The following is a 68,058-nucleotide window of genomic DNA, read 5'->3' on the forward strand; positions in this document are numbered from 1 at the left end:
GCCCTCCGAAGTCTCCCCTCTTTCGTCCTCCAACAGCACTGGGCCAGCCAGCGTGGCCTTTGGACCAGACATCAGCCCAGGCTCCCTTCTTTCCAGCTTTTCCCAGCCAGAGACCCTGTCCGTGTCCCAGCCGCAGGTGGTATGGTCCAGCCCGGTGAGCCTGGACCTGCAGGGGAACAACTCTGAGGGGCTGTTTGAGATGGAGAAGGGGTCAATGGAGGAGCTCCGGTTGCCTGAAGGCGAGGGTCTTCTGCTGGATGCTGCTGAGGGGGATGCCCTGGGTCCCGAAGCTCTGGACTCGGATGAGAAAGTGCTGACTCAGCTGCAGTCGGTCCCAGTGGAAGAGCCTCTGGACCTGTGAGACTTGGAGAGCTGGACAACCTTCTTCAAACTGAGAATGCCGACCTCCTGATCCCTCCCAGAGTAACTGAGTTTGCGAGTACTCAAAGTGCCTTGATCAGAGAAGGCGCTTGCGGTCCCATCTTTGCACAGGAATAGTGTCACACTACAGGAGTTCACCGCACGGCCCTTCATGCTGACCATGGCAAACCGCTGCTGGTGCGGCCAACCCAGGCATCTCTTTGTGGTTGTCAGAAGAGCAAACACTACAGTACAGGGAGTCCTCAACTTACAACCGGTCGTTTAAAGACCATGGAAAGTTACGATGGACTTTTGAAAAGCTAGTTATGATCTCTCCTCAAAGTTATGACCAAGGCGTTCCCCCTTCCTTGGAGTCATGTGATTGCATTTCGGGCACTTCACAACTGACTCACATTTACAACTGGTTGCGGTGTCCGGCGGTCTTGTGAGTGCAATTTGCTACGTTTTTGCCAGTTTCCGTATTGTTTTCAAATGTCCATTCAGAAGAATGGATTTGCTTAACGACCGTGTGTTTCATTTAACCACTGTGGTGACTCACTTTACGACAGTTGTAAAAATGGTCTTAAAAATCAAGTCCAGTCACGTGGTGCCTTGATTTATGACCGCAACAACTCAACAGTTGAAATTCCAATCACAATTGTGGCCGTACGTTGAGGACTACTTATGCTTCATATGGAAAAGGAAGAGCTGTTTCCATTCTTCATGGTGAAGGTCTTCTTTGAACTTCCCTTTCTAGTAGATACTCCTCTCTGTTTTCAAAGTCACACTACAGCTGGAAGCTGGAAATATCCCACTTGATCCGAGGAAAATTTATAATATAAAGTAATATTTCCTCTTCTCTCGTCCATGGTGCTAGGGATGATCCCAAATCCCCCTTTGAAGAGGCAGGAAAATTACCCAGTTTCCATGCTTTCATTCTCGGGGTTTTTTCGGTGCCGTTGGGGACAGCCTGTCATCCTTCAGAAACGTCACCTCTGGAAGTGTGGAGAGAACGATGGGGAAGAAACCGAGCACACCTGGAGCGTCCCGATGGATCAGTTGGAGAAGGCCGTTCTGGGTGATGAGCGTGCAATCTTAGTTCGAATAACCCTGTTCCGTAATAGATGTAGTCCTCCAGAACAGAAAAGGCCAGCTGGGGTGTCTCTCCAATCTATCTATCTGCACATGTGCCTTGTTGGTGGAACGAATGTTTTGAATCTGAAGATAAGAGGACTACAAAAGCATTGGGCTAACCATGACAATCCTATCCATGGACAATGCAAAAATGGTGTGGATTCTGCACAGGTCAGCCCTACAGTTAAATGGTACCTAGATTTTACATACAGAACAAGCTTTTTAAGCCACAATGATCTTGAGTTACTCTAGAACATCTCTGTATTTTTGGACTGAGAGCCAGAGGCAGCTGTCCACCATAGTTACTTTCACATGGTATGGACGGAACGGTCTGAGAGATGGAAATCTGCATTATTGCAAAACAGTTCCTCTCCAAGGATCCCAAAATGGATTGCTTCTCTTTGAACAGGCTGAAATCCTAAAACCAGGGCTGAAACAAAATATGCATAAAATCTATTTCTAGAAGATAGGCCTTCTAAAAACACAATTCCCCATACTTTGTGTAAATTAGATGCAATTCTGCTGCCTGTATGTTTGAGTTTCTATCATGTGGATATAAGGAAACTAAGTACCATTTTATTCACACTACATTCATACAGCCTTTGGGAAATTTGAAGATGTTGACCGACATGTGAGAATGGATTTTAAGAACCAAAGCTATCCCAGTTATAAAATGAAGTTGGAATTTACTATAAATTGAAGATGCCACATACAGAGTGGAGAAAGTCAAGCCTTAATGCAATGTTTTTCAACCTTGGCTCTTTTAAGACGTAGACTTCAACTCTTAGAACTCTGGCTGGGGAATCCTGGGAGTTGACGTCCATACATCTTAAAAGTAGCCAAGGTTGAAAAACAATGCCATAATAGAATAATCTTGCATTAAACATTCCTAATAGGCTACCTGTTTACATGTCCTTCAGAAATATTAATGCTTTTTTAAGCATTAAAATATGTTCCATGTAAGCAAAAATATTTTGTTCTAAAGATGATTTCTGCAGAGAAAAACTGCAGATGGAAATCTTGGTTTTTCTAGCTGAAACAGAAGGGAAACCTGGAGAGTTGTCTTTAGCCAATATGAACAGAATTAAACTAGATAAGATAGCCCAGATCTCTACAAATAGTCCTTGAGTTATGACCAGTTGCTTCATGACAATTCACATTTACAGTGACTAAGGAACAGTTACTTTATGGCCTGTAAAGCAACCATTGGCCATTGTAAATGCCCTCCTCTGTGGTGTGACCACATGTTGGCAACTGGTTGGCCACAATTTGTGACATTTTTTAACAGTTTTCTGGCAAAAAAACCCCATTCAAATGAATGGATTCACACTTAGGACCATCATGTTCGCTTAATGACCTCTGGCAAAAAGATAATAAAATCATTTCCAATCACATGGGTACCTTGACTTGGGGCTGGATTGCCAGTTCCAGTTGCAGAACGGCTCTACAGTACTTTGAAATGTATATTTTACACACTTATCCGTTTCAGGTTCTGACTAGGACAGACCTGATTTTTTTTCAAAGACGGGTAGTCCTCAACTTATGACCGTAATGGAGCTTTGCCATCGTGGTCATCAGTTGTGACAGTCAAAACAGATCCATTATATAATGGACCCGATTATATACAATCTTTTTTCTGGGGGTCACTAAGCAAACCACTTTGCTAGGTTTTGCTGAAAACTGGAAGTAAGTGCCAATTTTGGGCAAAATCGTTGTAAAATGCAGTCATGTGACCACAGGATGCTGCAAACCGCTGTGTTCCTGAGGGCCTGAGGTCTGATCACATGACTGCAGGGGGGGGATGACTGCCAGAACTTTGAATCTGGATCACAAGTAACCCCAAAGTAGTTTTTTTCTAACTTTGAATAGTCACTAACTGGCCAGTCGTAAGTCAAGACTACACGTAACATATTTGTCCATTAACTCTCAAGCTAAGAAATACAGGTAGTCCTCAATTTACAACAGTTCATTTAGTGACCATTCAAAGTTACAATGGCACTGGAAAAAGGGGCTTATGACCCTTTTTCATACAACCCTTGCAGCCTCCCCAAGGTCACGTGATCCAAATTCGGACACTTGGCAACTGACTCAATGATAGTTGCAGAGTCTCAGGGTCAAGTGATCCTCTTTTGCAACCTTCTGGCAAGCAAAGTCAATGGGGAAGCCAGATTCACTTAACAACCAGGTTACTGACTTAATAACTGCAGTGATTCACTTAACAACTGTGGCAAGAAAGGTCATAAAATGGGGCAAAACTCACTTAACAAATGTTTTGCTTAGCAACAGAAATTTTGGGCTCATTTGTGGTCCTAGGTTGAGGGCTATCTGTATTGCAATTAGTTCCAGTTCTCCAGGACAAAAACATATCACTCGAGTGACTCCATAAAGGTTTTCAGCAAGTGGAGGTAACACTCAGTTCAAAAACCATCTTTGGATGGAGTTACCAGTTGAGACATAGTGTGTTGCAAGGTGGGGGGGCTTTACAATTCACTCTATTGAGAGAAATTCCATCAGTACGGCAAAGCAATGGTTTTCCAACAAGAAGACCACCTTGGTGTATGCAAATATAGCATTGTAATTTCTCTGAATTTCTCTAAACCTGCCTTCTTTCCCGTCAGGTACTAAAGAAACACATCTGTTCCCACCGTTTGTGAGAAGCAATCATTTCTATAAGATATTTTTATATCCTTTGTTTTTTACGTCTTTTTGTGTCTTTTATATATATTTTATATATATAAATATATATTTTATCCTAAAACCATGTCTGTGCCTGTGTTCATTCTATGGAGAATTGGGATTGTACACTGGTTTATGAAACCGTTTGTTTCCATAGCTGAGGGCTGTTAAGTTCTCAGTGTTTAAACCACATTTTCAAATTTGCACATTTTCAAGTTTGCACCGGGTTGTCACTTGGCCGTCTAGACTGCTGAGACGACAAAGCCCACATTCCCTTAGCATTGCTCTGGCTGGCTGGGACTAATGGATGTTGAAATCTGTGATAGCTAGAGCCACTTTTGACACAGGTTCTACAGTTACTAGTGTGTACGTACGTTCAGGGTCACCATCTTGCCTTTTTCGATCACCATGGGCCCCTATGCCTCCTGTAAATCATAAAAGATTTGGACAGATGCTCATTCCAGTGCATGGGGAGCAAGCTAGGAGCTTCCTGTGGAAAATGGGCTTGTGAACCTGGGGCGACTTCAACCCCAGAACAAAGCCGGTCCTTCCCCCTGAGAGTTGAGTTGCTGGGAAGAAGTAAGGTGATCCAGGTTGGATTGTGTTACGCAGATGGCTGTGTAAGTAATACCCACTTGGGTGGGAGCCAGGGGGAGCTTTTCTGAACCTTGAATTGGAAGATAAAGCATGGGAGGGGATCCAGACCGAATCTCAGGTGAAGTTAACCCTTTGTAGAGATTAAATCTTGTACTGGTATGAAAAATGCAGGAAGGAGAATAGCTTATAGGGATGAAAATTAGATCAAAAGAATAGCAACATGAAGCAACAGAACAAAACCAGTCTCAGGTTTATGTATGTAAGGTTATTGATTCATTCATTAAATCAGTGTTTTTCAATCCTGTCAACTTCACACTCGTCTATATCCAATACATATATGGAATATATAGCATATTCAGTATATATTATATTCAATATTCTCAACTTTTAGATTTGTGGACTTCAACTCCCAGAATTCCCCAGCCAGCAAGGAATTCTGGGAGTTGGTCCATGCCTCTGAAAGCTGAGAAAAGCTATATTCGATGAATATTGAATGTAATATATACTGAATTTCAATAGTATGCTGGCTGGGGAATTCTGGGAGTCGAAGTCCACACATTTAAAAGTTGACAAGGTTGAGAAACATTCCATTAGATTAGATGAATATCCTAACTTGCCTTCAGCTGTTTAAGGCAGCCTAATTAAAATGAAATCTGCTGCTTTAAAAAAAACAACAGAATTTATATTATGTTTATTTTCAATTTGTTTATGTTAAAGGGGAGTTAAAGTGCATTATGGACTTGGTTATTTATATAGTTGGTTAATGTTAGTTAGATTATGATTATCATATTTGTAACCCTGTACTCAGCTCTGGGAAGTTGGGAGGGAGAGGGGGGGGTTGGGTGGGTTATATTGTAATTTTTATAAAACTTTTTAATAAAAAAAACAGAATTTAGAAGGCACCAATTTTTCTAATCCTTAAAACTGCAAATGTCACATTTAAGGTGGTTTCTTGCCAATTAGTCTCAGCAGTCGTACAAAAGCAGACGACAAGCCAAAATGCGTGCCAACCAGAGCCACCCACCCACCCAAAAATGCACAGGTTGCAAAATTTCATGATTCCTCATTTTTCAAGGGGTACCTCACTCTAAGGCAATTCATTCTTCCTGCTTGAGGAATGTTCCAGAAACAGCTACTGGAAAGTGTGTCTGCAAGGCATGGTCCAAAAAAATCAAGCCTCATCATACTGCCATGGCTACTCTCTTTTGAAATTTTGATCCACCTGCTGCGGATGCCCCAGCCATCTTAACGATCTTTCAAAATGATTAGCTTCTGTGTGCTGGAAATGAGAGAGAAACAAAGTTGCAATTAACTGTTCAAGCAATGTTGCTTCTGTTTGTTGAATAAGGAAGGGGAAAGCAGTCCAACAATGGAGGCTCGGGGTGCCAACCGAGCATGGAGCAATGACAGCCCATAAGCCACAGCAAGGGAGAGGAGGATTCCCCCATGCGGAGATTTGAGATCTTGCACAGTTCCCGCCATGAACCAACGAATCAAATAAGCCTTGCCTCCCAGCCATCCCTTGCTGGAAATGGATGTTGCTTTCGCCTGCAGCTGCAAAAAGCCTCTTGTTTTTTTTGCAAGTTGCAACAGGTTGTTTGTCTTGCGAATAGCTGCCTGCTGAGTCCGAAACATGATCCCTTCATGGGAAGAGCAGGAAACGGCAGAGGCAGCAACCTTGCTCTTTGCTTGCACTGTCACTACCTGGCGAGGCCAGGAACAAAGGGAGACAAAAGCCCCTGTCAGGGATCCTCACCACCCCATCAAAACTTCCACTTGTTTTGCTCAGAAAGAGGAAGATGAACCAGCAACCGCAGCTTGCCCACACCTGTTTGTTCTGAAAAGAGGAACTTCGCTCTTATTGTCCTTCTGAGTTTTCCCTTTTTTCCGAAGAGGTGCAAAATCCTTGAAAGGGATAAGATGACCTGGAAGATGGGTTACATTTGATAACATTTTCAGAGTTTAGGGACCGTAGTTGAGCAGTGGCTATAGAAGCATCTGTGTCCTATTTAGCTCTTTGTCACTTAACAATAATCAACGATAACCACACTGGATAAGGGGCAATAAGGGGCAAACCAAAAAAAGCTCTGATTTTGGATAAACGGGCTGATCTCTGAGCAGATCTGCCAGGTCTTTCCTTTTCTGTGGGTCTCCTGCTCCCCCCTCTGTAGGGGGCATCTCACATTTCCATACCCCCCACAACCTCCTCCACTGAAAGGTTTACCATCCCAGGGTGACGTGGTAAAAGTCTCTCTCGCTCTTCTTGCGGAGTTGGCCAATGGCTGGCCACAGCTGCAGCCTGTGTGGGCTGGGCCTGTAACCGATACCCCCCAAGACATCTACCCTGGGCAACTGTCTCTAGAGCCAGAAGACAGAGAAAAGAGTCCTGAGTGTACTGAGACCTGGAGAAAGGAGAAGAGACATGGCCACCAAAGGGAGGAACGTGGAAGGCACCAGCGTGGCCTTCCACTTCCCTTGGACTCTCTTGTCTTAGTGAGGCAGAGCTGACGTGGTCATCCAACCACAGAGGACCACCTTCCCTTCTTTGTGTCAAGGACAGCAGGGTCTTCTACAAGGTAGATGTTGGGTGGCCTTGGTGGACCGCCATAAAGTGCCTTTGACAGCCACAAAGTTTTGGAGCCTCCACTTGAGGTCCTGTGGGAAAGAGCACGCTATTTCCCACTTAACCATGAATTTTGGCTTCACGCAAGAGCAAGTAGCTTGCGTGTGTGAAGTCTTACAACAAGGGGGCAACATCGAGCGCTTAGGACGCTTCCTCTGGTCCCTGCCAGCTTGTGACCACCTGCACAAGAATGAGAGTGTCCTAAAGGCCAAAGCGGTGGTGGCCTTCCACCGGGGCAATTTTCGAGAGCTCTACAAGATCTTAGAGGGCTATCAGTTCTCACCGCACAATCACCCCAAACTTCAGCAACTTTGGCTCAAGGCTCACTACACCGAAGCGGAGAAGTTACGCGGAAGGCCGCTGGGAGCTGTTGGAAAATACCGGGTGCGTCGCAAATTCCCTTTGCCTCGGACCATCTGGGACGGGGAGGAAACCAGTTACTGTTTCAAGGTAGGTCTTCGTGGCATTGTGTTTTGTCCAGTGGTATTTCTCAACTCTTGTGGATATCCCACTCCTATCAAAGAAAACTCTGTTTCCAACATCCAGACATTTCAATTTTTCAAGCACAAAAACCATCGATAGTTCTTTGAAAAGTTTATATTTGGGATAAAACACCTGACGCTCCAGAAAGGTCATCTCTTGCCTAAATCTACTATGTTCTTCTAATTATCCTTCTGTATTTCTATCACACTCAACTCTGGGGTCAATTTATTTCCAGTGGAATAGCTTTTACCTAATTGCCATTAGGATATTTTATTTTAATTTTTAAGCTCTGCATTGCCTCTGTTTCCTCTTTCATGGACCTACCTACTCTGTACGCCGCCCTGAGTCCTTTGGGATTGGGCGGCATATAAATAAAATAAAATAAATAAATAAATAAATAAATACACTCCTACTTTCTTCTCCTGCTAAAAAATCTCTCATGCTGACTCCCATCTCTTTGGTTTTGTTTTTTTCAACCCTTCCATCTTACTCTTTTTCCCACTAGTCTTGCCATAATGCTGGTTTGATACAAGAAACCTGCCCTTTGAAATGTACTTTTAACCATTGGTACATAAAACCTTTTCAGGCTGAGCGCTGCCTTCGGTCTTTGGAAACTGGGATTCTATTTCAGAAACTAGAAAGGGGAGAAGACAGAAATGTTTCTTGGGTGAAGATTAAAATTTTGCCTGACTTAATTGTCGTTAATTTAATTTGTTAAATAATTAAAGATCTTTACAGGATCTCTCCCTTGGGTTTACACTTTCCTTTTTTTTTGTCATGGAAAAAAAGGAAAAATTTGTAGCCTGTTTTAAAGGTGCCCTGAATGTTAGACCCCAGACTTTCAGGGGTTGTGTAAGGTTCAGAAATCTCACCCTACATCAGTGCTCAAAACTTTTTAATGTCTTGCCTACATCTTTAAAAGTCTACTGAAAATACACAATGCAAGATTTCCTGCCATTCATTCCCTGTTACCTTTGCCTCTGTTCATCTTATTTACTGCAACATTTAGTCTGGGAGGTTATTGGGCAGGGGGTCTCTTGCCTGCTTTGGTCTTTCATGCCATTTCCTACTTCCTCTGAATTCCTCCAGAAACATTCTGAAATAATCATCTGAGGAAGGCCATAATCCTGCATCTCCAAGAATATTCTGGAAAAGTTTCAAAACACATATATTTTATGCAGCCTTTGGCAGGCAAGAGATAATATATGCCCTAGCTCTGTTATTACAGTGAAGCAAGATTTTCCTTCACCATTAAATTACAGAAACGGCCCAAGCCTTCAGGCTTTGCAAAAATTTCGCCCTTGATTAAAAATAAAAGAAGGGGATGGTGATTGACTGCTTATTTTTGGAAGACAACCAAGATCAAAGAACAATGACATTGCCCCCTATGGGTTACATTCTAACATTTAACCTGACCTTGAAATATATACACTTAAAACAATACTGTGTGCTTTTGAAGTTGGTCTAACTGCAAAAGAGGACAAAGTTACTTGCAGCAGTTAAAATAAAAAAATAAAAAAAAAATTTTGGAATCGTAAGAAAACCGCAGTTAGGTTACTGATTCTGGATTCCTGCAAAAAGAAGCTAAAGACCACTAAATGCATTTATAGCAAATAAAGATTTGGTTGCCCCAGCTGGAAAATGTTTAGAAATTAACAATAAAAATGCTAAAAAAAAGCCTGAAGTACTATTTCTGTCTGGGAAGGTTAAAGAATTTAGAATCTCTGTTTTTTTTTGGGGGGGGGGGGATTTAAGTGAGGATTTGATGGGGCCTTGCAGTATTACAATTAGTGCAGAGAGGAAATTTTTGCTTTTAAAATTTTGGTCTGATTATTGAGAATCCTTAATTTATGATTACAACTGGGACAAGAATTTCAGTAGCTACATGATGTCGCTGTTAAGCAAGTCACTAGGTGACCAGACCCAATTTTATGACCAATTTTACTGCTGTTGTTAAGCAAAGCTAGCTCCCCCATTGACTTTGCTTTTGGGAAGCCAGCATGTAGAGTCACAAATCATAATTACACAACTGCAAGATATTGCAACCATCATAAATGTGATCCAGTTGCCAACCTTTTGAATTGCAATCACGTGAAAGGGGGTGGTATCTTTGAGGACGGATTGTAAGTCACTTTTTCTGAGGCCGTCGTAACTTTGAACTGTTAAACGTCTGTAAGTTGCAGATTACCTGTCATGCTAAGTTCAATGACTTTCCGCTCTCCTACAGGAAAAATCCCGGAGTGTGTTACGGGAATGGTATATCCACAATCCCTACCCATCCCCTCGTGAGAAAAGAGAGCTGGCAGAAGCTACTGGGCTGACCACAACTCAAGTCAGCAATTGGTTCAAGAATCGGCGCCAGAGAGACCGTGCAGCAGAGACCAAAGAGAGGTGAGGGGGCTTCTCTGCCAGCAGAGAATTCAAGGCGGCTATTCTGAATTTATTTATTGATTTGTAAAGTTGGTTAGCTGCCCATTTTGCCACAGAGTAACTCTGGGCAGCTTACAATATTAAGTTTTAAAAAAATTAAAATTCAGCAGCAGCCTACAGAAAATGGCCTGGGGCCAAGGGCAAGAAAATGGTCGTGGGGCTAGACATGCAGATAGTGGCTAGGGTGAGCCAGGAAATGAGGACCGAGGCATGAGCAGGTGTAGAACAGAAGGGTTGAGGGAATCTCAGCTGAACGGGAAGCAGACGTAAATATTTCCCTTGCTATTCCATCTTCCATCCCGCTGCTTCTGCCACTAAGTCAGCATTTCTCAACTCCGGCCGTTTTAAGAAGTGTGGATTTAACTATACGTTATGACTAATCAATGAATTTTTAAAAAAATGTCCGCAAAGTACTGTACAGTCCCCAAAGTCAAGAAGGTGGCAGTGACTGATCAGCTGAAGCTTTGCCTAGTTTTTATGTAAAACACAGATAAAATAGGAGAAAGAAAGAGTAGTATGATATTTGCTGCCTCGAGTTAATTCTAAAGTAGTAAAGATGGAATAAAAATCTAATTGATCAAACTACAGATAAAAAACAGGAGGGGCTTTAATCACCCCATTATGGTCACCCTCTTGATTTTTCTGACAATGTGCTGCAGTCACGCCTGAAATATCCCAGACCAGAGAAGGCTGAAATATTTATTTAACACGTGCAACTGATTAGATTACTTTAAGACCAACTGATTTAGTTGGCATCTTGGCAATAGAATTTCGGAATCATGCGGACTTAGGCATTGTCTTTTTCTTTTTGGCTGCAGGGAGAATGGCGAGGGTGGCCTTCTGAAGGAAGGACAGGGCCTGCCCCGAGACAGACACGTGATCCCCAGCTCTGAGGACGAAAGCTCCCTCATTGACAGCCCCTCACTGCTCTATCCTGCCTTGCAGCTTTCAGTTCCCAAGGGATCCTCTCTTCACAATGCCCAACGGGTGGATTACCTGCAGAACCAGCCTCTCCACAATGGCCTCCTGGGGTCCCTCACTTCCACTCTGGTAAATCTGGGGTCCTGAAACAATAGAAAAAGACACTGCCACATTCTCAGTGGATTGCTTCTTTGTTCTAGCCCCCCCCCCCAATATGTAAGTATTCCCATTTCCAATTGAAAGGATCATCACATTGTGTCTCTTTGTAAGAGGGGAAACTGCTACAACCATATTGAATCATCACATTTGATGCTGAGGAAAAAACTAACCACGCTCCACGGGATGGAAAATGTCTTGTGTTTTTCTAATTGTGAGAAAAGCTTGAAGCCATCTGATCTGAAATGTCCTCTATCTGCACGTTCCCTGAATGCCCAAATTCTTGATTTTTCCACTCTCTGCACCCTAAAATAACAACAGGAAAGTCACTTAGCTGCAAAAACAGCTATAGAACCAATCAAATGTAAAGAGCAGATGAGTAACCAACAGCACAGAATCAGGAGTTTAAGGTGAGGATGGGTGTCTGCAGCAGGAACATCTGTTTAAAGTAGACAGCATCCAATTAAGGTTAATTAGGACTTAGGCCTGGACAGCTGAGCACATACAAACACTTGTCCCCTAGAGAGAACAGATGCAATTTGCGTATCTTGCCACAGTGCCAAGAACCTTAATGACTTGAATAGAGAACCGTATTTGAGGGGTTTTCGAATGGAACCTGGAAAGGAAGGAGACAGAAACAGCCTGCGACTGATCCTCTGCTGGTGGTTCTTTTTGCAGAGATTCAGCAAGAGTTCATAGGATTGGGATAACCCTGGAATATCCTTCTTGAAAGGTGTGGGATGGGTATTTAGGCCTTTTGGGACGGATTGCTTGAATGGAATCCAATGGTATGCAAGTAGTTCATCAAAGCCAAATCACATTTTTCTGCCATTTTTTTTTAAATAAATGTAAGATTGAAAAACAAGTTTATCTTGGGCCAGATTCACTAACTCTTGGTTTGTGTCCAGGTTAAAAAAACCTACTGTCCACTTGTTTCCTTCTTGCACAAATTTTTGTGTGGTTGTCAGTCTGTCTTGCCTCTTTACCGACCTGTCATGGCTCCAAAGAAAAATGTTACAAGGTACAAGGATATTCTGTGGTAATTTCTGGAATTAGTGGCAGAGGCTGCAATTTTCTATTTGAGGATATGTCCTAACTGATTGGGATTTATTTTTAAATAGGCATGCACAAGACCGCACCATGGGCTTAGAAATCTCTAGGGCAAATATTATTTCTATGTCAAACTCGTGAAGTAATAATAATAATAACAGTAGTAAAGTTGGAAGGGACCTTGGAGGTCATCTAGTCCAACCCCCTGCTCGGGCAGGAAACCCTACACCATTTCGGACAAATGGCTGTCCAGTCTCTTCTTAAAAATCATCATCAGTCTCTCAGGTCCAGATCTACATTTGCAGAATGGGGATACGGTATTAATAATATTGCTGTACTTTATAAACCGGGATGGCTCAGTGGTTAAAGACGCTGAGCTTGTGAGCTGGAGAACTGACAGCCTGTGTTCTGCATGATAGGGTGAGATACCATGCCTTGCCCCAACTCCTGCCCACTTAGCAGTTTGAAAGCATACAAATGCAAGTAGATTAATAGGTACCACTTTGGTGGGAAGGTAACAGCGTTCCGTGCACCTTTGGTGTATACCCATGCTGGCCACATGACCAGGGAAAATGTCTTCAGACAATGCTCCCTGTTGCCTTTCACTTTCACAATCACCCAGCTCAGATCAGAGAAGAGACACAGAGGCACCCAATCAGTTAATTTTACTGCGGTATTTTATTTTAATTATAAATAGAGTTTGGGGGGGGGAACTACCAATAAATATATAAATAGGTAAAAACAATGGAAAAATCCATTGAAGTTTAAAACAGCATTTCAAACAGAAACTGATCTGTGCATAGAGGACACAATCAAAAAGAATAAAGGGATGACTCAGCATTCTGCTGAAACAAATTCCAGACCAACCAAAAATATAAGAGCTTGATTTAAGCTCTTCCTGCAGACAAAATTCTCCCTTCTCAATATGAAGCATTAACCCTCCTTAGCTCAGAACCAGTTTAGTCTCTTTAAAACTTCCTAACTCTCCTTGAACAAAAGCAAATCTACAGAATTATTCCTTCCTTGGGATTTTGAAGTACTGGCCCACCTAAAAAGGTCAGTGGAAACTCAATGCCATCCAGAGCAAGCTATGAAATGGACTTGCCTCAGTTAAAAGTTTAAAACACCTAGAGACCTATATAATAATACTATATAATAAAGCTTCAAACTTGGTGTGAAAAAAGCAAGTGTATATGGACCTCAAAAATTCCATTTGTACTTGCCAAATATGGAACTAAATTGCTGGTAACTAAGGGGTAGCTTTAAGAACATCTATGGCACAAAGCTGTAGGAGAGGAAGATCAGATAAAAGCTTAGACAATATATATAAATCTTAGTTTTTTGTCTCCAGTTCATTAGAATTATTTTTTAAAATAGATCCTTTCAAATGGTTTTGTGCTTTTAGATCAAGGATAAAACTTAATATAAAATCTTAAACTTGGCATGTTTTCCTGTCATCTAGAGCTACAGATTCCTTTTACTCTTGCTGTTTTCTTCCTGCAGTTGATCCTGCTTTGTTCAAGACCACTAGAGATCAACTTTGGACACAGGTAGAACAGCCTATATAGTAGTAACTGGAACATCTGGAAATCTGGGGGGGGGGGGGAAGCCCATCTACCTATGTTTTCATTCTGATCAGGAAACCCAAACACATAACGTCAGATGAAACATTGGTGGTAGAATACGACTTAAGGCTAAACAAGGAAAATAGATGGGGAAAGCTGATGTCTTGGGGAGACATCGGGTTAAAATGATCTCCTTCCTTGTTGCTTCTCTATTGCCCTACATTCCCTCTGTCAACAAGACCAGTAAAGCTCCTATTGCTTGATGCTTTGCTAAAAATGGATAGGCACACACTCTATTGCAGAACCATGGGTAGGGAAGTTCCAATTTCATCAGCAGAGAGAGGACTCTGGACCCCACTGAACAGATATACATTACCATCCCGGGGGGGGGGGGAGAATCATGGAATACAGCCTAACAAAGAGGTGTTGCCCACTGTCTGGATGCTGGGAATGGATTTCTCAGCAAGCAGCAGATGGAAGGGTTTGGGCGGCTCTGGTTCTTCATCACCACTGGAGAAGTCGTCTCTCACAATTCGGTTGTTGAGGCGGCTGAATCGGCGAGCTTTCATGCTGTGAGAAAGGGAATGAGCATAAAAAGAAAGTTTAGAACCTAACAAGAGGTTTCCTGTTGGAATTATCTGTCTAGTCACACTGTACAAGTAGTCCTCAACTTACAACCATATATTTAATGACCATTCAAAGTTACAACAGCATTGGGGGAAAAATTGAATTATCACCGGTCCTCACATGAACTGCCGCAGCATTTCCATGGTCATATAATCAAAATTTGGGTGCTTGGCAACTGGAATGTTGTAAGTCGAGGATTACTTGTACATGAGTCATTTAACAAATGTAGTGATATACTGTGGAAGTCTACACGCCTTGCCAAGATTGGACACCCCAGTTCCACAACATGGCCAACTGATTCTCCAGAGAATTACCTGATCCCATTATTCACTGTTGCCCAAAACAAAACATACCAATATGGCTTCCGCTCCTGCTTTGTCATCATACGCCACAGCTGGGCCAGTTCCCTTGTAGCTGCAGTGGAAGCCATCCCTGGGCAAGTGCTATGAAGAGAAAACATTTGTTTGATCAAACTCACGAGAAGCAGGCAGCCAAGATATTGTCAAAGTCCCTAAATCCCCCAAAGGTTTCAAGAAAACAATGTTTCTATAGTGAGCATTATCCTAGTCAGGAATTTGACCGCCAGGAGTTCAATCTTGACAGGGCTCAAGGTTGACTCAGCCTTCTATCCTTCTGAGGTCGGTAAAATGAGAACCCAAATTATTTACAAACAGCTTAGATAGTGCTGTAAAGCACTATAAAGTGGGTATAAAAGTCTAAATGTTATTGCTAGCCCAGGCCAAATGTTCTGCAAATAGTTTCTTCGTGCCTAAATGACCTTGGTAAGTGTATTGTAGTGATTTTTTTTGTATTTTTTGACATATTTATTATATGTTGTTGCTTTATTGCTAAAAAGCCTGGTCTTTGAGGATTTGCTCCCTTAATTATTTGTCCATTTTTGTAAACTTTCCCTAAATGCTTCCTGTTAGCAATATAGTAGTTACGAGACTTCAAATCTATATTGGCCTTGAATTTAAAAGTCCCTAGTTAAATCTGAACATAGCAAAGAGCTCACTGTGGCTGTAAGTAAGTTAGCCCCAACTTCAACTCTATAAGAATAGGAAGAAGGGACAATAATTGATATTACAGGTCTATTCTAGCAGTGAAGATATACGGGTAGCCTTTGATTTACAACAGTTTGCTTAGTGACCATTTGAAGTCACAACAGCATTGAAAAAAGTGACTTTATGACCATTTTTCACACTTAACAACCGTTGCAGCATCCCCAGGGTCACGTGATCCAAATTCAGACGCTTGGCAACTGACTCACATTTATGACGGTTGCCGTGTCCCCGAGGTCATGCGATCCCCTTTTGCGACCTTCTGACAAGCCACGTCAATGGGGAAGCCAGATTCACTTAACAGCCATTTTTCCTAGCTTAACAGCTGCAGTGATTCACTTAACAATTCTGGCAAGGAAAGTCATAACATGGGGCAAAACTCTCTTAACCCGTGTCTCGCTCAGCAACACAAATGTGGAGCTCCATTGGGGATCATAAGTCGAGGACTCCCTCTATATTGAGAGAAAATAAAATGCTGCACGCCTGCTAATTGTAGGAAATGCCTTAGTTCAGTGGTTCTCAACCTTTTTAATGCCGCGACCCCCAACCAGTCGTAAGTCGAGGACTACGCAACCGTTCGTAAGTTGAGGACTACTCAACTGGTGCAGCACCGTTTGCAGAATGGGACTTTTGGTGGGCTCGGCAGGGCAGAGACAGTCTGGACAATTCCTATTGGCTTTTGAAAGCCAATAGAATTAGACTCTATTCAAGAGAGTCTATTCTATTGGCTTTCAAAAGCCAATAGAATAAAAGGGAGTAGCACAGCTAAGGAAAAGGGGGAAAAAAATGGCGGACTGCGTTGTTTGGCGACCCCCGTGAAATGGTCGTTCGACCCCAAAAGGGGTCCCAACCCACAGGTTGAGAACCACTGCCTTAGTTGGCTGCAGTTTAGTCTCCCTGAAAGCAATTTGCTTTCCCATTTTTCCTCACCGGATGAAGTGCTTGCGGTTCAGGCGACAAAACATGATGAAGCCGTTCACGCACTTCTTCTTCAGCGGCAGGGGAGGCGAGCCATGGGTGCGTTTCTCGCCGCTGGCCGGTGGGCGCCGGGCTCTCCTGCCCGCCCTCTTCTTCTTCTGCTTCTGCTTCTTCTGCCTCTTCGGCTGGGGTCCCTGCGGCGCCTTCGCCCTCTGGCAGGGGGTCCAGGTGCTGTCGCTGTCCTCCTCACTGGGGGATGCTGGGCCTTCGGGTCTCACTGGGGGGGCCTCCTGAAACTGTAAGGGGCAAGAAGAGGCCAGGGACATGGGAGCTGATATCCAATAATTGCCTGGATAATAAAACAGAACTTGATCTAGGATGAACATAACTTCAGCCATGTTGGGATGTGGAATTCACTAGCCTGAACAGTAAAGCATAACCATGGGCCAGTTGATTGATTGGAGAGGGTGGGCTCCTGCAGGTGGCCATCTACGCTGTGATTGGTTGTGGGGTCCAAAGGGGGAGGTTCCCTTTTTTCCCGCCTTTTTTTCTTCTGTCTGGGCTCTGTATTGCTGTTTGGATTTACCTCAGGATGTAATCTTGGCTGCTGTAAATGTTAACATATATTTATTTAACATTTATATATGTATATGTTAAATAAATAGATTTGACATTAATATGTTAACATATATATACAACTATATATTGTAGTTATATAGTTTTATATGTGTGTGTGTGTGAGAGAAAATATTGAAATATTTAAATTTTATAATTAAATATAATATTCTATATTAATATAATATAGAATATATATATTTAATATTTTCTCTCTTGCACACACACACATACACACATATATAAAAATATATAACTATATAACTACAAGTTTGTGTCAGTGTCTCTGACTTTATTTTGGATCCTTGCTGTGCAATTCCATGACAAGTCACTTAATCCCTAATTAAATTAGGATATAATACAGGTAGTCCTCGATTTACAACAGTTCATTTAGTGACCATTTGAAGTTATAAGGGCACTTTAAAAAGTGACTTATACCATTTTTCACACTTATGACCACTGCAGCTTTCCCATGGTTACGAGATTTACATTCAGATGCTTGACAACTGACTCATTTTATGACAGTCGTAGTGTCCCAGGGTCATATGATCACCTTTGGTGACCTTTTGACAAGCTATTGTCTCTTCTGTAGGTATTTAGGTTAAGGTTTTATTAAAAGTTGGTAGGATTTGTGAAACTCTTACTAAAATAAATGGGGGGAAGCTGACCTTGTCTGAATTCTACATGTCTTTTAGTGAGACAGAAAAATGACATAAACATCATGTCCATTGTGTCATAAAGAGTCAAAAGTGACCAAAAGATTGAACAATTACAACATCTATTGTTTCTAATCACTGCTGTTCAAGCTCAAGATGCTGCCTCTGATCCTTTAACCAATATACAACTGATTTACAGCTGTGGTATCAATAGGGTGTCAATTAATTTCTTCAGTTCTGTTTTAAAGCCACAGGAATATAGGTGACAATGGCTACCTTTTGGACAGATAAATATAAAGTATATAGGAGTAGGCCTTAATAAGAACATTAGAAGATTCCATGACCTGATTTCTCTGGCTCACAAATTAACAGTTCCATTCTTCACAACCCATTTCCCACCTCTTTGATTTGTTCACTCCACGAGGCTATTATTTCATTCACTCTTGACATGGGGCTGGACTCGGTTTTATCTGCTTCATTGTAGGAAAGGTAACAGTGATCCAGCGTGAATGCTGACTGCAAGAGAAGGAAGAAATCAGAGGGATGGCATTGTAAATGGAATTAATGAAAGCGGGGGAAGGAAAGAACAGAAAAGAATATTAGGCTTCAAATGTAAGTTTTTACATGAATGTATATAACAGTCACCAACCCTGTCTAAAATACCATTCAGTCTTGTTTCCTTATCATTTAAACTGAAGTTAGTTTGGATCAGTTTAACGATGCATGATTTGCAGAGTTGTTAACAACTGGGACAGTGTCTTACTCTCAGAGTTGCTTACTGAAACTTAGAAAGACTATTAAAATAAAAATAAATAAGCAGTAAGAGCCAAAGAGTTTGACCACTGAAGAGACTGCATATTGACCAAGATATTACACATTGTAGATCTTAAGACAGCACATAGCTCCCAAAGACACTCTAAAAACTATTTCTGAAATGCCATGGTAACTGTGTTTAGTTTTTCTTTCCTGTTCTAGAATAATTTACTCCTATGTTTTCTCATTTCTTTACTCTGTTGAGAGTGTGTCTGTGGCACACAACTCAGATGCCAAGGGTGGCCTTTATCTTAAAACAAACCTGCATATTCCAGATATAATCCAATCCCATCAACTGCAACTGACCAAGCTCACCAAGGTCTTCAGAGAATTATTAGCTACCCTACATTGTAACTGAAGGTTACAAGGGCATTGATGGTCTTCTGAATGCAAAACCTCTGCTCCATCATTAAGCCATTCTTGGCTTCTCAGACTGCTTTTCAGGCAAGTGCACATACTGTATAAGAACATAAACAATTTTCACTGGACAATTATACCATATATGCAATTAGTCTCAAGCCAAGTATGTTAACCAGTCTCCACTGAAAAATATCCTGTGTGAGTTAACAATAGGAAACAGTGTTGCAGTTATTCATTAACTTTCCCGAGTCAACCTTTGATATTGCAATCAATTACAAAGGACAAGTATATGAGAACCACCTCAGATGGAGAGAAGTAAAAAGGACACACGACACACCAGGCTGCCTTTTTCAATCTTGGCTATTTATATCTGGAACAACAATACAGCGACCCAGTACGGGGAGATTTAAGGTGTCAGACTAGCAGCCGGTAAGCCCAAGAAATCCAATCTCAGCTGCAGAAATTCACTGGAAATTGAGTCATGGCGATTGGACTTTTCTTAATGAATCTAGATATGAATTTAGCAAATAAAGATATAAATCTAGCAAATATACCAGAAACCACACATCATGTTGCATGATGGAATTTATAGTTTCAGGCTTCTGGAAAACAACAGGTGGGGAAAAGCTAGAATTCAGACTCTGAAAGCTGAAATAGATGAATAGAAGATGAAGAAAGAATGTAATATAGGAAGCTGAGTAACAAAGTCCTTACCTTTCTCAAAAGTGTTCCAGCAGGATTATGAGAAAAACTGCTGGACTGAGGAGACAAATACACATCTTCGAATAATACTGCAAAGAAGTGAAGTGTTCTTTGAAAAATGTTTTAAAGGTCCTCTGCTTCCCTCATCCCATTTCAAGAGAAGGTTCAAGAAAAGCAAGTTTTGTCATTTGCTCTCCATTTCCCTCTTTTCATCTCGTTCATATGTCACATTTACTGGAGAGTAACACTCTTCCTTAAGAATCACACTGCAACATTGCAGATACCTGCTTCCGGTGATTCATAAAGTCTTGGGGTGCTCCATGTTTAGTTCCCACAGAAATTGTTGTCCATAACAGGCCAATAATGTTGACAGTTTTAAAATATTCCACTTCCCCAGGAAATCTTTCTAAATACACTTGTTCTGCTCATAGAGGAGAACAAATCAGCTCAGGAGGGAATGGGACTATGGTTACAACGCCATCCTTTTTGGTAAGAAATATGATAAGCTTTTGAAAAAAGGCTGCCTATCAAACTGATCTCATCCAGGTTAAGGATTCCCTCCCTCCTTGCTGTCAATTTACCTGGAGAAAGTTCCTCTTGAACACCTTGGAGAATATGTGGGGGGAGTAGCCGAGCAGGAGAAGAGAAAAGCGAAGGGCTCAGCCCCAAATCAGAACAGCCGTGGCTTTGGGTTCCAATCCCAGGGGAACATAGCTGCATATTTCCCACTGCAATATCAAATGAGTCAAATTTACAGGCTATTATTTACAGGTAGTCCTCAACTTATGACCTCCCAAAATTTCTGTTGCTATAAGGGAGACATTTGTTGAGTGACTTTTGCCTCATCTTATGACCTCTTTGCCATAGTTGTTAAGTGGACCTCTGCAGTTAAACAAGTTAGTAACCTGTTTGTTAAGTGAATCTGGCTTCCCCGTTAACTTTGCTTGTCAGAAGGTCTGAAAACAGGACCTTGGGACATTGCAACCGTCAGAAGTATGAGTCAGTTGCCAAGTGTCTGAATTTTAATCATGTGACCACAGGGATGTGGCAACGGTCATAAATGTGAAAAATGGTCATAAGCCACTTTTTTCAACGATGTTGTAGCTTCGAACAGTCACTAAATGAACTATTTTAAGTTGAGGACTACCTGTATTTCCACATACAGGATGTCCTTGACTTACGACCATTCCTTTAGCAAGGTTCAAAGTTGCAATGGCACTGAAAAAAGCGACTCTCAACCAGTCCTCAACAACCATTACAGCATCCCCACTGTCACATGATCAGATCTGGACACTTGGCAAACGGCAGACACTTACAAACGGCTGCAGCATCCCAGTGTCACATGATCGCCATTTGTGACTTTTCTAGTTAGCTTCTGACAAAGTCAATGGGAGAAGTCAGATTCGCTTAATGACTGTATGACCTACAGGGATTCGCTTATTATAGCAAAAAACAAAGGTCATAAAATCAGGGGAGATTTACTTAACAGCTGCCTTATTTACCAATGGAAATTTTGATCCCAATAGTGGTTGTTAAGTCAAGGACTACCTGAACTCATTTTAAAAGCAGATGAAGTAATAAGAAGCAAACCTATTAACAGCACTGCTACCTCTCAGTAATATTTAGTAAGCCTCTTAACCATTAAAGCATACTGAATTTCATAGAGCTTCATTCTTACTAAACTTGATGCCTTGATCCCCACCAACCCTTCAGCAGCGCCTTTGTTGAACTTTGCTGTCTCTTTTCAGTCAAATACTTACTACTGGAGAACTTCAAAGGGGACTGGATGGACAGCCAAGGACTGGATTGGGGTTCTTCTTCATCCTCTTCTTCACAAGAGGAATAATAGTGCACCAGCTCCTGCCTGTAAACAATTGAGATTATTTTCTATCAAGACAATGAAGAGACAATATGAGGCAAGAAAAAGGACTACAGAGGATTTTTCCTATTTGGGGGAAGAAGATGTAATTAATCTTTTAATGGCTGCTTTTGGCTTACAGAGGTTCCATTTGAACACCATCCTCAAAGCTTTTTCAGTTACAATTTTATTCTCCCCATCTTAAATTCCCCTCAAACCACCTATTACAAAGGAAACTTCCTCTGTTTTGAATGAAGGCAGGTAAAGAGGTCTAACTTGTATTAATCATATCTGATAACACTTGTTATTTGATAAGATTAACACAGTAAGACACGGTCAAATATAAGTGAGCAACTGAGGTCAGTAATAGGAAGTCTAAAAAGCCCTGTGTTTCATCTGCTTTAGAACGGAGATGGCGTGCTTCTTGACTTCAAAAAGTCCTTGTCTGTCTTAAAAAGCCACAAACATTTTAAAAATGGCCTAATACAGACCCACAGCGATTTAGGAATTCAGTTTTACAAAATATGAAAATACAGCATTCAATTCCTACCTCACCAATGTGTGTCCAGGGCCCCCACTATATTGATGCAGTTTATTGTAAGCCATTTGTGCTGAATACATAGAAAATGTATTCTCATCCCTACATTCCTGGTCGCCATCAAAATTCCAGCCTGTTTCAAGGATAGAGGGGGAAAAAAGTTAAACTCTTTAGAATCCGATTTATATTCTGTGGGTTACAAAAAATAAGTTTTATTGTAAACAAAATTGGAATAGAATAACATTTTCCCTATGTTAAGAATATCTTTCTGAAAATTGATAAAAACCAGACCTGAATCACGAAGGAAGGAAGGATTACATGCTCATGTATGCATGCATGGGTTAATATTTAATATAGATGAAACAATTCTAGAAAATAAAAAATGTAAAGTATTCAGGGTGGATTGTTTTTAACAGACTAGTGGATTTAGCAGAGATTAGCAAGGATTTTGCTAAACTACTGCATGCCATGGGTTTAATGAGAAAATCTATTTCAAGCAACCAAAAATATTTGCATCTTAATGTCATGTTCTGTCTAAAAATACTTCAGCGGGTGAAGAAGCCTCCCTATTAAAGTGACTTATTGGAAACTAGCAGAATATTTTTTTCCTGCCCAGTTCATAATTATTTGGAATTCATTGCCATGCCACATAGACAGTAATGGCTTATATAAACATATGGAAAGGATATATTCCTTGCCTGTTAGTAATTAGAGTGAAGCAACTTGTTTAGAGACACATGGCAGGGTAAAGTACTGAATGCCAGACCTTGGGCTGAACATCAGGATTGCAAACATCAAACGGCTGCTGATTGGTTATTGTGGGAAACAGAATGCCAGACTAAGAAAATTGTTAGTCTTACAAAACAGAATTTCTTATGTCCAGACACCGACAGAATCTAATAAATCATTTTTTTCCTTTGATGGAAACAAGCCCTCATTAACCTCTCCCATATTACGAGTTATGATGTCTGGCACAAAAGAGCAATTTATTCTCTACTGATTTTTTTTTTTTACAAAGCAACAAAGAAATTGCACCTGTAGGATCAAATGGGAGTCCAATTTTGCTAATATCCAGAAGATTAGTGTTTGCAGGCTGGTTAGGATCTGGTAATGGACCCTTAAAATTGGGAAAGGAAGTTGACTGCTTCTGGAAGGATGAAAGGATAGAAGACACATCTCCCACATCAGGCAGACTCTCTTCCTCCAGGTGTGGGACAGCATGGACAGAGTCCTTTCCAGCCTCCAGAGCAAGGTACTTGCACACTTTCCTGTTCACACCACCACGCCGGTCTATAAAACAATGATGATGCAACCATGCTCAAGGAGCTGAATCTCAGGTTTGACAGTATCTGCCTCATCAAAGCAGGAGCCATAAGACGCTTCTCCCATAAGAAAATTCTGCACTGAGTTTATCCAGCTGCAATACCAATTTCCTTAGCTCAATCAGTTCTCACATTTTTTTTATTTTCCTTTTTAACCTCCCCAGAAGGGCAAAACCCCACTTATCTAGTTTTTTTCTTGGCTAAGCTATGCAACTATTACACAGTACCTGCTGGCCATCAAAAAGCAACAAGCATATTATGTCACACCCACTACCTGCCTCTGCCTGGTATCAACTCAAGATCCAAAGAGGACAAGAAAAAATGTCTAAAACTACTGAAGTCGTCAATGGATGTGCTGCAATGGCTGATTGTGCAGAAGAAGGAAGCAAAACCTACAAAGCACAACACACCAAAGCAACCAGTGTGGAAACCCCAAGCTTGTGGAATACTTCCCAGACCTGATTTGCGGGTCCGTCTCCTCTTTCTGGGTTTCTTGTAGACGCCCCGGGGTTTGGGATTTTTTGCCCGTGGTGTGACTTCTCTGCGCTCTCTCTTCAGGGCAGGTGTCACCACCTGCTGAGATCCAACTGCTTTTAAGAAAGAAAAAATACGGACCACAAGTTTTGCTCAGGTATATCCTCTGCACTGTCTAACCATGGGTGTTCTCTGCCTCTATTCTGGCATTTCCTACCTTTTTGCTCCCTGCCACGACCTTGGAGCAGTGACCTGGCTCTATCGATGCTTGTCTGCAGATGTTCAATATAACGAAGGACTCGGAGCAGGATTTCTTTCTATTTAAATATTAAAAACACAAAATTAAAGAGCAGAAACAAGAAAAGAAACACCTGCCATTTGTATTCAGTATAGTTTGGAATCAGGACATTAACTCTGTTGTACAACTGGGCCCAATTTGAATTTCTGTGTAGATCCAAAATTATAGAACATTCCTTTAACATTTATGATAAATTATTTTATTATAATACCTTTGTCAACCTCTTACAACTGGTCTGCAGTGGTATGGGTAACATCTGAGCCAATTCTTTAAGTGTGTTGGTGTAGTTATTGCGTTTCCTTCTATTAAAAAGGAAGAGAGAAGGAATGTTAGATATTTCTTATAAATACATAGACTCCCTTTCTCTATACACTAGCACTTGCTATTTTTATTCTCCAGATGCAATGCTCTCATTGTCCAAATACAGAATTTAGCATCCTAAACAACCTAGTACTATCCTTTGGATGTTATTAAATTGTCAAATATTAATATTTAATACATTAATATCACTGGAAGAACTTTTAATGCCTTCCACTTCATTCTATTCAATGCGATAGTCTCAGATAGATGCATATATGTACTATATCATATATAACTTAGAGCTGTATTAAAACAATCTTTGCTTAACTTGATAGTAATGGTTATTATCATCATCATTGAAAATATTGGATTTTAGGTTGTTTGCTTTCTTTCCTTACCTGTCATCACAATTTTGTTTGTAATTGTTACTGTTTGCTTGCATTTCCTCAGAGCAAACCCACCCTATTTGGTCCCACATCTGTAATGAGAGAAGTGAAGAGAAAGTTTCTTGATTCCTGAATCATAAAACACAAGAAAAAAAACCTGTGATGGGGAAAGTGTAAAGAGTTTGAGAGGAAACCTATTAAGAAAATGTTTTTCAACCTTAGCAATGTTAAGAACGTTAAGACTTCAACTCCCAGAATTCTCCAGCCAGCATACTTGCTAAGATTAAAAAACATTACTATAATAGGACAAATTGCATATACAATGGAGTAAAGGAATTAGGAGACAGGAGTTCCTCAGAGGAAGACCCCTAAAACAAAGAAAATGTTCCCTGAATAGAATGCTCCATTTTGGAATTAAATGGAAAAGAATGCTATATTTTCTTGCATGGGCTAAATGGAAAACAGACCTACAGAACTCATATGCCAAATATCTACTATATATCTGCAGGGGCCTCAAGACTACAATATCAGCTATCAAGCTCATTCCAGACACCAAGAAGAGCTGTGCTCCAAAGAAAAGATCACAAGTGGTACAGATTTGTTCCAAAAACAGGATCTGGTCAAAGCACCAAAGAGATCAACACTCAAGAAAGTAATGGCTATTGCAATTGTTCTGTTGGAGGATCCTGAGGAAACAGATGTTGTCATTGCTAATGGGAGGAATAAAGTGCCACTGTGATAGATAGGGAACCCTGAATTGACTGGGGAGGAACTATGGAGAGGAAAATTGGCTACGTTTTAAATAAATAATGAAATTCAGTCAATCAATGGGGGGAAACACCAGTACAGTAAAAAAAAAACAAACCCAGTGAATTTAGGGATTCAAAATGGCAGTGAAGCTTCTAGAAAGAGATTCTCCAGGAAGAACAGAAAAGTGGGGAACAACACTGTTATGTGAACTATATAAGAGAGAGACAGCATGAGAGAGCATAGGGGAACAGATCTGTTTTTCGGGGGTATCCTATAATAATCAAACAGCGGTGAATAGCCCATCCAAAAGGTAAACGTTGGTTAACTTTCTTGCACGCTACAAACTGAAGGCCAGAAAGGAAATAACAGCCACTTGTGACTACCCATAAAAATCCTGTTTTTGAGAGAGAGTGAACCCAGGTCCCGCCTGGAAGTCCTGGGGGATAAAGATTATTTGGGAAGGGGGTAGTATAGAAATAAAACTTTATTTCCGAGAGGAGAAAATAAAGGAAGGTGTCAACAGTCTAGATTTTGAAAATTGGCCATTTTCATCAGATTTTGCTGGAAGGCTTCCCCTCCGGGAGATCCGAAGTTGGTAAGGATGGCAAATTGATGTCAGGATGAGATGCAGAAAAGGGGAAAGGAAGAAAAAGAAGGAAGAAAAAAGAAGGGAAGGGAAAAAAGAAAGGGGAATTGAAGGAAAAAAAAAGGGAAGGAGAAAAGGAGGAAGGGGGAGAGGGGGAGAAGGAGAAGACGATGATGATGATGATGCTCATGAGGCAGAATATAGCTAATTTCTCTCTATGGGGGCATCAAAAGCCCTTCCCCCCCCAGCCTGTCTGAGGAACAAATCCCTCTAAGAGATTCAGCCAAGGGATCTCCTTTGCACCCCATTTCAAGCTCACCCTCCTCTCTTTTGACCAGCTTGCTCAAAACTGAACCCCCATCCAAGACATAAACCACAATGGACACCATGCATCCCCAGACCATCATGGCTTATTCCTTAAAACCAAGTTTGGCTGCTCAGGGCTACAAACCATCCAGCCAGGCTTGGCCTGAGTTAGAAAAGAGAATCCAGAAGAGTTTTAGCCAAAGAGAGGATAACAGTTTATGTATATTTTTTGAGGGGGGTGGGTGGGAGGAAGGAGGAAAGGAATAAAGGATGAGGAAGATTGGGGGACACCCCCCAATTCCTCAGATCTTAGTAAACTAGCAATGGGGGGGGAAACATTCATGGCAAGGGAGGAGAGCAGCTGATAGGATCTCCTCAGGATACCTTCGCTGCCTTTATGGCGGACACGAGCACGAAGGGGGGGAGGGAAGGGGGAGCGGGAAGCAGCAAGCACAGCGGCGCGTGCTCGTGCCAGGCCGGGGCCCGCGCAATTCAGGGGCGCGCGCGGGGGAGCGCGTGCCGGAGTGGGCGGAGAGGGAGAGGCGCTCGCGGGAGGGGCGGAGTTTGCCCATGAAAGGCCAAAGAGGCGGGAGGGCAATCCCTCCACCTCACAGGGCAGACGGAGGGAACCGATTGGTTCCTAGGCGGAGGGCGGGGAGGCGGCATTTAAGGGAAAGAGAGGCTGGCCAATCCGCTGGCGTGGCTCTCGTTCCCGCCAAAAGGCGGGAGTAGACGCCAGTATAAAAGGCGGGGGTTGCGTGCTGTGCTGGTTTTTTTTTTTTTGGTGGGATGGGATGTAGGGGATGGATTGCTTTGAGGGATGGCTGCAGACTGGCCTCGCTCCTCCGTCGCTGTTGATCAATAGAACAGCGCTCTTCAAGCTTTACGAGTTGAAGGTGTGTGGACTTCAACTCCCAGAATGCTCCAGCCATGCTACTAGAAGCACTAATGTATATACTATATTTCAGAGAGATAACTGTGGTGCCCACCCCTATTAGACTTATCCACAAATAAATGGTGGAATATATTTACACAAATGCATCCCAGCCTGACATGCAAATGATGTAGATGCTCAATAAAAATCACATTTAATGTATTTGCCAAAACTGGTCTGGTAAAAGATCTTTGCAGGTCCTAATGTTTTTAGCCTATTTAAAAGATACTCCTTTTACATTTTTATTTACCTTTGAAAGAAAATAAACCCACACAAGCTATAAATAATTGTCATAATGCCAATAAAAGGTTTTAGCCAAGAAATAATATGAAACAAAGCATAATCGGGGAAAAAGTTTTCCAAAATAAATATTTTTATTATTGGCTTGAACCATGAGATGGGCAGCAAATAAATTTGATAATTTTTGAACTAAATAATATAAATAACACTCTTGAGAAAAAGGACTCACCCACAAAGAGGTTGCTTTCTTCTCATCCTTTCATTTCCTTTGAAATCCCTTCTTTCTGACCCCAAATAATGTTTATTCAAACAATATTGATTTAGCTCTCCAAGGCAATTGTGGTTTTCATAGAACTACCTTTCATACCATTTTGTGTAACAAACAAAAATCAATCTCTGAAATTTCACACACAAATAAAAAGCTAGCTGTTTGCAGATAGGAAAACTAGCCTGTAATGAGTGACCTTTTCACCAAGTTTATATTCCTAGATTATGCTTGCATTTTGCTGGTTGGGATTGTATATTTATTTATCCAGGCTGTATTCACAGCTGTGCTTGGTTCCTTTCACCATCTGAGCAGCTTAACAGGTTTAATGAACTATCCATTCGATAAAAGCTTTTATGATGCCTGTGATTTCTTTCTCCGCAGATAAAAATATATATTTTTATAGGCTTCCCTGATATAAAAAATATATATATTTTTAACTTTTAGGAGATACTTACTTGCTGAATTTTCCTAAGTGGAGAATAAACACACTCTTTAGAATTCTGGGATCATCCAATTTGTGGTGATTTCTCTCCCACCCCCCTCTGCCTCTGTTCCTATAGCTTTAATGGTAACATCACAAGCAAAACAAAGCAAGAGGATCTAATGTTTACCTTGAATTGAGTTTCTTTGCAGGGAATGTTTGTATGAATCATGTGGCTTTTTCACAGCAGCCCAGAGGCTGAAAAATTAGGAGGTTCTGAGATAGCAGAAGATCGATCCCTGCTGTATTGCTGTCTCCCTCCCCCCCCCATTTGAGGGCTGCAACTCTGCAATATGATCACAACTTTGCTGCACGTCTCATCCCAGAGAATCTAAAATGCGTTTGGTTGTTCCTGTACATCTTCTTTCTTCCTCCCTTTTCTGCAGCAAAGCACAGTTTGCATCAGCTTTTGTATGCCGACTGCGACTTATCAGATCTAATTTTTATAAACATCAGAAGGCAGAGGCAGCAGAGGGAGAAATGAATCAGGGTTGGACCAGACGTTTCTGATTGCACACGAGGCGATTTTTGGAGGGGTCGTTTCTCGCTTTTGATGGCACTCCTTTGCACTGGGGGATGACAGCCGAGATGGGTAGGTAAGTCAGATGCCAGCTTTAATTGGAGTCTTCCAAAGAAATCCTCTCCCTTGTTGCTTCTTTGTCAGGAGTATTTACTTTCCAAATGTGAGGGTGTGATTCTATGTCTTGCTTTTATAAGACTAAATCTTGCAACATACTGTACATCTGATAGAAGGGAATGTTTATAACTCAGGGTTGAACTGTGGGCTAGCACTGGTGAGGTTACTTCGTTTGGAAATGAAACTAAATAAAACTAAGAAAATAACCAAGCTTGGGGAGCACCAAGGACCCCATAGTTGTCCTCCTCCTCCTCTACACAAACCTCACTCCCTTCTAACACTGATGATGTTACTTAGTTGGTAAAGAAACGTCTACAACAGTGGTTCTCAACCTGTGGGTCGGGACCCCATTTGGGGTCGAACGACCATTTCACGGGGGTCGCCAAACAACGCAGTCCGCCATTTTTTTCCCCGTTTCCTTAGCTGTGCTACTCCCTTTTATTCTATTGGCTTTTGAAAGCCAATAGAATAGACTCTCTTGAATAGAGTCTAATTCTATTGGCTTTCAAAAGTCAATAGGAATGGTCCAGGCTGTCTCTGCCCTGCTGACCCCGCCAAAAGTCCCATTCTGCAAACGGTGCTGCACCAGTTGAGTAGTCCTCGACTTACGACTGATTGAGTAGTCCTCGACTTACGACTGGTTGGGGGTCGCGGCATTAAAAAGGTTGAGAACCACTGGTCTACAAGAAAATAACCAAGCTTAGAGAGCACCAAGAATCCTACAGTCCTCCTCCTCCTCCACTCCACAAACCCCACTCCCTTAAAGCATTGATGATGTTAACTAGTTGGGTTATGAAATGTCTGCAAGGAAATCACCAAGCTCAGAGAGCAGCAAGGACCCCAAAATACAGCAGCTCGTGTCAACTCTACAAACTCTTTTGTTTTGTCTCTGTGTGTCGGAACCGTGACACCTTGTACATCTGATGCTTCCTTGCTATACATGTGGACAATTTAAATGTTTCTGATTCACAGACGTGAGTAAAGCAGCGAGTATGATGGCGAAACCTGGCGGAATTTTCAGCGGAGTTTTCTCCTCCTCACCCAGCCCCATTTTACCGAGGCTTCCTTTTCCTCAAGCATGGAAGGTGATGGGACAACGATCTGCAGAGTTTTAAAAACCGGAAGACTCTCCTTAACGGAGCCCAAATGGCCCCACTCTTGTGATGGGTAGCTTGGAGAATTCATCCTTCGCGAAGCTGCACCAGTGCTCGCTAGCCGCTAACGCAACCTCCCCGTTTGTTGTGGACATCCCCTATTTGGTAAGTGACAGCCTGACTGCTCTGCTGTCCATCGTGGGCAATCTGTTCATCTGCACGGTCATCTTGCGGAACAGGAAGTTGCGTTCCACCGTCACCAATTATTTTCTGCTCTCGCTGGCTGTGGCAGATTTCCTGGTCGGGGCGGTGGTCATCCCCTGTGCCCAGTTCACTGATGTGGGGTTGCCCCGGTCCAGGCCACAACTGTGTCTCTTGATGCTGTGTTTGCTCTTGATGTTTACCCAAGCCTCCATCTTTGGGCTACTGGCTATTGCGGTGGAGAGATACATCTCCATCCTGAAACCGTTCCAGTACCAGTCTCTCCTGAGCCCCCGCAAGTCCCTGCTGGTGATTTCGGCTTGTTGGCTTCTGTCGATCTTGACCAGCCTGGTGCCTCTGATGGGCTGGCACGACCCCTTGCCTCCCAACAGGGAATGCCTTTTCAACAGCATCATCACCAGCACCTACATGGTTTACTTCAATTTCATGGGGTGCATGCTGGCCCCCCTGGTGGTCATGCTGATGCTGTACGGACGCATCTTTTCAGAGGTCAGGTGTCAGATCCGGAAAGTGGCCGAAGGGGAGGTCAATATCAGCGCCCAAAAGAGACGCCAGATCATCGCGCGCAAGGAGCTGCGGATGGCCACTTCGCTCTTCCTCATCCTTTTCTTCTTCATCCTGTGTTGGCTGCCGCTTCACATCCTCAACACCGTCATGCTCCTGTGCCCGACCTGTTGTATCCCCAGTCAGCTGACCCTGGCCACCATAATCCTCTCCCACGCCAACTCTGCCATCAACCCGGTGGTCTACGTCTTCCGCGTGCGATCCTTCCGAGATGCCCTTGAAAGCACTCTCCTCTGCATCTGCAGCTCCAGCCCGTTTTCCACATCTGGGAGGATGCCTGCCAATGTGTTGGAGGTGCCGCCACTTCATAACACTTTCCTGCCAGGCAAGTGAATTTAAAAGCTAGAGATTTGGGGTCAGAATTAGGATATTTTTTTTTCCTGTTGGTGTTAGGGTTTGATCAGGGGTGTGATAGTATTTAATGGAAAATGCTGGAATTAGTAAATATATCCCCAAATATCCCTTCCTTACCAGAGATTTTAAAAAATAGACATTTTAAGGAGGAAAGAAAAGGGCATTTACAGGACTAAAAATACTTATTTTCTCTGAATTAAAACACATGTAGGCATGACCAGTCTCAAACCTCTGGATAAAAAACTCTGTTCCAATCGGTGAGAGATACCTGGCTGCAAAAATACTCTTCATTTGGTTTGATCCAAGAATCTTTAAGATAGGCTGCCTAACCAGGTGGTGAAGACATGAGGAAAGAAGGCCCAATGACTTGTCCTGTCAGAAATGTAATGTGTACTGTCTCCAAGTGCAAACAAGTTTTATCCAACATCTAACCATCTAACATCACCAGGTGAGAGAAACCCAGTTATTCATAAGTGTAAGTCTCTCCAACATCATGAAATACTAGGTAGAAGTGCCTGCACCAGTAAATAAAAAGCAAATTCAACAAATTCAACAAAATGTTTATTACAAAAAGGAAAAAAAAAAAATCAAAACCCCACAAACAAAACTCAAATGACGGGAATTTCATGAGTCAGCACATCCCAGAACTACATGTTAGTGACAAAAGAAACATCTGAAGGAGAGTTGAGTGTAAGAGATCCCTGCCTTAAAACTAAAGGCAACAGATTCCAGTCTCTTGACAAGGATCCTGTATATGGCATCTTGGCATTGCCAGGCTCGTGATCCACCTCGGCCTGTTTACTTCCCAGCAATAAGAGGATTCCTTAACACTACAATGACTGAATCTCCCCGCAGGAACATCTTTGAGATGTAGCGGTCTTTGTTGACCGGCTTGGACTTCTTCTTGCCTTTCCCACTTTTGGGCACCTCGGTCCACATCTCCTTGACGTTCTCTAACACCATGTTGCAGTGCCTAGTGGAAGAAAGGTCTGTTATACAGAGACAAAATTTCCCCAACAGGCTTCTGGTCAACTCCCAACCCTGCTGTTCCTTGACTCCCCACAGAATTCAAGACTGAAAAATATACGGAAATGGGAAAAGAACTTTGAGTCCACTGTGCGATGTGTTTACGCTACCCGCTGGCAGCTACTTAAAGGAGTTTTGAGCTTTCCTGGGAATTCACCATAGCCATATTTTTGCAGTCCATATGAATCCCACCCGAGCCCAGGAAAAGCACCAGTTCTGACAGTTGTGTACCTGTGCTGGATCCAAAGCACCTTTACTTCTCGGCAATCCTATAGCTGCATACAGGCAGCCCTCGGTTTACGAACACAACCGAGCCTAAAATTTCCACTGCTAAGGAAGACAGTTGCAGACCTAGTGGCGCCCCCATTTTATGACCCTTTTTTGCCACAGATGAGTGAATCACTGCAGTTGTTAAGTGATTCATGCTGTTGTTAAGCGAATCTGGCTTCCTCCACTGACTTTGCTTGTCAGAAGTCAGCTGGGATGGTTAGAAAGGGTGATCACATGACCCCAGGACAGTGCAACCCTCACAAGCTCAGGCCAAATTTTGATTAGGATAGAATAGAGCTGGAAGGGACCTTAGAGGTCTTCTAGTCCAGATTAGGTGACCATGATGCTGCTGCGACTCTGGAAAACAGTCATAAGTCATTTTGTCCACTGCCATTGTAACTTTGAACAGTCACTAAATGAATGGTTGTAAGATGAGGACTACCTGTATTTCTCCTGAACAAGAAACCTCAAAGGAACGAGAACACAACAGAATTGTTTCACTGAAAATATAAACTAAGCCCGGAGATAATCTGACGGAATGGAGACGTTTCCAGATGAGAACCTACCTATCAAAGGCCTTGACTCGCCCCAGAAGCTTCTTGTTATTGCGACAATTGATGAGCACCTGGGTATTATTTTTAACGGATTGTGTGAGCACTGACAGAGGCCCTGTGTTGAACTCTTCCTCTTCCCGTTTTTGCAGTTCCTCGGGGGTCATCTCACTTTTGGGCTTGTTTAAGAGGCTCCTTAAAAAAAAAAAAAAAGGAAAATAAATACATAATGTTAGATTTTGGGGTTATGCCATAAGCCTTTAATTGGATGAAAATAAGTTCTCTTAATAGCACTATATTCCTTTTAACAAATTATTGGGGGAAAATGCAGTAGATAAATTGTGCCCCCCCTTCAGATAATCACCATGCATAACTAAAGGGGAACGAGAGGCAAAGTCTCAGATTAAGCTCTCCCAGTAATTCTGCAACAGAAAAGCACCAACTTCTGTTCTGCACTAATTTAGAACAGTTACCAACACGATGCTACACATATAAATCACCAGACTACAGCTGTTCTTCAGAATAGAGTAGAAAGCTATTACTACTATTTGCCTACTTAGGGTCCCTGCTCTCTAGTTTCCAACGACAAAGATACAAACTTACTGTATATCTTAAAGAGAGAGAAAATATATGGATTGCAAGGCCTGGAATCTCCACCTATGTTTTCCTCCAACCAATAGCCAAATAGGTCCAGAATAATGGGAACAATGATCTATTACATTAAGAAAGGGCTGTTTGATGGAAGACGGTATAGCTACCAATACTGAAACCAGGAGTCGGTGCTGAATCTCTCTTGGTCAAGCACAGCAAGGTTTACAAGCTACGACTGTCCCCTCAGACACAGTGGGAACCCTGTGTCTGAGGGCAATTAGAACATAATTTATTTCCTTATTTCATTAAAGTCATTATGGCCACCCAAACCTATTGACTCTAGAGCCTACAGACTGCATTTCCACAACCTACTAATCAGCCAGTCTTGTTTTAGCTCAGTATGTCAAACACCCGCCCATGGGTTCATTTATGGCTTTGTATGCCTTAGAATCTGAGAAAACCAGGTTGAACCAAGGTTAAGTGCAGAGAAGAACATTCCTGAAATGTAATTGGTAATTAGAGCCACCACAGAACTGAAAAATATAAATACAATAGAACAGAATAACAGAGTCGGAAGAGACCTGGGAGGTCACCTAGTCCAACCCCCTGCTCAGGCAGCAGACCCTATGCCATTTCAGACAAATGGTTGTCCAATCTCTTTAAAAACTTCCAGCGTTGGAGCAGCCACAACTTCTGGAGGCAGGTTGTTCCACTGCTTAATTGTTCCAACTGTCAGGAAATTTCTCCTTAGTTCTAGGTTGCTTCTCTCCTTGATTAGTTTCCATCCAAATAAAATTCCATCCTTCCAAATAAAGGAGCTCTAAGGATCTCCAGGAAATGGTGACTTAATGAAGTACATTGTTTCCAGCATTTAGTGCTCTCTCCCCTTTCATCATAAGCTCTTAATTGTATAATTTCTCTAAAATTTACCTTTTTATGCTGTTTATTGTATGCTCCTCCAGAGTCACGTTTTAAGGGGGGAGGGATAGAAATACGATCACTCAGTAAGTAGGTGCCAGGGAAAGAGATTACACCCCCCACAAAGCCCCCCCCAAAATTGGGTGAGTTCATCCCAGCCATACAAGGAAATATCCCCCCCAAAAAAGCAGGAATGGAAGGGGGGGGAGAACGCAGACCACAAAGTGAGAGAAGAGAGCTGAGAGATTTCAAGAGGCGCGCCTATTCCAAGATTTACGGTAAGGCCCATAAGAAGGCTCTATGCATATTTTACACAAACACAAACACACGCGCACACACAAGAGAGAGACAAGTCCATCATCCCCCCCCCGCCCGCAGCCCCTTAATCTCCCTCCCGCCTTCCTCACATGATGCCGCTGCGATGGATCCACCGCTCGCTCGAGAACCGACTCCGGCGCGCTGAGAAAGGAACACTTTCCGCTTCCGGGTTAAAGTCAGGGCGCGCATGCGTCAAGGCAACAGGGCCAGGAGGGGTTGGGCTCACCCTGGCGGTTGGCGTGGGAACGACGACGGCGAGCCCAGCGGGTCAAAAAACCCCAACACACCACGTTTTCCACAGCGCATGCGCCGGGGTTCGCCTTCTGAGGGGAGGCGAAGCGTGGGAAGCGCCAATCCTCCACGCGGGAAAGCAAGACGGTCGTCCCTGAAAGTGACCGAACAGAAAAGAGCTTGCCTTTCACTCCATTTTGTGCTATCCTGGCTAAACTGACTGGACTTGACTGAACTGACTTGCTACAACAACCCTGCGCGGTAGGCCAGGCTCTCATGAGAGGCCCGTGGCCGAGCGGAGTTTGCAACCAAGCAACTGTGTTCCCCCCCTTTGGTCAAATTAGACCCCAATGGCTACTGGCGGGGTCGGTGGATTATTTATTGCACATTTATTGCGTAAATGTGTGTGTGGGGGGGGTATAGGATGCTCCCTGTGCCCGTTTTCCCCAACAATCACAACCCTGCAAGGTGGGCTGGGCTGAGGGGAGAGCTCAAAAGTCAGCCAGCCACTTTTCATGCCTGAAGGAGGATTAGAACTCAGGACCTCGCAATTCCAGGTCCAGCAACTTCCCCAGGACACCAAACTAGCTAAAGGGGCAGCTGGCATCCCTGCCTTGTTGTCAAAAATGGTCCTTTTGGTCAGTCTTTGATATATCCCAACCGTCCTTGTTGGAGAGCCCAGCCATGTTGCTTCTCCCCTTCGGTTCTCCTTCGGTTCAGGTCCAGCTCTGCATTTCCACTCTTGGATGTTGGGGGAGACGCCGGCTTGGAAAAGAGGGGCCCCCTCCACCACACATGCTTTGAGGAGAGGATGCCGGAGCCGTCTTCACTGGTTACCTGATCTACGGAAGAGCAAATTGAGGTTTCTGTTGGGAATCCCTTTAAGCTTAACGATTGATTGATTTGTATCCTGCCTTTATTATTTTTACAAATAACTCGAGGGGGCAAATGTACCAGGTATGCCTTGACTTATGACCACAACTCAGCCCAAACTTTCTGTGGCCAAGCAAGACGGTTGTTGAGTGAACTTTGCCCCATTTTACGACTTTTCTTGCCACAGTTGTTAAGGGAATCGCTGCGGTTGATAAGTTAGTAACTCGGTGGTTAAGTCAATCCGGCTCTCTCATTGACTTTGCTGGACGGAAGGTCGCAAAAGGGGATCACGTGACCCCCTCGGGACACTGCAACCGTCATAAACACGAGCCAGTTGCCAAGCGCCCGAATCTTGAAGTGACCACGGGGAGGCTGCAATGGTTGTAAGTGTGAAAAATGGACATCAGTCACTTTTTCAATATGGTTGTAACTTTGAATGGTCGCTAAAGGAACTGTTGTAGGTTGAGGACAACCTGTGCTCCTTCTCCTATTTCCCCACAACATCAACAACCCTATCGGGTGGGTCGGACTTAGGGAGAGCGACTAGCCAAAGTCACCTAGCTGGTTTTGGTGCTTAAAGTGGGACTAGAACAGTGGTTCTCAGCCTGTGGGTCAGGACCCCATTTGGGCTCGAACGACCATTTCATGGGGGTCGCCAAACAACGCAGTCCGCCATTTTCCCCCCCTTTTCCTTAGCTGTGCTACTCCCTTTTATTCTATTGGCTTTTGAAAGCCAATAGAATAGACTCTCCTGAATAGAGTCTAATTCTCTTGGCTTTCAAAAGCCAATAGGAATTGTCCAGGCTGTCTCTGCCCTGCTGAGCCCGCCAAAAGTCCCATTCTGCAAACGGTGCTGCACCAGTTGAGTAGTCCTCGACTTACAACCGGTTGAGTAGTCCTCGACTTACGACCGGTTGGGGGTCGCAGCATTAAAAAGGTTGAGAACCACTGGACTAGAACTCCCCATCACCTGGTGATTGGCCCAAAGTCACCAAGCTGGCTTTCCTGCTCAAAGCAGAACTAGAACTCACCATTTCCTGGTCATTAGCCCAAGGTCATCCAGTCAGCTTTCATAGCTAAGGCAGGACTAGAATTTATGGTCTCCTGCTTCCTATCTAGCTTGATATTTTACTCATTAGACCAAATTAGCTGTGTTTATTGAGCCTCTGCTATTGCTCTCATATCTGTGATTCTCTCTCTTGAAAATCAGTTTTCTTGCTCTGGTGCCTGAATACTTCATGTCCCATTTATAGAAACATAGAAAAAGACTTTATTTCCGTTTATGTAATTGGGGGAGCTGAGGTGTGTGAGGCCTAGCCATGTTGATTTGAGTTGGTTTCGCTCCTTTTTAAAATCTAAGCACCTTGTCCAAAATAGAGATGAAAAACCAGTTAGTTCTCCTAAACTTGACTCCCGAAGCAACATCCAACATTCAACCATTGCCGAACTTTTTCAGGCAGGCTATGATAAGGCAGTGCATCCCCACCAGCCCATTTACGCAAAAGGCCGCTGCTGCTGAGTTTGCCTAAGAATTTTGATTTAGAAGAACTGAATCACCTGTTTCTTTTGTAGCCTACCTTACAATACAGCTTTTTCATTCACTTTTAAGAACGGGGGGAAGACACAGAACAAGATGGATGACCTTGTCTGGGCTCAAAATCTGAACTGGCCGGGCCTGATTAAAACTTGGGCAGAAGTTCCAAGTTTCAGAAGGGCCAAAAACTGGGCTGGAAAATCGAGAAAACAGTCCAGAATTAGGCCGTAGCAAATCTTACTTCCCCGTGTTGCACAGAAAGGACATGTCCAGGCTGTCACCAAGACTCACGTTGAACTCACGGAAAAAGACTGTCTGATTAAGCTGTCAGTTCACAATCTGTTTTCATTTTAAAATAAACAGAGTTGCCAAAACATTTGCCAGCCTTAGAAATTACAAATGGGCAGCAGGGATTATTCATTGGACTAGAATGTGATGAAACAAAACAGTCAAGCACAAACAAATGAAGTTTGGAAAAGAGCCAAAAGACGGAATGAGGGTCAGGAATTTGGATTTTGGCCAGCTGGGGCTCAGGGAGCACGGAAAAGAATCTACTGCAGGTGGTCCTTGAGTTACAACAGTTCATTTACCAACCGTTCGAAGTTACAACAGCTCTGAAAAAAAATGACTTATGACTGTTTTTCATACTTAATGATTGTTGCGGCATCCCTGAATTGTTATAGGTCGGGTTTCCTGCTTGAGCAGGGGGCTGGACTAGAAGATCTCCAGGGTCCCTTCTAAGTCTGTTCTTTTATAATTCTCCTGCGCCTTCCGCTCTTTCCTGTATTCTGTTCTGTAAAATGAGAACAAGCTGACTTGTCCTAGATCCCACGGTGCCCTCTTGTGGACAGTGGCCCAGAATTCCCCCCTCCTATCATTCCCCTTTGCCCCCTCCCTGGAATTCTGCAACCCCCAAACGAAGCCCCCTCCCTTCCCCCTCGCCCCAGTTGATCCAGGAATGTTTTGGTTGGTTGGAAGGGATGGGAGTTGTAGTCCTGAAACGCAGAGGGCGCCCGCTTGGGAAAGGCAGCCATCAAAGGAGCCGGCCAGGCCAGGGGAGACAGAAAGCCGGTTGCTGGGGGGCACCCAGAGGCTCTGCGCCTTCTTCCCCGTTTGCTTTGTTTGAGCGACTGGGGGGGGGGGCTCCGTCGGAAGAGAAGGAATGGTTAACCGGGGGGTGTCTCCCCCTCCCTCCCCAAATAAGTCCTGCCTTAAGCGCCTCCGCCGAGCGCCCGTCTCCCCTCGCGGAAAGGGCTTTCGCAGCCGGAGAACGGGGAGGTTGCCTCCTTCGCCCGCCAGGGGGCACGTTCACACAACCGGTCCCGCCGTCCGAGATGCTCGCCGGTGCAGGACCCGGGAGACCGTCCGCCCGAACAGGTGTCTGCGGGACGGCGGGCAGGGGCAGGTTTCGCTCCGCCTGGCAAAGCCCTTTGCGGGGAAAGGGGGACTCCGCTCCCGGTGCGCTGGACTACAAACACCCTCCTCCTCTTCCTCCTCCTCCAACGGCCGATTAGGGCTGCGGGGTTTGGACCCGGCTCGGGACATGGGAATAATCTAAGCCGGTTGCTCTCCCGACGGATGCAAGGCGGGGGGAAACCACCGCTAACTTCCCAGGGCTTAATTCGAATTATCCCATTTGAAGTACAGTAACTATATAAACGTGGACGGTTTTGGGGGGCGCAGGGAAAGCAAAGGGGCCCAACCCTACGAACGCATTGGGGGGGCACCTCTTCTTTCCTCGCCTTTCCCTTTTCCACCCGATCCTCTCCCGTACTTGCGCATCGCGCAAGTCTCGAGGCCAAGCCGCGCCCAGGGTAGCGCAATCCGGAGTCAACTCCCTTGCAGCCCCGCAAGGTGCTGCAGACTCCGGAGTAGGCTGCCCCCCCACCTCCCCTTCCCCCCCCCCCCCGCACTCCGCCGCATTCGTCTCCAGGTGTATCCACAGAGGCTCCCACCTGCCCAAAGAAACCGGCGCGACTCCGGATCGGCGAGCAGGCTCTGCGCGGCTAAGCTGCCTGCGCTGAGCCCGGCCTCCCACCGGTCGCGCGCGCGCCCCCCTCCCCTCCGAGCTCCCAGCCGCAGCCGCGGGGGGGCAGCCTCGACCCAGCCAAGTGCCCGCAAATGAGGGGGCAGAGCCCCCCGGGCGGCGGAGTGACAGCCTTGCGCCCAATGGCCGCGCAGCTCCGCCGAAGGAGGCGTGACAGAGAGTCCCGATTCTGCCTGGCTGGAGAGGGGGGGGAGGCCTCCTCGGGGGTGGGGGGGAGCCAATGGCGCGGACGGGGGAGGGGCGGTGGGAGTAGCCTGGAGGGGAGTGGGCTTCGGGGCGGGGGGCCGAAGGAGCGCGGGCGCAGAGAGCGGAGGGAGAGCGCGCCGAGCCCAGCAGCCGGACCCGGGCGGGAAGGGAAGGGAAGGAAGCGGAGCCAGCCAGCCGGCCAGCCATGGAGAATGGGCTGCAGGGTCCCAGGTAAAGCCGGCGGAAAAACTCCCGCGGCCATCTCCGCGCGTGGGGCTGCTGCATCCTTTGCAAGGACGGGCGGGATGCGCCAACGGCGGGGCTGGGGGGGGGAGTCCGGCTGCTCAGAGGGCAGGGGAGGCCGAGGGGGGGTGGGTGGGGGGTGGGTTTCTGCAGGGGTCTCCGGACCCCCGAGACACAGGCACGCACGCGGAGGGGCCAGGTGATGGATGAGTTCGTGGGAGCTAGGGGAGAGTGCCGACTTGCAGACTCGGCAAATTCTTGAATAACATCCCACCCCTTAGCCCCCCTCCCCACCGCGTCCCCGTCCCCTCGTTTGCGACGGGAAGCCCCCCCTCTTTTTCTCCCTTTTGCACAGAAGACCCTCTCCCCATTCTCGAAAAAAGGTCCCCTTCTTCTGCCGCCCCTTCCAGGTAAAAGTGTTTTGGGGAAGGGTCGTGGCATCCTCGCTGGCCGAGCTCCTTTGGAATGTGGATCGGAGTGGGGGCGGGAGGGGGGGGATCATTAGGAGGGGGACATGCATTATTTGGGCATTGCAAAAAAAAAAAATCAAATAAACTGGCCAGGTTTGTCATTGAAGACATATGTATAGATATCTCGCTCCTTTCTCTGTCTGTAGTTCTGTGGAAGAAGAGGGAGGGGGGGAAAAGTCTTCTGGGCTGCAAGGAGACCTACTGGATTACTTGCCAAGGGTTGGTCAGCAATTAGAGAAAAGGGGGGAGGTGAGCCCGCCGTAAGTGTGAGGAGCCGGCCAGATCTCAAAGGCGGACTTTCCCCTCGATCCAGGTTGTGTGCATGCGATTCACCCTCCATATGCATCTTGTTTACAGTGCCGCAGGCTTCCTATCATGGCCTCTGCCTGCTGCCTTCAGACCCCAGATGGGTTATTTAATCGTGTGGATTAGAAAGGGGGAGGGGGGGCGCAGGGAATCCACCCATGGGAAAGGGAGGGGGAGCAGAGGTCTTCTGAAAAACTCTTTTTCAAAAATATCTCTGCTTGGAGAGTTTCGTAGCATTCTCCCGTTGTGAGAATATGGGAGTGAGATATAGTCTCTATATATGTATATGTGTGTGTGTGTGTTTGTGTGTGTGTGTGTATACATACATATATGTATGTATGTATACACACACACACTTATGTTTGTCTACATAAGTGTCTGAGATAGGTAGATAGATAGATAGATAGATAGATAGATAGATAGATAGATAGATAGATAGATAGATAGATAGATAGATAGATGAGTTAGAGATATATTTGTATGTTCATACTGAATGGCACTCTCAAAGGGAAAAACAAACAGCAAGGCAAAAAAGCACACAACTGGCAGGGATTTTTGTACAGTAGGACTGTGGAGAAACCGACCCAGCCAATCCCGAGATGTCACTTATTGTGGCCGTCATATTATCAACAAGCAGAAATTTTGCGAGTGGCTTAAAGAAGCCCACTTTGTGGTCATGTTTAGGAATGTTGGTCTCGCAACAAGCTTTTGCACCCACAAAGGTTGGAGGCTGGAAGTTTATGTTGCCAAGAGATTTGGGGAGGGGGAAAAGGGGGGGCTTCTGGGATCGACCTGCATTGCCAGGAGTGCTCTAGGCACCCTGAGATTGAGAGAGGGTTTAAAAAAATTTTTTTTTGGGAAAAAAAAAGGTCTTGAAGCCAGACCGGCAGACCAGCTCCTGTAGCGTGTGGGAGACAAGGTGATCAGGATGTAGGTCAAATCCACCCGGATCTTCCCAAAAGTGGGTCACGGAGACTACAGATGGGGCGGCAGGAGGCTTTGGGGGTCAGAAAGGAATGGAAACAACCAGCTTGAAGCCACCTTCCACCTGGCATGTGCTGTTCAGCTTGCCGAAAGGCATTTGGACCTCGATAGGTTGCTTGGGGACTGTGCAGTTGGGGCCGGTGGGGAGGGGGTAGTGTGTGTGCCCAGGGGAGCATCGTTGCCCCCAAGGGGCTGCGCTGCCCTGTCCTCTGCAGGGCTCCCAGGCTGCAGAATTTGCCGCACTGGCTGTTCTAAGGCAGCTCTCGGTTGCTGTGCCTGGGGAGGACAAACCTGGCTCCTTTCCACCCGTCAGAGGCACGGGGCCAAGGCAGACCTCGCTTCGCCCCTCCTCCCCCTCTTTCGAATGTTTGCTACTAGCCTATAAGAGTTTCAGTCTCTGGCGGAGCCTGGCTAAGATGAGCGCGGAGAGCTTGCTGCGGGGCGGAGGCGTGCATCAGCCCTGACCATGACTGTGTAACGCAGGGATGTCCTGGTCAAAGCATCAAAGGTAAGGAGAAGCCTGGATGAGCTGAAATGAATAAGGCCCACTTCAGCCGCTCACCACCTCTGCCCTCGGGAAGAAGGGAATGGCTCTGGGGAAATACGCACCTGTCGATTCGGCTAAGGACCCGGGATCTATCTCCTTCCCTCCAAAGGATCCCGGCTGGGATCGATTAAATCCAGCCCTACCCAGTTCAGAATCTGGAGCGGATCTCCTGCCCATCCTGGCTACTTTTCAGAGGTCCTGAGCCCTCCCTGCCCACAAAGGGCACGGCTCCTGCCGGTTCCAGGAGGGCAGTTCTGGGACTCCCCGGACTTTCGCCTTAAGGAGAAGCCATCGGCAACTTTGCAAGGAGCCCTTGGTGTGTTTCCAGCGCTGCAAACTCTTGCAGCCTCTGGGACCGGCTGTTCGGGGTGCCCACGGCTGTGCCCAGCCAGCGGTTGAAAACTTCTGGGAAGTTATTTGGGCTAGGAGGAGGGACCTTTTTAAAATATTTACCCGCTGCCGGGTAAATGCTTTGCATCAGCGTAATCCGTTGCTTCCGGGTTGGGCTTTCTCTTCTGCCTCACATCCTGGCACTGCTCGGGGTTCTCCCCCACAGCTTTGCGGGCACCCTCTGGCGGCCGCTGCTCGCTGACTCTGGCTTTCTGCTTCGGCCTTTTCCCCTTTGCAGGCATCTCGACTGGCTGCTGTCCCAAGCCAGCCTCCTCCTCCTCCTCCTCCCACGTGTCCTTCCTCTCCCCAGCCTTTGCTGTGGGCTGTTTTCCTCCGGGCAAGGAAGCCGGTGGCCCTCGCGTGCTGGAGGCTGAACACATGACAGGTCTTGTGTACATCACGTGTTCCCGGCCCCGTGCCAGGCCGTGACGCGGTGGGTGGAGGTAGGATACAGTTCCACATATGGAGAGGAGCCCGCTCGGCTCGGGGTTTGGCAAGGAGTCGTCGGTCAGTGGATGGCAGCGACTGATGGGGCCGTTAGGCAGGACGCTGGGCCCGTGGGGGGCTCCGGGGCAGGTGAGTCCGGGCACTCTTTGGCTGCGGTGGCTGTGCCCTCTGCCGTCCCCTCGTCCTCTTTCTGGCTCGCGTGTGCTTCTTCTCCCGTGGGCTGCTTCGCCTTCAGGCTTTGCTCCGTTTTCCTCCTGTGTTTTGATGTTCAAGTTTTTGGGCAGATACCCTCCTCCTCCTTCCTTCTCTTTCCCCTTCTCTTTCTCTTCTGGCTTTTCCATCAGTTACTTCTCCCGTTTCTTCTCTGTCCCCTGATCTGCTCTGGCACATTTTGTTCTTTCCTTCTGCGATGTGTTTCGTTCTCGGCTGTTTCTTTGCTTGCTCGCCATTTCGTAGATCTTCTCTTTCTTCTCCTCTGTCTATGTTTTTCACGATCCATTCCTTCATCTTTTATTAGTTTCTTCCTGTCTCTTTTTCCCGTTATTTTAATCTTTCTTTCTTTCTTTCTTCCTTCCTTCCTTCCTTCCTTCCTTCCTTCCTTCCTTCCTTCCTTCCTTCCTTCCTTCCTTCCTCCTCTCTCTCTTGCGCCTTCTGTTCTACTCTGTCCAATCCAAATCGGCTGTTCTTTTTCAGCCACAGTTCAGGCTTCTGGCATTTAGGCCCAGTTTGGGGTGCCTCTCTCGGCTCGTACACATATTCCAAGCAGTGATGCACAATTGTTTGTTGCAAAACTACGGTCCGCCTCTACATTTGTGAATCCGTAAAATCTCAGGCATGTGAATCTAGGACTTGAAGGAAGTTGGTTTGATTTGTATCTGTATTCGGAATCCCGACCAGGTTATTCTCTTCCTTTTTTTTTTTTTTTTTCTTGTTAAGCTCCTATTGATGGGACTAGATTGGTCTAGGCAAGAGGCACTTGGTAGGGGGGCTGAGACTTGAGGGAGGATGATGACCCCTTGGAGAATCAGAGCCAGGGCAGGACATGGAAGCATTGTGAGGACTCTTTGCAGATCTATCTGCATCTGTCTCAGTCTTCCCCTTCTGTGAATTGGGTTATAGATCTACTCAGTAGGGCGCTTTTAACACTGGCTTGTTTGTGGACTTGGATGAACCCAGGGGGCAGCAGACGTCGGCCTTCCCATCTCACGGTTAGCAAGAAAGGGGACCAGGAGGCGTTGCGAAGGATATAGAGCTATTTCAACCTTCACAACGTGAGAATTTTGGCTTTGTGGATGCTGTTATTTATTTCCCCTTTGCTTGGGCAGCGATTCTAACTAGGCCAAAAGGATTAACAGAGTGCTGCGCCAAAGGAGCCTTACGTGTGACATATCTAATACAGGAGTCCTCCCTGCACCTTGCAGACTTCGGTACAGGCATGCGGGCCAGACGCCAAGGTCCTTCGGAGCACGTGACTGTCGGACAACCAGTGATTAATTTTCTAAAATAAGAATCTGGGTTTATATGCACTATAAAAATCAGCAGGGTCTATGTTGCAAGCTCTTGTGCTATGGATGTAATGACAGGATCGGATTGTGCTCTTGCGACGGAAATGTTCTCTGTACATGTCTTGAGGCGCTGTTTTGCCAGCTGCAGGTTGCTAAAAGTTTCAGATTATGTTGGGGGAGAGAGAGAGAGAGAAAGAGAGAGAGAGAGAGAGAGAGAGAGAGAGAGAGAGGGAGAAAGAGAGTTAATAGGTAGAGTTAAATAGATGATAGATAGATGAAAGATAGATAGATAGATAGATAGATAGATAGATAGATAGATAGATAGACAGACGGACAGACAGAAATACATAATAGAGTTAAATAGATAGATGTGAGAGAGAGGAAAGAAAGAAAGAAAGAAAGAAAGAAAGAAAGAAAGAAAGAAAGAAAGAAAGAAAGAAAGAAAGAAAGAAAGAAAACAGTTTGTCCTTGACTTACAACAGTTCTTTTAGTGACTGTTCAAAGTTACAACAGCACTGAAAAAAGGGACTTGCGACTATTTTTCACACTCACGACTGTTGTAGCCTCCTCTGGTCACCTGATCCACATTCGGAGGCCTGGCAAATGGTTCATGTTTATGACAGTTGCAGAGGTTCCCCTTTTGCAACCTTCGGACATTTTCCCAAGTACAACTACAGTGAATCGCTTAACCGCTGTGGCAAAAGAAAAAAAAAGTTGTAAAACGGGACAAAGTTCACTTGACAAATGTCTCGCTTAGCGATATAAATTTTGGGCTCAGTGGTGGCCATAAGTAGGGAACTGCCTGCAAATGCAGAAAGAAAACAAGTAAATGGATTGGTCAGAAATGCTCTCTAGGGTCTCCTGCTTGAGCTGAGGGCTGGACTAGAAGACCTCTAAGGTCCCTTCCAACTCTGTTTGTTCTGTTTAAGCCAACCCCAGGCACCCGGAAAATTGGAGGTGTAAATTAAGACCTAGCGAGCCCCAGAGCACAACATAGTAAATAGAAAGAATTTTGGCACCACGCAGGCTCCTCTCCTCTCTGCTGAATTTGGGGGAGCTTCTCTGCTTTAATGGGCGGGCCGATTTCTTTCGCCAGACGAGAAGCAGACCGCAAAGAATGAAGGTGGGGACCCCAAAGGCCAAACCACACCCCTGAAAGGGAGGCTGGGCCGGGAGGGGGAGGCTTGCCAAGGACTGCCCCATGAACTGCCCCAAATAACCTGGACGGTTGAGGGATTTGCCCTCTTTCCGGCCAGCCCGGCCCCTGTGCGTTGACGGTGGGGATAGTGATGCCTCCATCATTTCAGCTGGAAGGCTCTCCAGTAGGAACTGGGTCCCGGATAAGCTGGTGCAGCAGCTGGGAAGCACTGGTGGTCCTCCAGCTGCGACCTCAGTTGAGCCCAGCGTTTAGGTTGCTAAGCGAAACGGTTGTTGTGAAATTTTGGAAAGATGAAGAAACACCACTGGATGAAGCGATAATCAAGAAAACACTGGACTGGACTGAAATGGACAGACTCACATTGAGAATCAGAGAAAAAAGAAGAGACAGAAGATTTTCACACCCGGAACTTATTTCATCAGTGGCCGGAAAAACGGGACGGAGAGTAAAAACTCAACTTGTATTAGTAAGCAAATCAAATCAACCCAGACGACACGTTGTTCATTAAGCACTAATGTAATAATAGAAAATTAATAAAATATTATTTTGTAAAAAAAAGTGAATCTTGCCCCATTTTGCGACCTTTCCTGCCACGGTTATTAAGTGAATCACTGAAGTTAGTAACACAGTTCTTAAAGTGTATCTCGCTTCCCCATTGACTTTTTTCCCACACCCATTGTAACTTCGGTCACCCAATGAACTGTTGTAAGCCGAGAACCACTTTGTATCTGCAATGGTTTGTTTTCTGCGTCTCTCACCAGGACCTCTAGAACTAGAACTAGTAGGGATGTTTGTGGGGCAGGGGGTCAAAAAAGTCAAGATGGCAGCTGCAGTCGGGCATCCGAAGCCCTGCCCCTTCTTGTGACATCACACACCCCTTGAGTTTAGCCTCTGTTTTTCTCCCAGAATTGGCAAATGGCATGTAAGAACTCTGGCTTCTAAGACCCCCTACCCGTGCGCGATACACAATATTTTGTGTCGTAAGATAGATTGTGTTCCTCTCCCCGCCCTTTGGCCATTATACAGTCAAAGACTCTCTTCCTGGTTTTTTAAAGTGAGAATAATAACCTGCAGAGCATAAGTAAGCTTTGAGTTGGAGGCCAAGGGCATTTTCAATTACTCTATCGCATTTCTCTCTCTGTTGCCTGGGTCCTAAGCATCGATCTGGAGACTCAATGCTCCAGGTTTTTTTTTCTTCTGGGTAACAGATGTGGGGCATGCTGCATATTTTTGTTCTCTGCCTTTTTTGAAGTTTAATATTTATTGTTTAACTTCTGGCAATTCTTTCCACATTCGTCACTCGTTCTGGGTTGCATTTATCCCCCCAAGGTCATGACTTTTCTGACTTTCCTGTTCCAATGGATTTATGTACCCAGGACCGTAACATCGTCTTTTTAATTTGTTTTTTCCCCTTTTTGAATGTAAGTCACTCAGAGTTGTTCCAAGGACAGCATCTTGGTCTAAATCACAACAAGTGTGTTATTATTGAATTGAGACCCTGTCTGGTTCAGGCATCCCGCTAAGTAATCTATAAAACCCACTTGGCACTTTGTCTCCTGTTGGAATCGTTGCTCGAGTTCTTCAGAGTTCTGATTTAAGGTGTCATCAAAACAGCCAACCTTGTTTGCTTGCCATCAGGGCAAGCTATGTTTGGGGTTAACCATCTTTGGTATAACCCTCAGGATTGGGCACCTCTGACTTTTGTTGGCCAGCGACCCCGATGTTTGTCCACTGTTCTGCTTACTGGGAGTTGCAATTTCTTTAGCTACCATTCAAAGTTAGAACAGCAGTGAAAAAAGTGACTTATGATGGCTTTTCATACATACGGCCATTGCAGCATCCTGATGGTTATATGTCAGTGTTTCTCAACCTTGACAATTTTAAGGCATGTGGACTTCAACTCCCAGAATTCCACAGCCAGCATTGCTGGCTGTGGAATTCTGGGAGTTGAAGTCCACATGCCTTAAAATTGTCAAGGTTGAGAAACACTGTTATATGTGAACTTGAAGACGGGTGGACTTCAACTCCCAGAATTCCCCAGCTATCATGCTATCATACTTTAAGACGGGTGGACTTCAACTCCCAGAATTCTAGCATGCTAGCCAGGGAATTCTGGGAGCTGAAGTCCACCCATCTTAAATTTCACAGATAACCATGAGGATGCTGCAATGGTTGTAAGTGTGAAACGCCGTCGTAAGTTGACAAGGTTGAGACACACTGTAAGAGAGCACTAAAAAGGCAGATTTGGGGGTCCAGTTTGGAGCTGGACTTAGTCCTTGAGGTGTCTGTGGGATGAGGTCCAAAAAGTCAAAATGGCTCCCTCAGTCATTGGGTCTTGGACACCCATCTCCCCCCCCCACTTCCCAAGGGATCCTCGCCTGCCTCCAAAACTCCTTCACAAAAATCTCCCTCCAAACCAGGATGCGAAACACCTCACAACTGCCGGCACCAGGTGTGTACGACTCAAGCTTGTTTAGCAGTTCACCCACCACACTTCCTCTGCTAATTGCTGTGCTGGCTGATTAAGGAAAGGAGAAAGGGCATCCCCTGCCTTCTCCCTTTTAATTGCACGCTTGAAAATCCAGTGTGGTTGTGTGTACACAACCCACTGGCCCTGGCAAGGCCAGATCACTCCCCCCCCCCGGGGGGGAAGCCCAGTAATACCATTAATCCTTAACAATAGTTTGAAGTTTACCATCAGTGAAAAAAAAAGGACTTACGACCGTTTTTCACATAGACGTTGCTGTATCCCCGCGGTCACGTGATCGAAATACAGATGCTTGGCAACCGACTCACATGGATGACGGTCGCAGCGTCCCGCATCATTTTTGCGACCAGCTGACAAGCGAAGTCGATGGGGGGGGAGCCAAATTCACTTAGTGCAGGGGTAGGCAACCTTGGCTCTTTTATGACTCGTGGACTTCAACTCCCAGAATTCCTGAGCCAGCACAGCTGGCTCAGGAATTTTGGGAGTTGAAGTCCACGAGTCATAAAAGAGCCAAGGTTGACTACCCCTGACTTAGCGACTTCCGGGTTACTAAGTGAACAGCTGCAACGGTTGGCTAAAGAACCGCGCCGAGAAATGGCCGTCAAAGGGGGCAAAACTCCCTTAGCAAAACGTCTCACTTAGCCAAAGAAACTCGGGGCTCGGTTGTGGCCATAAGTCGAGGACTGCCTGTATCGTTACGATCCTGATGGTTTCGGAAGGGGGGGTGACATGCCCATGGAGCAGGGGCAGCGCCAGCTTCTTCTCGTCTCTGCTCTCTCTGGCATGAAAGCCGTTTTTATCCTGGCACCGTCTCCCACCCAGTGTGCGCGATATCATTGCCTCCGGCTCAGTCACCCACCGGTGACTAATCCCTCTATTTTGGGGAGGGGGCCTTTTCGGCTGCAAGGAGGGAGAAATGGAGCCAGCTCCCAATGCCGGGGAGGGCGAAGAGGCTAAAATGATGGAGCAGCCTGGGGGGGGGTGGAATCCAAAGTTGCACAGAGCATTTGAGCAGCGGGGTGCAGGGAGGGGAGCAGAACTGGGGCTAGAGCAAGGGGGGGGAGAGCTGCATCTGCTTGTCCTCCTTGCCTCAGTTTCCCAGGCTTGGAGGGAGGGCATTTGCACCACCCACCTCTCTCTCTCCTCCAGCCCCCCAACTCAGCCTCCGCAGCAGCCCAGTGCCGGCCCAGTTGGCAGAGGGCCCGGCCAGGGCTGTGCGTTGCAGCCGGGCGTCCAATGGCAGAGCCGTGTTCCCAACCGAAATTAGCAAGCAAACAGGAAAGAGGCCGGCCGCTGGTTGGCTGCTCGCGGCCTGCCCTGTCACCCCCGCCCATCGCTCAGCTCACGTAGGCCCGGCCTGAGCAAGGGGCCTCTGGGCTGCCATCCAAGCAGATGGGGGGGGGGAGGGCAGGGGAACGGCTCAGGTCTCTCCAGAACCCAGAGGGTACGGCTGGTGGTGCAAGCAGCAAGCCTAGGCTGGTGCATGGCAGCCGGGCTTGCCAGGGTGTGTGGCAAGCACGCAGACCGCGCTGCTGCAGGGCCCTGGAGCACGGCTGCCCACGTGGCCAGCTCAAGCTGCAGCCTCCCACAGTCAGCTGGGCTGGTGCAAATACAGCGTCCAAGGGTCTTCCAGGCGGTGGGCTAGGAACTTCCCAGCCTGGCATTCTGCAGAGACATCATTAGCCAGGGCTGCCAGCCAGCTTTTGGGGGAGGCCCTCTCTTTCTGCCCAGGAGACCCCTCCTCAAATCTTTCTGCCTCCCTCTGACTTCAGCCCGCTGAGCATGCATCGCTGTTTGTCAGGAAACGCAGCCGCGGGCAGGGGGGGGCTTGAGGAGGGGTGGGGAGAGCCTAAGCTGGCTTGCTGGCTGCTTTTCTTTTGCATCTCCGGCCTGTTGGAAGGTCAACCAAGGTTTATTTCGGGAAACGCCTCCTTTGGGGAGATTTCAAGGGAGTTTTTGCAAAGAGGGGTGGGGTGGAAGCAGAGATCTTTGCAACCGGATTTCAGGTTGCATGGGGGAAATCCTCAGGTTCATAGACTGGAGGAATAGCCTTGTTTTTCTATTCTGTGGGGGCGGGGGGCTGGACTCAGGTTTCCATCATCCCCTTCCAGCACGGCCCAGGGATGATGGGCTTTTTTGTCCAGCCCAGGGCTCTTCCTTAGACTTCCTCCCCAATTTATAGTACTGTTTCTCAAACCTGGGCACTTTAATGTGTGGACTTCAGCTCCCAGAATTCTGAGAGTTGGTCGCACGTCTTCAAATTCACTAGCGTGCTGGCTCGGGAATTCTGGGAGTTGAAGTCCACCGCTCTAGAAGTGGCCGCGTTTGGGAAACCCTGCCCTATAGCTCCCCTCACCCCATGGCTAGCTTGATCATTGCTGGGTCCCCAGCGCAGGAATCCGAACTGAGCTCCGTTCATTTTTATAGGCAGTGGGTGAAGTGGCCAAGCCAGGCCTGGCCTGGTCCTGGCGCCGTCCGCAAGGACAACTGTTTCTCGGTGGCTGTAGGGGAATTCTGTTCGGGCTCCTTCTGCCGATTCACACGCTGTGTATGTTCTTGGCTTCCTTCCTTGGCTCAGCCTGGGAACAGGCCGTGGAAGAACGCCAAGGAAGCTCTGCCTTGCGGGCCATTTGCCTCCACGGGGGGAAGGGGCTGCAGCCCCCCACCTCAAGACCACCTGAGAAGCACCAGGCTTTCCCCTTGCAGGGTTTCCGAAAGAGGCCGCTTCTGCCCTGGGAAGCGAGTCCGGGTGACTCAACCGGGGTGCCTTCCACCCGCCAGCCCTCTGACCCAGTTGGATCAGCGCCTGCTTGCAGAGGGCATTTCAGGCTGATTCCGCAGCTGGGAAAAAAAATAAACTCTGCACACCCACACCCCAAGGCTGGTTGCATCTGTTGCTCTGCAGAGAAGCTTGTTAGAAGATTCTGGTGGCGTGCGACAGTTACCCCCGCCTCGATGCGCAACACCTGTCGAAACTCCAAAGTTGTGCACTACAACTTCCCTTAGCGTTGATGTGCAGGAACAACTGTCCCAAGTGCTGGCCTGGCTTCCCAAAATATCTGCGTAATGGGACGAGTCCAGATTTTTGGGCCAGCCACGCAGAGTGGATCCATGCGCAGGAATTGTGACCACGTCTCCCCTACAGGTAATCCTCGACTTACGATCACAGCTCAGCCCAAAATTTCTGTCACTCGGCAAGACGGTTATTAAGAGGGTTTTGCCTCGTTTTACGGCCTTTCTTGGCCTTTCTGTTAAGTTAGGAACACCGTTGTAAAGTGAGTCTGCCTCTCCTCCTTGTCAGAAGGTTTGCAAAAGGATCAGGTGACTCCCAGGGACGCTGCGAGCGTCATAAATACGGGTCAGTTGCCACGCGTCTGAATTTCGATCACGGCTGCTGCTGCAACGGGCGTAACTGTGAAAAACGGTCACGGCTCGCTTTTTTCCCAGCGACCTTGTAACTTCGGTCACTAAACGAACGCGTTGAGGACGACCCGTAACGTGCTTTCTACGGGGCGGTTTGCTTTCCTCTCGTTGGCCAGAAATAAGGGGGAAGAATTGGCCACTGCCAGGAGAGGGTCCACGCTTGGCGATGTCCGAAGGGCTCCTGCCACGCGTTTGGGCTGAGGATAAATTTAGAATTTCCGCCCAAATCGTGCAGAATACGAGGCTTCCCGCAGGCTTTGTGCCAGGATTAGGGAGTTGAATTTGTAAACGGGGCTGCAGTGATTCCCCTAATCTGCGGCAGTCTTTCTCCAACTTGGCAACTTTAAGATGGAGGGGGGGACTGCAACTCCCAGAATTCCCCAGCCAGCTTTGCTGGCTGGGGAATTCTGGAAGTTGCAGTCCCCCAATCGAAACATTCCTCAAACTATCTGCAATCTCCTCCAGTTTTTAAAGAATCGTGAGCCTATTCCGTAAAAGCAGACACGATCCAGAACTGGCTGCAGAAATTTGGCCTAAAGCTGCGTCTCCTTTTTTGCCAACATTTTTCGATTTCCAGAATTGGGGGGGGGGGAACCCTGAGCTCCCAAAGACGCCGCCAACCCTGGACAGCCCGTTGCTCCAATCCCTCTGTGCCTCGATGTCCTGATTTAACATCCCAACAAATAGACTCTAAGCAGGCACTGCCTTTTCCTTGGCAGCCCTACCCGGTTGCCTGCCCCACACATAAACACACACACACACACACACCAGTGTGTGTGTTCAGGTAAAAGGTGGCGTGGCCCTCCCTGTTTTGTACATAAACAGGGCTCTCCAGATGTAAAGCCATAGGGCGTGGAGCTGGATGGCTTGCCAAGAACATCGCGTTCCCACCCAAACCAGAGGGAAGAGGCCTTTGTGTGGGAGTCAGGAACGAGGTGTGTGTGTGGGGGGGAGAGGTTTGGCTTTGAAGGGCACTTAAGCCCCCCACTGCAAGAGGGACTGGGGGGGAGTCTGCCGGTGCCGCGACACGGGGTGCAAAATTGGTTGCAAATAATTTTTAAAAGCCTTTGGGATCGTTTGTTTGACCTGTGTGTGGTTGAATAGGACTCATTTGAGGGGGGGGCGCTCTGTGCATCGGGAGGGGGGCCCTGGGGGCTTCCCAGAGTGCCCACCAAGGAATAACCAAGTTGGAAGGGGTCTTGTAGGTAGGTCATCTAGTCCAACCCTCTTCCCTGTTCGTTTCAGGAGTGGTGCCCAAGGATTGTACGAGAGAACGAGAGAGACTGACTCACTCTCTCTCTTTCTCTCTGCAATGAATGAAACCCTCCTCCTTCTCCTCCCCACCCATCAGCCTCCTTCCTTCCATTCTCCCCCCCCCCCCCGTCTCTCCTCCCACGACCGACAGAGCAGTTGGCATCTGTCCCTGTTTCCAGTACACTCTGTCCTGCATTGACGTGGACAGAACAGCCAAAAGCTTTGCCAAGAGCACGTGCAGCAGGGTTCCTGCTTTGGAGGGGGTGGGAGACAAGAGATGACACATGCACACAGACACACACACAAACACACACAGACACACACAGAGAGACGGGCGCACACACTCAGATGGGAGTGGGTGGGGACGGCTTCAGGGGCCGGGTGTTGCAGAGCCGGTGAGCCTTTGCAGGGCGCTCAGGCTCAGCGAAACCCAGCAGCACACACGGAGCTGCCCACATCGGCTTGGGTGGGGACTCTATTTTAGAAAGGGGGAGTGCGTGGACCCCCCCCCTTCCCAGACTGAGCTTGATTTGATTCTATAGGGAGGGGAGGAGTGTTTCTCCCAATTTGTTGGCAGAAAGCCTCTGTCAGTGGGAAGAGTGCTCCTAAACATGCACAAAGTTTTTCTTCCTCTCCCATGAAGCGGACTGGGGTTTGGCAGGGGGTGTTCCTGGCAGGGTGCGAGGGCTGAGGGCCGGCTGATCCAGAGCCTGTGGCATCCCCTTGCACCCTGCAGGATGCCAAGAGGACACGCCAGCTCTCTGGGCGCTCCCGTCCTTAAAAATTGAGAATGGAAATCGATAACTAGCAGGGGTGGCCGGTCTCGGCCGCCCTCTGGGGCGCTCGCATCCTGACGATTTAAAATAAAAATGAATTTAATAAATACGGCAGATACCAGGATGCACCAGCCCTCTGGGACGCTCCAATCCTTAAAAAATAAAATTACAATATATTAAATAGCAAAGATAGCAGCATACACCAGCCCCGTGGGGCTCTCAAATCCAGACAATTTAAAATAAAAGTGAAATAAATAAATAGCAAGGATGGCAGGACACACCAGCCCTGTGGGACGCTCCAATCCTAAAAAATCAGTCTAATGGGGAATCTGGATATATTCCTAACCATCCAGGTGGATGGCCAGTCCGAGCTTGTCCACCCAGCCCGTGTCTCAGGGAGGCTATTAATTCAGTGATTAATTTAACAAATATACAGGACTTGATCACCCTTCTGCCATAAGGAATCCCAGTATCGTCGGAACAAAACATTGACTGGGTTTCCCCCACTGTGTTTGTGGGGCAGTGGGTTGTGGGAAGACCCCAGCCTGCACCAGAAGAGTGTAAACTGACCGTGAAAGCAGAAGCCCATTTATCTGAGCATAGTTTGCTGCAGGAAGACAACTGTTGTGCTTTCTTGACCCAGGTTAAGAGTGTTGTGTGGACCCTCTCAGGGGGAAGCCGAGCAAACGGTTCCTCTTTCTCCGGCTGTTTTCCAGGACAGGGCCCCCTGACCCAGAGGGAAATGTGGGGTGGGGCACCGGGAAAACCTCCGGCTTTGGCAGGCTGCACAAAGAACTATTTTCATTTGAAATCTCCATTTATCCTTGCCTCCCAGGAGATCAAACCGCATCTTAACATTTTTGCCGACTGTCCTAGTTGAAAGAAGGAAGTCATCTGGATGGAACAATTGAGGAGGGGGCTGTCTGCAGTGGCAAGCGGGGGGGGGGGGGAGCTGTTGGCATGCCAGCAGAGCTTTCTCTGCCCACCCACCCCTTCTCTCTCTTCCTCTCTCTCTCTCCCACCCCCTTTTTGGTTTTGTGCTAATGGGGGGGGGGCAGCAGCGTGCCCCGGCACCGGTTGGTAACACGCAGCATGTGCGAAATTCAGATATCCTCAGTGGAGGAAGCACATTGACGTCAGAGGTGCCTGATCTCAGCTGAAGGCTTTGAAGATGCGTGTGTGAGCTTTTGCGTCGACAGTTGCTGACGAAGGATGCCTCGTTGCGTGCAGAACATGTCCCCGGAAAAGTTAGGGTCCTTGGCGCCGTCCTCATCCACCACCATAGGGCGCCCAAACACTGGGGAGAAGGGGAAGGTGGGTGGCAGGACGGACGCCTCCCCTGCTCCGATCGTGCGCTCAGCCACTCGGTCCCCCGTGGCTCTCTGCCACTGCAGCTTTGTTCCTCTTCAGGAGATTTTGCCTTTGGGAGAACTAAAATTAGAACCAAGGGGAAAAAAAAAGAAAATACTTGCAAACAGCTTCCCAGGCAGGTACTGTAAGGTGGGTTCTTGCCTTGCGGTCTCTCCAACCTAGATTTTCGTTTTTTGTTTTTTTTTGTTTTTTAAAAAAAGAACCTTAAGGACTAGAAACGTGAAATGAGCGTGGGTGCAAATGAAAGTTGGGGTTCCAGGAATGCTGCATTCCCAAGCGCGCGTTAATGTACAGGTGGTCCTCGGCTGCCATGGAGCTCAAAATTTCGGTGGCTAAGGGGAATCATTTGTTAAGTGAGTTTTGCTCCAGTTTCCTTGCCACAGTTGTTATGTGAATCAACTGCAGTTGTTAACTTGGTGACACAGTTGTGAAGTGAATCTGGCTTCTCCCCGTTGACTTGGCTGGTCAGAAAGTGGATCGGGTGAGACGGCAACCGTCGTAAATACGAGTCAGTGACTACGCGTTTGAATTTTGATCAGGTGACCCCGGGGGGATGTTCCCACAGTCGTAAGTGTGAAAAACGGTCCTAAGTCCCTTTTTTTCAGGGCCATTGTAACTTCAAATGGTCACTAAATGGATTGTTATAAGTTGAGGACTACCTGTATTGTCCCCAATTGACTCTTCATAAATCAGAAGTCAACGGTCGCTCCCGATTTCTTCAAACAGCCGCGGTTTTTAAACAAATCACTGCAATTGCTTAATGGATTAATAGTAATAATAATAATAATAATAATAATAGTAGTAGTAGTAGTAGTAGTAATAATAATAATAATAATAATAATAATAATAATAATAGGAACTGCTTCCATCCTGCGACGATATCTGTAATACCATCCAACATCCACATCTGCCTATCCCAGGTCCTGGGTAAGGACTCGATAGGTAGACAAAATGCAAAATCCAGTCTGAATATCTGGCTGACTGTGCGATGATCCATAATAATAATAATAATAATGTTGGAAGGGACCTTGGAGGTCATCTAGTCCAACCCACGGTTGTTAAGGGAACCCAGCTTCCCCCTTGAATTTGCTCGTCAAGAAGGTTGCAAAAGGGGGTCACGTGACCCCTCCGGGACGCTGCGACCATCATAAATCCGAATCAATTGCCAAGCGCCCGAATTTTGCTCACCTGTACCGCAGAGATACCGCAAAAGGCGCAACTTTGAAACACAGTCCTGAGTCCCATTGTTCAGTGCTGATGTAACTTTGAACAGTCACTAACCAAAACGTTATAAGTCGAGGACCACCTGTACATATGTGCCTGCTTGGAACTTGCGCATTGCGAGCCAAAGTTTTCACTTCCAGGAACTCCTTTCTCCAAAATAAATCTTAAGCTGCTGTCAAATTCTTCAGGGATGTGGGAGGGAAAGATAAGGGGGGTGCCTCTTCCCCAAATTTCCTTTTCTGCTGCTTTGTGTGGGGCCAGGCTGCGTAAGCATTCAAACTGGCCACCTCAGTTTGCCCAGCCGGCACGGGAAGTCCTCGACTTATACGACCGTTCATTTAGTGACCGTTCAGAGTTACAGCAGCACCGAAAAAAAGGAGGCCTAAGACCGTTTTCCCCACTTACGACCGTCGCAACGTCCCCCGCGGTCGCGTGATCAAAATTTGGACTCTGGGCAACTGACCTCCATTTATGATGGTCGCAGTCTCCTGGGATCATGTGATCTCCTTTTTGCGACCTTCCGACAAGCTGAGTCCGTGGGGGAGCTGGACCCACTTAACAATTGTGTCACCAACTGAACAACTGCAGTGATTCACAAGAGCCGTGGCAAAACAGGTCGTAAAATGGAGCAAACTCACTTAACCGTCTTGCTTTGCAACGGAAAATTGGGGCCTCCCTTGCCGTCGTAGGTCGAGGACTGCTGTAGCCACCTGGTGCCTGTTTACGGCTCCCGTCTGCCACACACCTATTCACAAGTTGGCACGTGGGGCAGGCATGAGACCAGCCCTGTTTGCGGCCAGCCCTGCCAGTCTGATGACCCCCCACGGTTGGGCTGGCGACCAGCCGTGCCTCTTTGCTGACCCTTACTGTTTGGGAGGCAGGGAAGAGATAACCACTAGGCCACACGGCCCACGGTTGCCTGCTCCCCGCAAAACAGAGCTGCAGGTTGGTGGGCAGAGTGCCAGGGCACAGAAGCGGAACAGGCTGTACCCAGAAGAGAACTGGAGAGGGAGGGACGGTGGAAAGAAAGAACTGTGGGAGGATCAGGAAATACAAAGTCCAGCTTGCTCTGCCCGGGAAGCCAGAGATCGGTTATGTGGTGGCGCTGGAAGCGGGCGAGGGGCAGGAGGTGGTGCAGGTAAGGGGCCTCTGGCCTTTGGGGCAGGGCCTTCCGGGACACGGCAAGCCTCCCTGTTCCCCGCCTTGTCTTGGGCTTGTGGTATGGAGGAACCGTCTCTTGATGGATCCCTCTGGGCCCATCAGCAGAAGTCTTCAGGGCTTCCCAGCTGGGTTGAGTGTCTTAGAAGAAGACGTGAGCTTGGGTGGACCTCCAGAAGATCCTAGAACTTGCTCAAAGCATTTCCAAGACAAGGGACTCCAATATACCTAATCATGCCGGGAAGCTAAAAAAAAAACTTTGTGAAGTTTTGAAGTTCCTTGAGTTTTGAGGTTCTTTGAGGTCCAGGATGGGATCTCTCTGGAGCTAACGGTGGCGGTGAGCCCTTAGTCTTTTCACGGCGGGCGGCTCATTTCTGGAATGTGTGAAGGTTGAGAGGGTTTTTCGCTGACATTTTTTGGGGAGGTGTCCAAGTAGACCTGGGTGGACCAGGAGAGCAGATCCAGGATGCTTGGAGACCTTTCCAAAAGTTGGAACATCGAGAAGATACATCGGAGGGGAAAGAGGAACCCAAGAAAGCGGAAATACGGGCTACCTAGAACCCGATGGGGCTGAGAAATAAAGAAATATGGGTTCCAGAAGTTAGTAGGACGAAGGAGGAGGAGGAGGAGGAGGATCTGGTGATTGAGCTCCAGGAGCAGGAGAAATGTTAGATTTTTGAGATGATTTGATGGGAGGGGAAGCTTAATTTAACCTTAATTCAGGAAACGGAGAACGCAGGGACATGTTGTCGGGGAGGCAATTAAGTCGAGGAAACTTCCTGTTTCGCAACGGGGAGGGGGGTAGGTGGTAGCGTGCCCCCTCCCCTATTTTTCCTCGCCTGTCTCTGCTTCTGCTTCACGGGCCTCAGTTGCTTGATCTGGTGGGGGAAAGTCCCACCAGAGGTCCTCCTATCGCACCCCACGTGTCTCGCTTCCTGTGTGTTTTGCAACAAGCCGGGGTTGTGTGACGTTGCTCGGCCGAGGCGGGCGGGTGTGTTTCTTTACATGTAGTCCTCGTCTTACAGCAGTTCATTTAGTGACCGTTCAAAGTTACCACAGCCCTGAAAAACAGGGACTTGGGACCGTTTTTCGCACTTACGACCTTTGTAGCAGCCCCATGATCACGGGATCGGAATTCAGACGCTCGGCAACTGGTTCATACTTACGACCGTCGTGGCATCCCCAAGGTCACGGATCCCCTTTTTGCGACCTTCTCACGAGCAGAGTCAGTGGGGGAACAACCGGGTTACTAACTTATCCACTGCAGGGATTCGCTTTGCGACCGTGGCGAGAAAGGTCGTAAAAAGGGGCCAAACTCACTTAACAAGGGTCTCACTTTAAAAAAAAAAGAAAAGAAATTTTGAACTCCATTGTGATCTGAGTCAAGGGCTACCTGTATTTCTCTAGGTCACAGGGGTAGGCAACCTTGGCTCTTTTATGACTCGTGGACTTCAACTCCCAGAATTCCTGAGCCAGCATAGCTGGCTCAGGAATTCTGGGAGTTGAAGTCCACGAGTCATAAAAGAGCCAAGGTTGACTACCCCTGTCTAAGGTCAGCCAATGAGGTTCAACAAGATTCCCCAGCCTGTCCCAACAATTTTTTTTTTCCCCTTCTAAGCCAGGGTTCGCCATACTTGGCAACTTGAAAGCTTGTGTCCTTCAAACTCCAGCTTTCCTGGCTGGGGAATTCTGGGAGTTGAAATCCACCCATCTGAAAAACACCAATTTTTTTGTTTTTTTAACAGTGTATTGTATACGAAAGAATGTGGGTGAGTGGCCTGTTGGTCGCCCGTTTCATATACAGTTCTAGAGCTAGAAGCAAAACTCTAGAAAGAGAACTTCAGAAAAGGAATTTAATACGTTGATTTATATTTGCAACCTGCTCTGCTTTCTGGTATTTCTTGTGAGATCAGAGGTTGGAGTAGAGGAGAAAGAAAACAAGAATTTGAAATGCCCATTTGTTTATTATTGATTGATTGATTGATTTGATTTTTATCCTGCCTTTATTGCTTCATAAGCAACTCAAGTCAGCGAGCACACGTCATCTTTCTTCCTCCTTCTGTTTTTTCCCACCACAACAACCCTGTGAGGTGGGCTGGGCTAAGAGAGAGAGAGGGGGGGAGGGAGGGACCTAACTGGCTTTCATGCCTAAGGCAGGACTAGAACTCACAACTCCTGGTGCTTGGCCCAAAGTCACCCAGCCGGCTTTCATGCTTAAGGCGGGACTCGATCTCAGAGCCTTTTGGTTTCTAGGCCAGCACTTTAACCACTAGGCCACACTGCCTCTCACCCAACCCCTGGTCACCTAATGAACTTCCTGCCTAAGTGGAGATTTGAACTCAGATCTCTCTAATTGGTGTGTTTTCCCCATTAATCTGGTAACCCAGCAAGTTCCCACTCACTGGTCACCGTCTCACTTCCGTCTCTCAGGTCCACCACCGAAATCCGGAAGGAGAAATCCCGAGACGCAGCGCGATGCCGACGCAGCAAGGAGACGGAGGTGTTCTACCAGCTGGCCCACACCCTGCCCTTCGCTCGGGGGGTGAGCGCCCACCTGGACAAGGCCTCCATCATGCGCCTGACCATCAGCTACTTGAGGATGCATAAGCTGCTGAATTCTGGTAAGGGGGGGGGTCCCGTTTCCCAAAGAAGGTCTTCATTGAAGGGGGGAGAACAGGAAAACTACGGAAGACCCCCCCAAACCGCCGTTCTCAGAATGGCAGAGCTGGAAGGGACCTTGGAGGTCTTCTAGTCCAACCCCCTGCTGCCATTTTTTTTTTTTGGGCTGCCATTTTTCAGCAAAAACCATTGTAAAACATGGCCGTGGAATTGCAGGACGCAGCAAACGGTCCCAAATGTGGCCTGATTGCTGAGCATCAAAACTCCCGGGAATTCTGGGAGTTGAAGTCCACTAGTCACGGTCCTCCAGCCCTGCCTGAAAGCAATTTTTACAAACTCTGTTGACCCAGGAGAATGGCGAGATCAAGTCAAAGCAGAAGAGCAGGTGGATTCTTACTACCTGAAGGCCCTGGATGGCTTCCTGATGGTCCTGACTGAGGAAGGGGACATGATCTACCTCTCTGAGAATGTCAACAAGCACCTGGGCCTCAGCCAGGTGAGCAGGAGGAGCTCGCACAGGTGGGAAGGGGCCGTTCAACCCCAGATGAGTCAGTTTGATCAATGGTTAAGGCACCAGGCTAGAAAGTGGGAGCTCATGAGTACTAGTCCCATGTTAGGCATGAAAGGCAGCTGGGAGACTTCGGTCCAACCACCAGGAGTCTGGGAGTTCTAGTCCCGCCTCAGCCATGAAAGCCAGCTAGGTGACTTTGGGCCAATCACCAGGAGACTGGGGTTCTAGTCCCGCCTCAGCCATGAAAGCCAGCTGGGTGACTTTGGGCCAATCACCAGGAGACTGGGAGTTCTAGTCCCGCCTCAGCCATGAAAGCCAGCTGGGTGACTTTGGACCAATCACCAGGAGACTGGGAGTTCTAGTCCCGCCTCAGCCATGAAAGCTACTGGGTGACTTTGAGCCAATCACCAGGAGACTGGGAGTTCTAGTCCCACCTCAGCCATGAAAGCCAGCTGGGTGACTTTGGGCCAATCACCAGGAGACTGGGAGTTCTAGTCCCGCCTCAGCCATGAAAGCCAGCTGGGTGACTTTGGGCCAGTCATTCTCTTTCAGCCCCACCCACCTCACAGGGTTGCTGTTGTGGGGAAAATAGGGGGAGGAAGGTGTGTTGGATATGTTCACCTTCTTGAGTTAATTTGTAAATATAAATAAGGGAGGGATACAAAGAAATAAATGCAAATAAAAACGAGCCAGTCTCACGCATGTTGGATCCTGGAAGCCTTTTTGGGAGAAAAAAATAAATGAAGACAATGCATCTCTGTCGGTCTTTGCTGACATTTTCTGTTTTAAATTTCGGAGGGGTCAACTTCAAAATTCCTCTCCCACCCTTGCAGGCTGATTTTTGAATGGGTCTTTTTGTTCTTCGGGTTTAGCTTCCATTTTATTTTTTAGATGATTCCGGAGAGACGGAACCGGGTTGGGAAATAAGGTTAAGAAGGCGATTTTAGACATTCCAGCAAAGCTGGAAGTGAATTGAATCCCCCTTTTTTGCTGAAATGTATTTCAAACGAGCAAATGCCTTGGTCTTTTTTTTTTTTTTTTTTTTGCAAAATTCCCTGGGCTGTTTTTTTTGTTTGTTTATTTTTTTACTCTCTCTAACTTTTCTTTCTTCCGAAACGAAATCACGTTCCTGATTTTGCTGAATGAACAAGGGCCTTTGCGCAAAATGTTGCCCATAAGGCTGTCTTTCATCCTGTACAAGAGCCCCCCCCCCCATGCAAACTTCTGCAAGCTTTTAGTCTCCGCCTCCTTTTCATCTTTTGCAAAATTTGAGCTAAAGGAGAGAAAAAAAAAAAGAAGAAAAAAATTCTCACTCGGGGTGGGCCCAAATATTTTTGGAAACATTTCTTCCCCAACTGGAATCTGATTGAAAAGTTCTGAATGTTGTGCAGGGGAGGGGGAGGAGGGCTTTCTGATTGGCTGGCTCTGGGGAGATGCGCCCAGCCTTTCTCCCGGCTTCTCCCCTCCCCCCTGCATTCTGTGGTTGATTTTATTTTATTTTATTTTATCTCGTTTCCTTTCGCTAGTTGGAGCTGATTGGCCACAGCGTGTTTGATTTCATCCACCCCTGTGATCAGGAGGAGCTGCAGGATGTGCTGAGCCCCAGGCAGGGTGAGTCTCCCCCTGTTCAAAGGAGGGATAGGGGATCGCAGCGAGGTCCCCATTCCTTCAGCCCTTTCCTCCTCTGTGCAGCCGGGTGTGCATTGTGCAACTCTTGCATGGGTGTGTTCAAATTGTAGGTTGCTTAAGGTCCTCTAGCATCAGCTCCTTCTCCTCCTCTTCCTTTTTCTTCTTCCCTTTTCTTCTCTTACTCTTTCTCCTCCTTCCTTCTTTTCTTTCTTCCCTTCTCCTTTTCCTTTTCTTTTTCTTCCTCTTTCCTCCTCTTCCTTCCTCCCTTCCTCTTTTTTCCTTTCCTTCCTTCCTTCCTTCCTTCCTTCCTTCCTTCCTTCCTTCTTTCCTTCCTTCTCCTTTCCCTTCTCTTTTTCTTCCTCTTTTTTCCTTCTGCTCCTCCTCTTTCCTTCCTATCTCCTTTTCTCCTTTTCTCCTTTTCTTTTCCCTTTCTTCCTTTCCTTCTCTTCCTTCCTTCTTCCTTTCTCCCTCTCTCCTTCCCTTTCCTTCCTTCCTCCCTCCCTTCTTCCCTCCTTCCCTTCATTCCTTCCTTCCTTCCTATCTCCTTTTCTCCTTTTTTCCTTTTCTTTTCCCTTTCTTCCTTTCCTTCTCCTCTTCCTTCCTTTCTTCCTTCTTCTTCCTTTCTCCTTCTCTCCTTCCCTTTCCTTCCTTCCTCCCTTCTTCCCTCCTTTTCTTCCTTCCTTCCTTCCTTCCTTCCTTCTCCTTTTCTCCTTCCCTTCCTTCCTTCCTTCCTTCCTTCCTTCCTTCCTTCCTTCTCCTTTTCTCCTTCCCTTCTTTCCTTCCTTCCTTCCTTCCTTCCTTCCTTCCTTCCTTCCTTCCTTCCTTCCTTCCTTCTCCTTTTCTCCTTCCCTTCTTTCCTTCCTTTCCCTTTTTCTCCTTTTTTCCTTCTCCATTTCTTTCCCCCCCTCGTCTTCCTCCTCCTCCCCTCCCCTTTGTAGCCTCCTTGAATCAGATTGGTGATCTGCCCCCCCCCCCCCGTGCATTTTGACCTGTTTCGAAACAGAAACGTCAAAAAAGCAAAATAAAACCTGAAGTTAAGTCTTCGATAATCTCCAGATACCCATTTTGCTCACAGACACCTGATTCCCCAAAGCCGGGACCAAACCTTTTGGGCGCGTCCCGTCCCCCGCTCCCTTCCCACCCTGCCCCCGTTGGGCCCATCCATGCACCCCCAAATCCTGATCAGCATTTGATCCCGGCTGTCCCCAGGTTTCTCCAAGAAGGGGGAAGTGAAGACGGAGCGCAACTTCTCCTTGCGCATGAAGAGCACTCTCACCACCAGGGGGCGCACCGTCAACCTCAAGTCGGCCACCTGGAAAGTGAGCAACTCCCCCCCCCAGGGTTTTTTTTTTCGGGGGGGGGGGACAAAAGCAGATTTGGGCCACACACAGACACACACACACACACACAGACACACACACAGACACACACACACACACGAAACAGGAAAAGGGGTCTTTTTGAGGGTGGGGGCTGTGCTTGATAAAATTATAGACTAAATATAAAATAAAAATGAAATCCAAGAAGCCTGCCGTTCCCAATCACTTTTGACTTTCGGTGGGATAATTGTGAGGAGCGAACGCCGGCTAATCCCGTCTTCCCCCAGGACAGGGGTAGGCCACCTTGGCTCTTTTATGACTCGTGGACTTCAACTCCCAGAATTCCTGAGCCAGCTGGCTCAGGAATTCTGGGAGTTGAAGTCCACGAGTCATAAAAGAGCCAAGGTGGCCTACCCCTGCCCCAGGAGATGCTTAGTGGGCGTCCTTTCGGCTTTTGCAAAACATGAGATATGGAGAAGCCATCCGGAGATCGTCCATTTGAGTGGCGCATCCTGGAGCACTGGCACGCCAGGGAATCCAGGGATGGGAAACAGGTTGATCCTGTTCCCAGGAAGGCCCACGCACCTGCAAAAGCAGGGCAGGGTATAGGCAGTGGCCGACCTAGCACCAACGCTTACGGCCGTTGCAGCATCCCCAAGGTCACGCGATCAAAATTCAGACGCTCGGCAACTGACTCCTATTTATGAGGGTTGCCGTGTCCTGCGGTCCCGTGATCCTCTTTTGCGGGTTTCTGACAAGCAAAGTCAATGAGGGAAGCCAGGTTCACTTAACAACTGCGTTACACGCATAACCGCTGTAATAACCATTTAATAACCGCCACGAGGAAGGTCACAAAATGGGGCAAAACTGACTTAACTGTTTTGCTTAGCAACAGAAACATCGGGCTTAGTTGAGGTCAGAGTTCGAGGTCCACCTGTATCCGATGGAGTCCACGAGTCATATATTGAATCTTATTAAATACATATCAATAAAAATATAAATAAATTATGTATCGTTCTTTGTTTATTCAGTTTATTTCTTGCCGCCCATTGCTTAACAAAACGACTGGGCGACCTTTTGGGAGGGTGGGCCCATCTCAGCACCCCCACAAGGGGCCGGCCAGAATAAAAGTGTGGGGGGGGGCTTGCATCCGTCGGTTGCCCTCAGCTTCCTCCCTCTCCCCTTCCAGGTGCTGCATTGCTCTGGGCACATGCGCTGTTATGCGCCGTCCAAGCTGGCTGCAGGGAAAGAAGGTGAAGGTGGCTTTACAGAACCCCCATTGCGCTGCCTGGTGCTCATCTGCGAGGCGATCCTGCACCCCGCCAACATCGAGACCCCCCTGGACAGCGGCACCTTCCTCAGCCGTCACACCATGGATATGAAGTTTACCTACTGCGACGACAGGTGAGCGGGGAAAACTGGCTGGGGAATTCTGGGAGTTGAAGTCCACAGGTTTGAAAGCTGCCAAGGTTGGACACCCCTGCTCTAGCTGAAGTCAGCCAGAATTTTTTTAAAAAATATATTTTATTGATTTTTTTTTTAACATAATCATCAAGATTTGGTAAACAGTGTCTCGTCTGGGTTTATATTGACAAACAATCCACAACAATTAATTTCTAACATTCCGTACTCCACATAACAACTGTGCTTGATTTTTCTCCTCTTCCAATAATATTCTTTTTTGTCGACCTTAAATTAGTACATTTCTTAGTAATTTTAGTAGATACTGTATATTCCGGCATATAGGGTGACCCGGCGTATAAGACGACCCCCGAGTTCGACGCCGGGTCGCAAGACGATCGACGCTGAGTCACAAGACGATCGACGCCGAGCCGTATGCCTAGAAAGTCGTCTTACACGCCGGAAACTACCGGTATTTCCGGCGTATAAGATGATCGACGCCGAGTCGCATGCCTAGAAAGTCGTCTTATACGCCAGAAACTACCTTATTTCCGGCGAATAAGACGACTCGGCGTATAAGATGACCCCCGAGTTCGACGCCGGGTCGCAAGACGATCGACGCTGAGTCACAAGACGATCGACGCCGAGCCGTATGCCTAGAAAGTCGTCTTACACGCCGGAAACTACCGGTATTTCCGGCGTATAAGACGATCGACGCCGAGTTGCATGCCTAGAAAGTTGACTTATACGCCGGAAACTACGTTATTTCCGGCATATAAGACGATCGACGCCGAGTCGCATGCCTAGAAAGTCGTCTTATATGCCAGAAACTACCTTATTTCCGGCGAATAAGACGACTCGGCGTATAAGATGACCCCCGAGTTCAGAGGCTGTTTCAACGCTCTCAAAAGTCATATTATATGCCAGAACATACGGTAACAATTGAATATAGACATTTTACAGGTATTTCTACAAGTCACAACCACATCCATATAAATCTTCTACTGAATCACTCGGCCAGAATATTCCCTGATTATTATCCCATTTCTCCTGGGCCAGGATTGTCGAGATGGCTGGTTACACCTCTGAAAGCTTGCTTGGCTGCTCCCTCTACGAGTACATCCACGCCTTGGATTCGGATTCCATCAGCAAGAGCATCAACACCCGTAAGTTCAGCATGGCGCAGGCCTGGCCGGTTCTTCCCGAGTTTTGGCCCTACTTGGAAGGAGCCCCTCCCTGCCGCAGAAAAAAAAGGGAGAAGAGTAGGAAAAGACAGACTTGACAGAGCACCGAGGGAGGGATTCCCAACCTGTGGGCTGTAGCCCACTCCCGGTCCATGGCTTACTCGCAACCGAGCCGCGTGGGTGGCTGGCTGGTGCGTGCGCGTGTCACACAGCCAAGTGAGTCACCGGTCTCACTCAGCAACAGAAAGTTTGGGCTCAATTGTCGCCGTAAGTCGAGAATTACCTGTAGATGCAAGCCTAAAAAACTGAATATTGCTAGGGAGGGACGAGGAGTTTGATGCCCCCATTGGAGAGAGTCTTTTGGGTGACACATCGCCCTGTCGTTTAGGAAGGGGGGGAGCGACCGTCCACTCCGCATCCAGACAACAGCGGCTTGGGAGAGGTCGTGTGGAAGGGGACTCGGGTGCTAGGAAGGGGCTAGATTTCCACCCAGACAGCGAATCCTGTTCCGCCTTACCGTCTCTTCCCATCTCCCCGCTTATCCGTTTGTCTGTCTGTTCTAGACTGTCTGTCTTTCACTCCCTATTGGTAGTGCTAAGCAAGGGCCAAGCCGTGACCGGGCAGTACCGCTTCCTAGCCAGGAATGGTGGCTACATCTGGATCCAGACCGAGGCCACCGTCATCTCCAGCAGCAAGAACTCCCAACCCGAGAGCATCGTTTGCATGCATTTCGTCTTGAGGTCAGTCCAGGGGAGGTCAAAAACTTCAAGATGGGGGCCGTCCCCAACCCCCCCCCCGGATTCCCTGCCTTCCAATTCCCAAGCCTGCTTGGCTGCCTGTGAAGAACAGAGGTGGAAATAACCGCTGAGTCTTTTGGAATACGGGTAGTCCTCGGCTTAACGACCACAATTTCTGTTGCTAAGCAAGGCGGTTGTAAAGTTGCACCTTGTTTTACAGCCTTGCAATCGTTGCCCTGCAGATGTTAAGCGAATTATGTCACCGGATTTCTCCATTTTGGTTTCACCCCGCTGTACGACCTCTCTTTCCATCGTTGTTAAGTGAATCGCCACAATTGTTAAGTGATTCTGGCTTCCACCATTGATTTTGCTGGCCAGAAGGTCACGAACGGGAATCACGTGAACCCGGGATGCGGCTAGCCTCATAAATGTGAGCCAGTTGCGCAAGCGTCCAAATTTTAATGGTGGGAAGCAACAGTGATTACGTCGCTTTTTTTCAGTGCCGTTGTAGCTTTGAACGGTCACTAAACGAACGATCGAAAGCCGAGGGCTACCTGTATTAAATGAAACATAAAATATGCTAAATATTATAATTGTGAGATGTTTCTCTAGACTCAGATGGGGCTGGGGGGACAGCAGCGCCAGGTGGCCCTTCCAGCCACTGTCAGCAGAGGGCGACATTGTGCTGGTCGCCCAGCGCTCAGATGCCATAGAGTTTTTTAAATTTGGCAACTTTCAGACAGGCGGGCTTCAGCTCCCAGAATTCTCCAGCCAGCAGTGCTGGCTGGAGAATTCTGGGAGTTGAAGTCCGCCTGTCTGAAAGTTGCCAAGTTTGAACCACATGCTGTTGAGGGCCACGGAGATGGCTTTGGAGAAACTACCTCCATCCAACTCGGCGCGTCTGTTTTCCAACCTGGCCTACCTTGAAGGGTTCCAGGTTGCCCCCCTCTCTTTCCCTAGCCAGGTGGAAGAGAATGGCCTGGTCCTGTCCCTGGAGCAAACGGACCGC

The 68,058-nt window shown here is 46.7% G+C and overlaps 6 protein-coding genes across 14 annotated transcripts in view; 4 read left to right on the plus strand and 2 right to left on the minus strand.

Moving 5' to 3' along the window:
- The window catches only part of SIX5 (SIX homeobox 5), a 10,525-nt gene extending 6,273 nt beyond the window's left edge, over nt 1-4,252 (plus strand). The window contains exon 3 of one of the 2 annotated variants that reach the window (XM_039325071.1): nt 1-4,252. This exon is cut by the window's left edge and continues 247 nt beyond it. In XM_039325071.1, the coding sequence (XP_039181005.1) occupies nt 1-361 (361 nt within the window). In that variant the 3' untranslated portion in view covers nt 362-4,252. The other variant, XM_039325072.1, reaches the window with a different exon arrangement.
- A 2,748-nt stretch (nt 4,253-7,000) lies between these two features.
- Nucleotides 7,001-26,759, plus strand: LOC120299873 (homeobox protein six1b-like). 2 transcript variants are annotated; one of them, XM_039325152.1, is made up of 5 exons: nt 7,001-7,840; nt 10,101-10,264; nt 11,122-11,353; nt 18,357-18,484; nt 25,432-26,759. In XM_039325152.1, the coding sequence occupies exons 1-4, from the start codon at nt 7,457-7,459 to the stop codon at nt 18,363-18,365; spliced, it is 789 nt and encodes a 262-aa protein (XP_039181086.1). In that variant the 5' UTR covers nt 7,001-7,456; the 3' UTR covers nt 18,366-18,484; nt 25,432-26,759. The 2 variants fall into 2 exon arrangements, with proteins under 2 accessions (XP_039181086.1, XP_039181085.1); XM_039325151.1 differs by lacking the exons at nt 18,357-18,484; nt 25,432-26,759 and having other exon boundaries at nt 11,122-12,245.
- Nucleotides 13,106-26,972, minus strand: MEIOSIN (meiosis initiator). Of its 2 annotated transcripts, XM_039325146.1 has the most exons (14): nt 26,950-26,972; nt 24,936-25,015; nt 24,449-24,539; nt 24,157-24,256; nt 23,924-24,055; nt 23,179-23,433; nt 22,156-22,276; nt 21,508-21,611; nt 20,329-20,475; nt 19,760-19,836; nt 18,272-18,388; nt 16,614-16,897; nt 14,976-15,065; nt 13,106-14,565 (listed from the first exon to the last, which is right to left on the minus strand). In XM_039325146.1, the coding sequence occupies exons 2-14, from the start codon at nt 25,013-25,015 to the stop codon at nt 14,394-14,396; spliced, it is 1,770 nt and encodes a 589-aa protein (XP_039181080.1). In that variant the 5' UTR covers nt 26,950-26,972; the 3' UTR covers nt 13,106-14,393. The 2 variants fall into 2 exon arrangements, with proteins under 2 accessions (XP_039181080.1, XP_039181081.1); XM_039325147.1 differs by lacking the exons at nt 13,106-14,565; nt 14,976-15,065 and having other exon boundaries at nt 16,847-17,208.
- Nucleotides 25,962-31,763, plus strand: LOC120299872 (adenosine receptor A1-like). 2 transcript variants are annotated; one of them, XM_039325148.1, is made up of 3 exons: nt 25,962-25,983; nt 28,875-29,084; nt 30,098-31,763. In XM_039325148.1, exon 3 carries the CDS (start codon nt 30,289-30,291, stop codon nt 31,336-31,338), a length of 1,050 nt encoding a protein of 349 aa, XP_039181082.1. In that variant the 5' UTR covers nt 25,962-25,983; nt 28,875-29,084; nt 30,098-30,288; the 3' UTR covers nt 31,339-31,763. The 2 variants fall into 2 exon arrangements, with proteins under 2 accessions (XP_039181082.1, XP_039181084.1); XM_039325150.1 differs by lacking the exon at nt 25,962-25,983 and having other exon boundaries at nt 28,781-29,080.
- Nucleotides 31,764-31,903: 140 nt separating this feature from the next.
- Nucleotides 31,904-35,277, minus strand: SNRPD2 (small nuclear ribonucleoprotein D2 polypeptide). Its single transcript, XM_039325153.1, has 3 exons — nt 35,123-35,277; nt 33,222-33,401; nt 31,904-32,332 (listed from the first exon to the last, which is right to left on the minus strand). Coding segments are annotated over exons 1-3 (357 nt in total). The 5' UTR covers nt 35,125-35,277; the 3' UTR covers nt 31,904-32,157.
- A 4,742-nt stretch (nt 35,278-40,019) lies between these two features.
- HIF3A (hypoxia inducible factor 3 subunit alpha) overlaps nt 40,020-68,058 on the plus strand; it is a 41,247-nt gene continuing 13,208 nt past the window's right edge. The window contains exons 1-10 of one of the 5 annotated variants that reach the window (XM_039325141.1): nt 40,020-40,135; nt 60,080-60,270; nt 60,619-60,764; nt 62,306-62,390; nt 63,618-63,727; nt 64,917-65,131; nt 66,188-66,294; nt 66,905-67,052; nt 67,270-67,342; nt 68,014-68,058. The exon at nt 68,014-68,058 is cut by the window's right edge and continues 112 nt beyond it. In XM_039325141.1, coding sequence (XP_039181075.1) covers nt 40,110-40,135; nt 60,080-60,270; nt 60,619-60,764; nt 62,306-62,390; nt 63,618-63,727; nt 64,917-65,131; nt 66,188-66,294; nt 66,905-67,052; nt 67,270-67,342; nt 68,014-68,058 — 1,146 coding nt within the window. In that variant the 5' untranslated portion in view covers nt 40,020-40,109. Of the gene's footprint in view, nt 40,136-42,294; nt 42,416-42,492; nt 43,421-57,034; nt 57,630-60,079; nt 60,271-60,618; nt 60,765-62,305; nt 62,391-63,617; nt 63,728-64,916; nt 65,132-66,187; nt 66,295-66,904; nt 67,053-67,269; nt 67,343-68,009 lie in introns of those variants that run through there. The other 4 variants (XM_039325142.1, XM_039325145.1, XM_039325140.1 and 1 more) reach the window with 4 other exon arrangements.

This window comes from Crotalus tigris, unplaced genomic scaffold (assembly GCF_016545835.1).
Source record: "Crotalus tigris isolate CLP2741 ecotype Arizona unplaced genomic scaffold, ASM1654583v1 scf7180000024316.1084291, whole genome shotgun sequence".
Classification (NCBI taxonomy): Eukaryota; Metazoa; Chordata; class Lepidosauria; order Squamata; family Viperidae; genus Crotalus; species Crotalus tigris.

What these genes read in the sequence shown, in the direction of transcription:
- SNRPD2 (XM_039325153.1), bottom strand. An exon ending in CGAGTCAAGGCCTTTGATAG is followed by an intron (nt 32,333 to 33,221) that starts GTAGGTTCTCAT and finishes TTCTTCCACTAG; the next exon opens with GCACTGCAACATGGTGTTAG.
- LOC120299872 (XM_039325148.1), top strand. Translation starts at nt 30,289, where the DNA reads ATGGGTAGCTTGGAGAATTCATCCTTCGCGAAGCTGCACCAGTGCTCG.
- MEIOSIN (XM_039325146.1), bottom strand. Translation starts at nt 25,015, where the DNA reads ATGTGGGACCAAATAGGGTGGGTTTGCTCTGAGGAAATGCAAGCAAAC. An exon ending in CCCTTTGAAGTTCTCCAGTA is followed by an intron (nt 20,476 to 21,507) that starts GTAAGTATTTGA and finishes TTGATATTGCAG; the next exon opens with TGGGAAATATGCAGCTATGT. An exon ending in CAGGAGCGGAAGCCATATTG is followed by an intron (nt 14,566 to 14,975) that starts GTATGTTTTGTT and finishes CCTTTCTCACAG; the next exon opens with CATGAAAGCTCGCCGATTCA.
- LOC120299873 (XM_039325151.1), top strand. Translation starts at nt 7,457, where the DNA reads ATGAATTTTGGCTTCACGCAAGAGCAAGTAGCTTGCGTGTGTGAAGTC. An exon ending in AAACCAGTTACTGTTTCAAG is followed by an intron (nt 7,841 to 10,100) that starts GTAGGTCTTCGT and finishes GCTCTCCTACAG; the next exon opens with GAAAAATCCCGGAGTGTGTT. An exon ending in GCAGCAGAGACCAAAGAGAG is followed by an intron (nt 10,265 to 11,121) that starts GTGAGGGGGCTT and finishes TTTTGGCTGCAG; the next exon opens with GGAGAATGGCGAGGGTGGCC.